The following is a 60,760-nucleotide window of genomic DNA, read 5'->3' as shown; positions in this document are numbered from 1 at the left end:
CTCCTGGGCATTGTTCTAACGGAGGGGCGCTCAAGAGCACTTAGTAGTTTGAGAAAGTTTTCGCGCTAAAAAGTCACAAAGGGAGGAGGTGTTAGAGCAGTTAGAGCCACACAACGCTGGGGAAGTGCACCCGCTGTCTCTGAGAGCAGCTCCACATCCAATCTCTGCAGATGGCTCCCAAGCGTTCATTCGATGGTGGAGAAGGAACGAACTCCCATACCCCACTTCTACAAAAAACGGGCGGCGTTTGGTGGGGCGTGGCAGGAATGTGGAATGAGGTGATTCCTTCACTGCTTTGTAATTCTAGCCACGTCGGTTCATCTCTCTGAGTCTCAGTTGTTTCTACTACAAAAGTTCTTAATAATATCCCTGGCTGGTGTGGCTCAGTGGGTTGAGTGCCAGACTGTGATCCCGAAGGTCACCGGTTCAATTCCCAGTCGGGGCACATGCCTGCGTTGTGGCCCGGATCCCGAGTTGGGAGGGGGGGGTGCATGAGAGACAGCCACACATTGATGTTTCTCTCCCTCTCTTTCTCCTTCTCTCTAAAAGTAAATAAAATCTTTTTAAAAATTCTTAGTAGTAGGTGTGGGGATTCAATGAAGTAACAGAGTGTACTTTTTTTTTTAATCCAGGTTGCTATATTAATCACATTGGCTGCCCTGGGAAAGCTCCCCTTTGATGTTAAAGCAGTTCCTGAAACTCAACACTCTAAAACTGGACCCTTTCCACCCCCACCCTCCCACCTGAATCAGCCTTCTAATTCTGTCTTCTTCCCAGATTCTATGCACAGGAGTAACAACTAGTCTGTCGCCTCTCGCAGTTGTTTCTTTCCTTCAGATGTTTGCCAGCGCTTCTGCTTTCTCTGGACCCTCACCACTTCCTACCTCAGCTAAGAGTTTCTTTCTTTCCCAGCAGGCTCTGGCAGCATCCCGGATCCCACCTTCCAGCCTAACATTTGCAACTTTGCCCTTGCTTGTGAGATTGTTTCTGATTTGTGGGACTACCAGTCTCAGGCCACAGACTTTCCTGTGCAAGAAATGTAACTTTCCCCCCTTATGACTGGTTAATTTCTTTTCAACTCTCTTTTCCACTGGAGTGGGAGAAACGATCTCAAACAGTTCAGGGTGTTTACCACCCTTGACTCATGATGAACACACTTTTTGGAAAATTAACATAGGGCCACAGCGGGGAGAGGGGAAGGCTTCATCTAATCCTCAGTGTCAGTTGTTTGAGCTGCATTATCCAACCTGATCCTCTGTCATGTGGAATGAACTCAAAGAGTCTGGAGGCTCTGCTAGAAATAAATGATGAAGATTAAAGGGTCTTAGAGTTTGCAAACTGGGAACATAGCTAAGCAAAACCCCCAGAAGTGTTCCAAAGAAGAAAGAATAGTTAAGAGTTCTTACAGTAAAAAGTACATTCTTGAGCGTTACCAGTCCTACATTCTTAGCGCTCTGATTGGTCCAGATGTCATGTAGTCTGGATGATGGATGCCAGGTGGTCCTGAAGATGGGTGCCAGGAGGTCTGGTTACATCAGTGGTCTGGATATGTGAGTCCTTCAAGGCCTACTCAGAGGATTATCTGGAGTTCTTGTCTATTTCCAGATGTGTATCCTAGTATTGACACAGGACTGCAAGGTTCAAAAAGGTTAAGTTCCCAGGCTAGTTAGAACAAGAATTGAGTCTATCCTCACGCCTCAACCTTCCTAATGTTAATGATTTTAGCAGTTAAAGTGAATCTATTTTATACAGTCCCTATCTTCATTCTTTCTGCAGTCACTTGTCCACACAGTTTGCCACTAAATCTATCCAGGAAATGGAGCTTCTTCTGTATTCCTGGCCAACGGAGTAGAGCAGAGCGTTCCTTGCTCAGGGACCCACCAACAGCACATATCCCCTTCCTACCGTGTCTTCCTTCCCAGCCTAGGTATTCTGTACCTCCTCTGTGGAGAAGGTGACATTGGGGGGAGTAGGGAGGACTCTGAGATCAAGTTCTTACCTGTAATATTTCCTGCAAAGTCAAATGCCCTGAATCCTTTCTGTGCCCACAGGGGCTGGCTTTTCAAGCTCAAAAGCCTTGAAAGGACTCCCCTTTTCCTCCATTCTTTTGTCATAGCCATAAACTCCTCAGCAGAGGGATACCTCTGGTTTCACTCACAGTGGTATCTCCACTGCTTGGTACAGTGCCTGACTGGCACACAGTGGGTCTTCAATAAAGATTTGTCCACTAAATGAGTTACTAGGTCTCTCTCCCATTACTCTGTCCCTCTCTGATCCACCCAGTATCTTCCAGAGGAATCTTCTGGAAGTGTGGTTATTACTCCCTAGCTCAACTGCCGTTCTGCTGCTGATCCCCCCAAAAGCCTAACCACCTCTGGTTCAAGGCCCAAACCAAATGGATCCATTTTAGTTTCTGCCACATTCAGGCACTTGAGATAGATACCTGGCCCATCAGGCAGCCTGTCATTCATCCAACAAGTTAGAAAGCTCCTGCTGTGTCAGGCACTGTGTCAGACTGAGAAACAACGGTGACCAGGAGTTCACATTGGGGGTTCTTGCCATTGCAGTTTACATTCTAGCAGAGAGCCCAGACATCAAACAGATACTTGTTAACACTTCAGTGGTCATAGTTACCCAGAGTGGCTCAGAGGAGAATTACAGGATGTGGTGGGGACTAAACTTCAGTTAGGGGTCAAGGAAAAGACCTCAGAAGAAGCACCATTTAAGGTGAGATTGAAGTTTGCTTTGGAAGGTATGAGGGGAGAAGGGAAGGAGGGCGTTGAGGAAAATGTTCCAGGCAAAAGTACTGGAACCAGCCAGAGTGGGCAGGTACATTTGAGAACTTGAAAGGCCAGTGTGGCTGGAGAGAGATGAGGTGACACTGGAGGTCAGCGTGGACTAAACGGTGCAGTACTTAGGGAAAGAGCTTCCACTACCAGAAACACCCTCATTCAGGTCTCAACAAAAAATGTCACCTCCTCAGAGATGCCCTCCCTGCTTAAAGTAGCCCATCCCTCTGATCCACAGCACCTCCCATCCCCTTTACTCTGATTTGTTTTATTCTTAGGGTTTACCGCCCTGGGATTTTCTCATGTGTTGATTGTCTAGGCATCTATGCGTTCCCCTGCCCCGCGACCCCGGAATGTAAGCTCCGACAAAGCAGAAACCTTGTATTTCTTGTTCACCATTTGTACCTCTAGTTATCACAAAGGAGGCGCCCAATCAATATTTGAATGAATGAAAAGCCTGGGGAGCAATGAAAATGATTTTTCATTGAAAGTAGATGATTGGCTGTTCGTTGGGAAGTGGACCCAATTAGGATGTAGGAGCAATTAGGATGCTATTTTGTTGGTGCAGGGGAGAGTTGATATTCGTCTGGACAGTCTTGCTTGGCTTTCAGGATAATGATGACAAATACGAATATTTACATTGTATTTAACTATGTGTCAAGTTTAGTTGCAAGCACTTTTTAAATATTAAGTCCTCACCTCAACCCTATGAGTTAGTTCAACCTTTATTATCACTGCCCTCTTTCACAGATGAGGGAATTGGGCAGAGGAGTTTCCACAGTTAACCAGCGGGGTGGAGCTGGGATTAGAGCGCACACAATCTGGCTTCCCAGTCCAGGCGCTGGCAACTCTGCGGTACCTGCAGAGTTACGCCAAGTCCCTAATCTGCTCTAGTGAGTATCGGCTGCGGCCGATTGCGGCTCGCAAGAGGCCGGAGAGCCGAGCGGAAGGATCTGCAACTTTTATTCTCCTCTCCAAGCCTTTGCTTGTGCTGCTCCTCCTCTTGGGATGCCCTCTGTTCTCTTCTATCTGCATTTGGCTCCATGTCAAAGTCAGAATCACAACTCTTCAGGGAAGAAGACTTCACTGAACACACCTGTCTGTCCTGTTGCTGGTCTGGATCCCTTACAGCCCACACCACGTGTTCGGTACAGGACTTCTGGGAGTATTTTATTTTATAGTTATCCACAAAGAATTCTACACGATCTGAGTTGGAAGGGACCGAAACGTCATGTAGGAAAGAGGCAGTTCAGAAGCTCAAGACTTGCCCAAGATTGCAGAGCAAACTGGTAGTAGAGGCAGGACCCGAACGGTTTCTTGGCCAGTGTTAGTCTCTCAATCCATCGGCGTCTGTGCTTTCTTCACCGGGTCACCTAGCAGTGTGTCTCAAAGGGTAGTCCGAGAAACACCTCGGAATCACGTGGGGCACGCACCGAAAATACAGGCTTGCTAAGGCTGACCTCAGGAATATGCATTTTAGCAAGTTCGTCAGGAAACTCTCGTGTACACCAGAGTTTGCAAGGACTATGGTCCCATGGTCCAGCGTACACACATCTCAAAAATGTTGCTGAAAGGCTTTAGTTTTCCATTCCCACTGCATCATGGGAAATGTAGTTCCGGATCAATTCTTCTCCGGCCGAGGGGAGCATTTTACGGAAGGAGCCGCGTTGGTCCGGAAATAGCCGAGGGTTCTCTGGCGGGCCCTTTCCTGCCCGGCTGCATTCTGGGAAAGGGCAGTTTCCGTTGGGTGCAGGAGTCTGAGGCGCGCGACCCGCCGCAGTCCCACGTGAAGGGCTACGCGATCTTCGCTCGGCGGGGCTTCTCCCCGCTCGCCGCGGAGCGTCCCGGAAGCAGCGGGGAACAAGAACTGGCCCGCGGCAGCTCCGAAGCTAATCCCGGAGCCCGGTGTGTGGCGCCTCGGAGCACAGCGACGGCGCCATGTCCCTAATCTGCTCTAGTGAGTATCGGCTGCGGCCGATCGCGGGTCGCAGGAGGCCGGAGAGCCGAGCGGGAGGATCTGCAGGCCGCTGCGGCGCCGGGGCAGGGCCGGAGGTGAAAACGGGGCTCTCGGGAAGCATGGCGGCGGCTTGTCAGGACGGGGGTCGTCCTCCTCAGCGAGGGATGCATTTGCGCAGCCCTTTAGAGTTTACGTAACGCTTCAAGTTTATTATCGTGACATCACAGGCCAGCCACCTCGTTTACGCAGTGGAAATTGAGGCCTGAGCAGAGGGAGCTGGTGCAGGGAAGCCAGCTCTGGTGTAGCAATCAGGATACCCAAGGCTGGTGCAGGATGCGCCTCCGATAGGCTTTGTGACCTGGTGCTCGGCTCTGGGCCTCAGTTTCCTCTGCAAAACGAGAGCATTGCGCTGGGTGTTGCTTGAGCTCCCGCTCGGCTAGCAGAGCTCCTGCAATTTGCGAAGTGAGTGAGTTAGAGTCAGCGGCGGGGCTGGAAGCCATGTCTCGATCTCCCAGACTCACCCTGTGCGACTAATGAAAACAGCGTGCATTTATAAAGCCTGCAGTAGTTTACAGTGCGGTTCCAAGGCTGTGGGCTCATTTTATCCTCACAAGAATTTTCCAAAGCTGAAGTAAAGGGCCGTTGTTTTTCAGATGAGGATGTAAGGTTTAGGGAGAGCGTGGTTTATCTGATGCTGCAGTTCCGTGGCCGAGCTGAGCGATGGAGCTATGTTCTCTGATCCTGAATCCATGCTTTTTTCAGGCTTGCGCCATCTTCCCTTTTGGTATTTTATTGTGGCCTGAAGATGATGTTTTCCATTCTCATTGTTTCATCAGGTTACTAGTTTCTCATCCCTTTCTCTGTTTGCTTCCTAACTCTCGAGCCCTTTACTCTTAGAATCTCTCCCTAAATGCAAAAACAGGGAGGGAGGGAGGGCTGTGATGGCTAGGAAAAGGAGCACTTCACGTTGAAGAAGTCACCGTTTGCAGAGTATTTTCACATTTATTGTTTCCCCTTGTTCGTGAGGAAGCTTCCCCCCACATCCCCAGCACCGTCCTCCCTCTCGTTCGCTCAGCTGAGAGTTGTTGCTCAGGTGCCTGCGGGGCATGGGCACCGTCCGAGGGCAGCCTCCACCTCTGTCCTCAGGAGGTGCGCAGGCTGCCGAGATGGTGTGCAAACGAGGACTCTGCTGCCAGTGGCTGTGAGGATGCGTGAATCTGTGGAAAGTGTGTACAGGTGTGCTTGCTGGGTGACTAGTAGACAACATGCACATGACTTGTGTTGCTATATCACTTACCGCATCGCTTTGTGATGTTTTTTGCCTGGTAGTCCGTGTAGGCTGTAGACCAGAGATTTTTCAGCTGGCATGCTGCAAGAATTTTGAAAACATGTGATACCTGACTTTTTCATCAGGGACACTGACCTCTTTGCCCTTAGATTGTCAAATAAAAATGTAACAAGAGCCAGCACAGCAGTAGCTGTCTGGTGTGAGTGAATCAAAATGATACCTATTTTTTTTTGTCAGATTGGCAAAAAATATAATACAGTTTTGGCTGTGCCAGAGAATTTTAGTAATTAGTTTAAGTGTGCCATGAGGTGAAAAAGGTTGAAAATTGCTGCTCTGGACTGAGATTGAGTGGCTTCATGTGTTGCTCCGTGTCCGGGAGTGTAATGGTGCCCGAGCATCTTTGTTCAAAAGTGAAGGGCAGGGATGATTGATTGACGGCTCTCTAGGTGCCTGGCTCACAGTAGCTGTGCAGTGATTGCTTTTGGCTGTCTGACTGTCGGAGACTGATGGGGAAACGAGTTGTGTAGCCGGAAAGCATTCTGGGGACAGTTCAAAACTGGCTTGGTGTCATGTCTTGATTCCTGTTCGCTGAGTGTGGGGACGCATGGTCTTGTTGAGGCCAGGAGCAGAGAAGGCATCCCCGCGGCCCAAGGCCCCTCTCACCACCCCACGCTCACTGGCCTGCCTGTCCTCCGCAGTCTCCAATGAAGTGCCGGAGCACCCGTGTGTGTCCCCTGTCTCCAATCATGTCTACGAGCGGCGGCTCATCGAGAAGTACATCGCAGAGAACGGCACAGACCCCATCAACAACCAGCCTCTGTCCGAGGAGCAGCTCATCGACATCAAAGGTGCCTAGAGGCTGGCCTCCGGCCGGGACCGTCCTAGCCCAGAGCTGGAGAGGGCGGGTGGTGGTGTCAGCGCTCGGGGGGAAGAGAGGATGGCCTGTTCATGAAAGCTACCGGGAGAAGAGTGGCAGAGGAGCCCGGGTTATGGTTCCTCACGCCTGCTTTCTCTCTCTCGGCAGTTGCTCACCCGATCCGGCCCAAGCCTCCCTCAGCCACCAGCATCCCCGCCATTCTGAAGGCCTTACAGGATGAGTGGGTGAGTGCCTGGGGAAGAGTTGATGTCTTCCTCACTCGAAGACATGGCTGGACTAGGACTTGGGGATGGGAATGGTGGAGCATTATTTTCTCTTTGGAGGGGTAGGATGCTCGTGGGGGAGGAGCTGGTTACTGCGGTCACACAGATCTGGGCTCTGCGCTTAGCTCCACCGCCATGTGATGTTAGGGAAGTCGCTTACATGCACGTTCTAGTTATCCGGACGGTACAGCATGGACTAGTGCCTCTCAGGGCTTGGGAAGAAGTAAAGTGTGAATTTCATGACATCAGGGGCTTGTTTCATCTGTGGGTGTGTCCTCAGCACCAAGAGCACTAAAACTTGAGTGAATGAGTGAGTGCCTCTTGAGGAACTGCCTGGCACGGTGCCTGACATAGCGAGGGCAGTCAGCAGACAGCGGCGGCACTGTTACTCCCTCTTGGTGAGGTGGTGGCGTGACACCTGAGATTTGCTGGTGAACTAGTGAAGGTGGGCGTGGGAAAGAGCTGGCTCCCACTCCTGTCTGTGTGCCCTTTGGGTCACAGAACTGGTCTAGGCTGCGGGATGGAGACAGTGTCCTCTGTGCCAGGGCTGAGTGCTGGGTGCTCCTGGCTCTTCCCACCCCCTCATAGCGGTGTGTCCTCCTCCCAGGACGCGGTCATGCTGCACAGCTTCACTCTGCGCCAGCAGCTGCAGACAACGCGTCAAGAGCTGTCCCATGCGCTCTACCAGCACGACGCCGCCTGCCGTGTCATTGCCCGTCTCACCAAGGAAGTCACCGCTGCCCGAGAAGGTGCTGCCTCTCCCCTCAGCTTCCCACTCTGGGCTGGTCCTGCTTCATCGTATCCCATAGCTAACACTGTCTTCTCTCTCAGCTCTGGCTACCCTGAAACCACAGGCTGGTCTCATTGTGCCCCAGGCTGTGCCGAGCTCACAGCCAAGTGTTGTGGTGAGTGTTGTCCCCTGCCCCCCCCCCCCCTTTTGCCAGCTGCCCTTTTGCGTGCAGTGGCTCGTGTGGCTCTGCTATAAGTGTCTTTGGCATTCCATGCCTCCCTCACCCTCACCTTCCCTCTATGCAGGGTGCAGGCGAGCCGATGGATCTGGGCGAGCTGGTGGGAATGACCCCCGAGATTATCCAGAAGGTAGGTCATGCTCTTACTTGATGGGAGTGCTGTGGGCCCTCGCTGTTCACCCCAAGTCCCGTATGAACAGAAACCCCATCCACGTGGGGAAAGGGGAAAGTCATGCAGAGCACAGACGCTGACCAGACTGTCCGGGTTGGTATTTTGATGTCACCGTTTATAGACCTTTTGACCTTGGACTGAGTTAGCCAACCCTTCTGTGTTCATTTCCCTTGCTTCTGAAGTGGGAATGGTAGTACCTACTGCGTAGACTTATGGGAATTTAACAGACTGATTGCTGATAAGTGCAGCTTGTAGCTCTTCTTGTTAATGAGGTTCTTTGCAGATACTAAAACACGAAAACATCTTTTCATGTTTTTTTCCCTGAGGGAGACAGGACAGGAGTTAGCACTTTTATATTACAGATGGACAATCTGAGACCCAGTGCAAAGGCGCAGCTCACAAGACGCAGAGCTGGCCTGACACCCGGCCCAGTGCTCTGTCACACGCGGAGCCCCCTTTGCAGGGCTTGGTAGTTTCTGTCTTTGCCAGCCAGTTCAGATTGTTGCCTTGCCTCTCAGCTCTCATCTTAGTGGCATAGACCTGGTCTGGGGGCTCTGCAGAACTGGCTCTCTCCTCACCTAGCCATTTGTCACCTCTGTGGCCTTGGGCAAGTGACTTCACTTCTCTGAGGCTCAGTTTTCTCCTTTGTGGAACAAGGCCATCAACACCCACCTCGTGAGCTTGGAGTGAGAGTAGAAAGAGGTGGTGCCTATAAGCCTGTAGCACAGACCTCAGCAGATAACGAGTTTTTGCCAGTGTTACCAGCGTCCAACATGCCGATGTCTTGGCAAAATAACTTGTCTCACATTAAGTGTATTCTCCTCTCTTCCCCAGCTCCAAGACAAGGCCACTGTGCTAACCACGGAGCGTAAGAAGGTGAGTGTTCTCCCACAGCCAGGAGAGAGAGTTGGCCAGGTGGGGGCAGCTGAGCCCTTTGGAAAGGCGGCTGGCCGAGCCCTGCACTCACCGCCACTTTCCTTGGGGGGGCTTTTGCTTTTCCTCAGAGAGGGAAGACTGTGCCTGAGGAGCTCGTGAAGCCAGAAGAGCTCAGCAAGTACCGGCAGGTGGCATCCCATGTGGTGAGTGGCCGGGTCCCCTTGACTCACACATTGGGCCCTCGGCGCCGTTTCTGGGTGGGCAGGCCAGCCCGGAGTGCACTGGGCAGAGAGCTGTCCAGGGCCTCTGACCTCATTTCTAGCTTTGGCTGCTGAGTTGTCAGGGCTCCTCTCCCTGCCCAGCTCTGGCTTTCCCGGTAGTGCAGTGAGGGAGGCACTACATCCGGGCAGAAGGCCAAGTGCCGTGGATAAGGAACACAAGTCACACTTGTTCCCTGGGCTCGGGCTGGCCGTGGGGGAGTTGTGTGGCTTTGTGGCCCGCCTTGACTCGGCCATGACTGGGTTTGGTGCGCACAGGGGTTGCACAGTGCCAGCATTCCCGGGATCCTCGCCCTGGACCTCTGCCCTTCCGACACCAACAAGATCCTCACTGGTGAGAGCGGGCCTGGCCCAGCAGGCTGCTATGGGGGCGGCAGGGGAGGTTCATGCTCCTGTCCTGTGCATGGGCCTGGGGACAAGAGTGCCTCCTTCAGTAGAGGGACCTGGAATGGCCTGACTCGTTTTTGGATCTCCTGTGCGTCCTTTCCAGGTGGGGCGGATAAAAATGTCGTTGTCTTCGACAAGAGTTCTGAGCAAATCTTGGCCACCCTCAAAGGCCATACCAAGAAAGTCACCAGTGTGGTGTTCCACCCTTCCCAGGTAAGGGGTTCTCCTGGCCACCCTGGGTCCCGAGTTCCCGAGCCCTGTTTCAGTGGTTTGGGGTCCCAGAACTCGCCCCTGCCCCCGCTCTCTCCTTGGTCAAGCGAAGTAGGCCTGAGAAAGAGCTCTGACTCTCTGGAATGGACATTTAGGGGCCTCTGTTTGGAGTCGTGGGGTTCCCCCTTACAGGACCCACTAAAACGGGTCTTCAGACCAGGCGGAGAGAGGAAATGTGTAGCTTCCAAAAGCATCTTTATTGAAATAGTTTGTGCCAGAAAAAGGACAAAACCCTGCTGTGTTTATAACACAAACCACGGAAAACAGAGCTCAACCAGATCTCGAGTCTGGGTTCGTGCTTCTCACAGTCAGCCTTTCCCGGTACCTTCAGGAAATTAGGAACGGAAGAGTAACGGGGAGTTTTTCATAAAAACAAGTTTATTCAGATGAAAGCACCCCTCTCTTAACTACTGGGTGTTGATATTTCTCTTACAATACCACATTGACAAAAGATGGCTGTTGGCTTTACCTTACAATTTTTAATGTCCTGACAAGTCATTAGTTGGTGACACTATGTAAGTTCTCTCCCTGTCACGAATTTTTCTAAGAATTCTTAAGTGTAGGAGACAGTGAACATGCTCTTGCAGCCCCCTGCAGACCCAGCACAGCTCAGACCTGCGCTGCTCGAGGCAGCGGGCATTGGCTGCATGTTCTTATTACGTAGAATAAGGAATTCTGTTCCCCAATGGGAGTAGCCCTGTTTCCCTGAAGGTGTAGGATATGGCACTCTGCTGCAGTTATGCTTTTTACCACTAGATGGCGAGGCTTCCTCTCTAAGACCCAATCCTGTTGGATTTACCATTTGAATGTCATTTACCAGTGTCCTGCCTGGCATCATCGGTGGGTGGTTCCAGGCAGGGCAGGGCAGAAAGGGGAAGCACTTGCTGGGGTTGTAGCTGTCTCCAGCCCCTTTCGTAAGAACGTTATGCTCTGTCTCTTCTCTCTCACAGTCAGCCTCTGCTTTCCTCTAGGAGCTGGTGTTTTCTGCCTCCCCGGATGCCACTATCAGGATCTGGTCGGTCCCGAATGCCTCTTGTGTCCAGGTTGTTCGGGCCCATGAGAGCGCGGTGACAGGCCTCAGCCTTCACGCCACTGGTGACTATCTCCTGAGCTCCTCTGACGACCAGGTGTGGTCCCAGCCAGGGTCCTGCAGGGGCCTTGGACTTGTGGGAGGAGGAAACAGCTCCGGAACCCCAGGGAGGATGTGGCCCCTGCCCAGAGGGGCCAGCCATCACAGGGTTTGCCGAGCCAGGCTCTCTGCTCCCCGAAGGGCCCCTCTTTCTCACTGCTTCGCTGTCTCGGTTTTTCTAGTACTGGGCCTTCTCTGACATCCAGACAGGGCGTGTGCTCACCAAAGTGACAGATGAGACCTCTGGCTGCTGTAAGCTGTCTCTCTTCCTTGGCTGTTGTTTACGTTTGTGTTGTGTCTGCTCCCTTGTTCTTGTGAAAGTACACGTAGCGCCAGTGCCTGCTGAGTGTCAGGCATGGCTCTGGGTACGCTGGGGGGTGGGGGGAGGAGGAGGCCGCCCTCTGCCGGGCCTCGTCTCCCCCGGTGGCCCTGACCGCAGGTCCCTCTGCCCTCGCCACAGCTCTCACCTGTGCGCAGTTCCATCCCGATGGGCTCATTTTTGGAACAGGGACCATGGACTCTCAGATCAAGATCTGGGACCTGAAGGTAGGATGTGGGGCCTCCCCCAGGCCCCAGGGTCAGAGCTCTGAGGGCTGCTCAGTGCAATCACATGCTTACGGCCTCTGGTCCGGGGGCTCTCCTGGGGTGGAGAGACGGTGGCTCTTTGTGTGTGACGTGGTCAGGGTAGCCTGGGGTCTTCGGGCTGGGCCCTCCACCCCTGGTATTCCTGCTGGCCGCCCTTCTCCTGGAGATGGGTGGGGCGACTTCTCAGAGGTGGGCGTCTGGTGAGCTCCGTTTCCTCCCTCTCACGGCCTGTGGGTGACATTCACTCGCCACCCTCCGTCTGTAGGAGCGCACCAACGTGGCCAACTTCCCCGGCCACTCGGGCCCCATCACCAGCATCGCCTTCTCCGAGAATGGCTACTACCTGGCCACCGCGGCCGACGACTCCTCCGTCAAGCTCTGGGATCTGCGGAAGCTTAAGAACTTTAAGACGTTGCAGCTGGATAACAACTTTGAGGTGTGTCCCCCTCCCCCACCTCTCTCGGTTTTGTCCTCGCTTGTCCATGATTCACTGAATTTGTCTTCACTCCCAATTGCCCCCCAGTTTCTATTCCCCTCGTGTGACTTCTGCTCTGGCTCTGGCAGGTGAAGTCACTGATCTTCGACCAGAGCGGCACCTACCTGGCCCTGGGGGGCACGGATGTCCAGATCTACATCTGCAAACAGTGGACAGAGATTCTTCACTTCACAGGTAGAGGCTCGCTCTGGGGTCCTGGGTGCTCTGGGTGCTCTGGGTGCTCTGGCCCAGAGGGAAGTGGGGCAGTCGTGCTGGGTGAGGAGTTTCTAGGGGCAGGCATTAACATGCCTCAGCAGCTTTTAGCCTCTCCCCGAGGCAGTAGGCTTCAGTGACTAAGAAGATGGACTCAAGAGTCGGGGAGCTTGGCTTTACTTGCTGGCTCTCTCTGCCTCTGCAGGCTGTGTGACATAGGGCAAGTTACTTAGTCTCTCTGGGGCGTGATAATGGTGTGTGCCCGTTAGGGTCCATGTGAGGTTTAGATGAGTGTATGTATGAGTGTGTTAGAACAGTGTCTGGCACACAAAAAGGATCTGCCGCCGTCACCATTCACTCTTGTGTCCTAGTCCTTTGTGGGATTAGAGCAGTGAGTACGAGAGGTCGGGTCTTCGCCCTGATGGAATTTCTAGTCAGGCTGGGAAGGCAGGTGTAAGTGACTTCACAAACAGTTACTTAATCGCGATGGTAAGTGCCAGAGAAGAAAGGCACAAAATGCCGAGACAGTGGGTAACGGGTTCTCCAGCCTCCTGACAGCCGTATGGCCCTGGGTGCGTGGCTTTCCCTTCAGTGTTGCAGCTTCTCCATCTTTCAAATGGGTGTGTAGGTACTGGTTTGCAGATCGTGCCAGCTGGTGGCTCGGGGTGGCGTGCATGGTGACAGGGTGCCTGCTGCACACTTGGCAGCTGAATGACTGGCAGCGGCTGCTGTCTTCGTTGCTAGGATTCTTGCCCCCTTTAGCAGGTTGTGGGCAGGTCACCAGGTACTTTCCCAGCTGCATGTGCCCCCGACCCTGCCCAGTGTGTGGTGTTTCAGAGGCATCCCGGCCTAACTATCTGGCCCGTGGGTGCGAGCGCTCCCTGGACCTGGTGTTGCAGTGTGGAGCCGAGTGAGGTGGAGTGGCAGGCTGGAAGCCAGGGGGTTGTAGTGGGGAGCTGGCTGGCTCCGGGGGTGACTCTAAACTTGCCTGGAAAGGTTGCACTGTTGTTCATGAACTCCCCAAGTGTGGTGGGGAGTGTTGCCCAGCCTCTTCTGCCCCCACCCCAGCCCTGCCCTGTGTTCGGGGCCCAGGTTCCCTGGAGCCGGAACCCCAGGAGCTAGAATAAGCTGATGGGCTGTTTCAGTTACATGCGAAGAGTTAGAACTAGATAGGTCCCAATAGGCTGATTACCGAGGTTTAAACTGAGCTGAAAACTCAGCTAAATTTTAAAAACAGCGAGTTGTGCAGTGGGGCGAACAGGACTCTGCATGCTTCGTGGGTCAGTGCTCCCTGAGCAGCTCACGGTCAGCTCCAGCGCTCAAGCAGAATCGCAGTCGCCTCCAGAGCTTAGGTGAGGGGAGTGGATAGTCCTCCATTCGAGTGAAATGCCCACCAGCCAAACTCCAGTGCCTGCCCTGTGCATATGCCAGGCACTGCGTGAGGCCCTGCAGGTGTGTTGTGCAGTAGGCTGGAGCCCTGCCTGCGGGAGTGTGCAGCGGGAGGGAAAAAGACGAGGAGCCAGGTGCACTGTGGTAATGAGCTCTGGGGGCGGGACTGGATGGGAAGGGGAGGAGCCTCTCACCGATGCCCCTTGTTTCTCTCTCCTCAGAGCACAGCGGCCTGACCACAGGGGTGGCCTTTGGGCACCACGCCAAGTTCATCGCTTCCACGGGCATGGACAGGAGCCTCAAGTTCTACAGCCTGTAGGCCCCGTCCCTTCCGACAGGAGCTGGGCCTCATCTCACTGGTGGGGTAGAGTTAGGGTTGGGGTGGGGGGAGGACAGGGAGAGACTACTGGGGGGGAGGGGTCCACGGGTGGGGCGTTCACATCATTTCACTCTGGTCTGGGTGGTGGCCCAAGAGCCATGGTGTCCTGGGCCGCCCTCCTCTGTGCAGCCCCCAGGCCTGACGAGGGCGGACACGGGAGGCAGCACTGCCCCCTCCCAAGGCTCAGGGCGGAACCCAGGCCTCTCCCCTCGTGTGGGTCACTGATGGTGGTGGCCGTTCCACACCCACCTGGTTTCGGTTCCTGGGAGACGGGGACCGGCCGAGCCAAGGGAACTGTGAAGGGATGGGCGCGAGGGCTCACGCAGGGTTTTGTAAGCAGTGATCTAGTTTCATTAAAAAAAGAAAACGATAAACGTATCCCCTCCCTGTGTGTGTCTGTAGCAGGAACGCCGGCGCAGGGCGGGTGGGAGGGAGGGGCGCTGCGGGGCGTGGGCTTCGAGAAGCCCAGCGGTCACTCTCACCCCCCCACCCCTTTTTTAAAATCGCACAACAGAAGTCAGAAAAAATGAAAACAAATCTGACAAGCCGTTTGCCAGAACGTGTCTTCGTGGCCCTTGACACGTCGCCCGTGCTGCCACTTGGCTGGCAGGGAGGGAGAGGCGCGGGCAAGGTGGCCTTTTCTTGCTGGTGCGGAGCTGTGGGCGTGTGAGTTGGGAGTGGTGGGAAGCCTGCCCCCGGCTGGCTGGAACCAGAACGGAGACTTTGTGGCCGGCATTTGGAAATCTGAAGGGGGCTGGCTCGAGGGGAGACGGCCTAAATCGTAAAACAAAATGCACCACGTAGGGAGGCCGGAGTGGTCCAGGTGTGTGGGGCGATAGGAAGGCGGCCAGCGTGGTCACCACCAGGTCGGCCAGGGAGGTCCGTGGCCCACACAAGCAGTCCCAGCTGGTGTTGGGTGGAACCCTGACGGGACGGGTTGTGAGAATGTGGGCGGAGGCGTGGGGGTCAGTGACTGCAGGTGAGGAAATGTGCCGGGAAGGGGGCAGAGGCCCAGGTGGTGCCTGGAAAGGGCTGTGGGTCGAAGCAGGGTCCATACTGATGCAACAGAAGACCCCCTGCCTGTGTGTTTGGGCTGGGTCTATGGTCAAGTCAGTTCGGGCATGCTGAGCAGCCAGTAAAACCTTTGAAAACTCCTGCAGGAAAGAAACCACTTCAGTATTTAACCCAGTTTTCGAATATTTGACCTGGGAAGCCTTTACATGTGTCTGCAACCCCTGTAAACTGTCCATTGAACTCGCCTTTTGGGACACAAGCCAGAGCTCCATCGCCTGTCCGTGAGCAGGCCCGTGGCGAGCCTGCCGGAGCACGCAGCCTCCTGCTCGCTCTGTCCGCCCGGCTGACTTTCCAGGAGCGGGCAGTGCGCGGTGTCGGGAACACCGGGTTCCCGACATTTGTCAGTCTACGTGGGTGTGAGTCCCATGTATTTCAGCCGCTTTGGGGTATTTATTTCTTAGGGTTCGGAAAGTACCATGATCCTCCGTAAAGAAAAGAGCTTCGTGCTGTTCTCCCAAGCTGGGGCAGACTTGAGGAGGAGGGAGGGAACTGAGTGAAGAAAGGAGGACTGGTGGGGCTGGGGCAGGGTGCACCCTGAGGCTGAGTGGGACCCCAGGGCTGGCATAGCCCTCGCCAACCTGACGGCTTCTGGCCAGGTCTTAGTATGTGCTCCAGGTCTTAGTACGTGCACCAGGTCTTAGTATGTGCTCGTAAGGTCTGACCTTCCAGGAAACTAAAGAGGTGAGGGCGGGTTCCTGGGGGACCCAGGAGTGGGTAGGGGCACATGGTGTGTCCACTCGTGTGTGTGTGTTTCTGTGGGGACGGGAAGGAAGTGGAATGCGTGTCAAGGGGACCAGAGCCCCGGCCCTAGAAGAACGGGTCTGGCCTGCGTCCTGGCCCCTGGGAGCCCAGTGGTTGGGTCACAAGGCTCTGAAGTGCTTCTGTGTATGTCCTGTCTCCTCTCATGTCAGCAGAGAGCCGTGTGGGAGACGCTGTGCGCACCGTCTCGATTCTTGAAACAGCCTTGCCGTCCAGCGGCTCTGGGCGGTTCCCCTGCCCCCCTGTGGGTCCTCATGCGGCCTCTTCTGCCGTCAGGGCGGAGGGTGGGAGCACGGACTCCAGACACGGGCTCCGGGCTTCGACCCTGGCTGTGGCGCTCGGTGTGGGGCCTTGGGCAGGTTGTGTAACTTCTCTCTCTCCCAGTTTCTTCGTGAGGCGGGGGCGGGCGGGGGATGCTGTATTTAGTGTGTTGTTTGAGGGGATTCGTGTATGAGAAGCGCTCTCCGTAGTGACTGCTCATGGTCAATGCCGCCTGTGTTTCCATTGCCACTGCCCTCTCTGTTCCTAACACTCCTGCTGCCACTAGTGCCACCGCCGCTTCTGTTCCTGCTGCATTTTACCACTGCCGACACTTCTGCCAACACCGCTTCTGCCGCTGCTGCTGCTCCGCTCTCCCTGGAGTCTCCTTCCCCAGACAGGCTGACCCTGGGAAGCCTCAGGCGCCTGTCTCTGCCCTGGCAGGCGAGTGACCTCGCTCAGCCCGTGGTTCACGGCTCTGGCGTAGCTGCCACGGCGTTGCCTTGGAGGTGCTTGCGCATTTGCTCCCAGCCAGACTTTTACCTCAAGGGTGGGGCTGTGTCCTCGTTGCTGTCCTGCCCCTTCAGAGACTCGGCCTTGGGGCTCTCTCCGTGTCTCTCCCTGGTACGTAAGAGGAGGGGATGATGATGGTTAGTCATTTCAACCAAAGTGGACTGTGGAGCTGCCACCCCCTGCCGGTCGCAGCTCCAGGTTTTGGCTCAGCTGCCTTGTGGGTGGACCTTTTGGAGGGTGGTCTCAGATTCTAAAGGGCTCACCTTTTCTGGATGCATATTGTCAGGCTCACGAGGTTTGTATTTAGGGTCTGGGCGCAGTCCGTGGTCCCGGGTGTCTGAAGGGCTGGAGATGAGACCAGTGTGTACTGCATCGCATATGAACGTGAGCCCTTGGAGGACCCACGCCCCAAGCCCCGTGTCCCTCCACTGTTGAAGGAGAGGGCTCGGCAGCGTTGTCAGTCTCAGTGCACTGTCCAAGGCAGCCACCTGGGGGCACTGCAGTCACACCAGCCTGTCCCAGAACCTTGGCCCCGGTGCTGAGCTTTCTGCGCTGTAGGACAACCCTGCCGCAAAGGCACTGTTTTTCTCCCCGTTCTGCAGCAAAGGCGCTGTTTCCCGCTCTGCGGAGGAAACCAGCTCAGGGTGCCTTGGCTTAAGGCCACCCAGCAAGTGCTGGACCTGAGATTTTAAGCCGTCTGGCCTCAGAGGCCAAGCTGACTACCCTGTGAGCAGCTAAGACAGGAGCGGACAGCTGGTGGCCCACTTGCATTTCCTAGGAGCGTAGAGTTGCACTTAGCCGTGGGCTCTGGGAGTCCGAAGCCCCGGCCTGAATCCCAGCCCTGCAGCGTTCCATGGCCGGTGTCTCTGTGCCGTGTCTGCCTCTACAGGCGCCCACGGAGCTGATCCGATCAGTGGGGCAGGGGCGAGGACGGCACACAGGGAGCACTCCGTGGCTGGGCACTGGCCTCTGCTTCTGCCAGCGCTAGCGTCCAGCGACACTGCCAGGGGCATGTGGCCCTTCACTCCCAACACCTGTGTCATTCAGGTTTGGTCAGCCTCCGCCTTCTTCGCTCATTAACGCTCTGATGATACCAAGTGGCTGGAGCCTGATCCAGCCAGGAGGTGAGGCTGTGCAGATGAGCACGCCGTGGAACTGGAGTTCTGATGGGGTGCCACCACGGGTTGGGGGTGCTGCCGTTTTGAAAGTCAGAAGCTGGGGGAGAGGTGACAGGCTCATTTTGAGGAAGTAAAAATTCCCTAGGTGGACACAGCAGAGGAACAGAGGAGGGGTGGCTGGTGTAAGGAGAGGCCTTGCTGAAGTAAGGAGGGTTGAGAGCACACTCAAGGCCAAAGCCGGGAGGGGAAAAGAGGCAGTGGGGCAGCTGGGGGCAAGAACGTTGGGGGAATGCCCAACAGGCTGTCTTAAGGTCACGAGGTCGCTGGCCTCAGCCGGCAGCGTGAAGTCTCAGATCCCACCTGAAGGCATTCAAAATGTGAAACAGGTCTTCAACATCTCAAGATTTTTTTTTTTTAATTGTGAAAGACTCATTTAAGAGTGTCTAGAATATTGCCTTTTCAGTTTAAAGAATAGCAAGCACCCTTGTATGCAGCACCCAGCTTAAGAAAGACAGTGTTGGGGGCCTCTGTGCTCCCAGGAAGAACCCCCTGCCCTGCAGAGGAAACCACTGTCTGGGAGTCGGGGTTGATAATTTTTTTTGCTTTATGATTTCACTGCTGTATTGCGGGGGGCGGTTGCTTATTTTTTGAGTTTGTGGAAATGAAACCATTAAACGTGCTCTCTGACTTTGCTCAACATCGTACCTGTATCGACACACACAACTGCGGTTCACTCATGACTGTGCTAATGAAAGCAAGCAGCCGAGCAGCTCCCCCCAGGCAGCGGGACCAGCACGCACTGGAGACAGCAGTCACCCGGAGGTGCGGTCCTGCTTGGCCTTTCTTTGGGGCAGTGCATGCTGGGAGAGGCCAGCTCAGGGTGCCTCGGCTGACTGGGCCGTGGTGCTCTCAAGCTGCATGGGTAGAAAGCACAGCACGTCCTCCGTTGTCATCGGGGAAGGGACACAGCAACATTACGATGTGGCAGCACCGTGGTCCCAGCCCCTGTCTGCCAGCACCGTGCTGTGTTTGGGGGTTTGCACCGGCCTTCCTCCAGCACGATCGAGGGTCTTGGGCCCAGACTGTGCGGTGGCAGCTGCTCATGTGACTGGCCAGCAGCAGGAGTCACCGCATTGCACCCGTGACTGGGGACACGCCAGCCCCAACTCAGACATCGTTAGGGGCTGAGGGTCCGAGCTCTGTAACTGCCCAGAGCCCTGGACACTCGGCAGTGGCTGGAGGCCATGGAGCCTTGAAAGAGGCCAACTCCTTTTCTGGGAGGCCAGCCTGCGAAGGGTGAACCTCGGACAGGTTAACCTCTCGTTAACCCTGTGGAATCCCGTCATGGGAACGTGCCACAATGCTTGTATTTGTATGTCCTATTGGTGATGGACCTGAAAGTTGTTCCTGGTTTTTTTTTCGTTTGCTATTATAGACAATGTTTCCATGAATGTGCTGGTGCAAGAGTCTTCCCTAGGATATTAACCTAGGAGAGGATTTGCTATGTAGGTAGTACAGGCAATGACACATATTTCCACATGGCCGTACCAGTTTACACTGACCGGCAGTGGTTGAGTGCCTCTGTCTTTATATCCTCGCCAGTCCTTAGTGTGTTACTTTCCACCAGTCCGGGGGGCGTGTAATAATGGTACCTTGAGGTTTGCTCTTCACGGCCATGACCACTGACGAGGTCGGGCATCTCCTCCACTCACAGGCCACGTGAGTTTATCTTTGACAACGTGTTTCCTTGTGTCCTTTGACTGTATCCCTGTTTTGATTGCATTGTTGTTTCTTATTGAATCTGTGGCAGGTTTTATATGTATATACTTTTTTTTTTTTTTTGGATAACGATCTTTGTCAAAGTGTTGCAAGTATCTTCCCAGTTTGTGCCTTGTCTTTTGACTATGGTGTCTCATGGTTCTGGTTTGGGAAGTGCTGGTATTATTTGTGATTTCCTGAGAATTTCCTTGAGACTTAGAAATCACATCCTTTCAGAAAGAAGTTGCCATGGCTTCTGTCTGAAGCCAAGGGATCACTTTAATTATCACCCTGGGATTACTTTAAATTAAAGTCAGCCTTTGAGTTTTTTCCAAACTGAACTTTTGAGAGTCCCCCCACCCCCATCCTCGCCCTATTCTAAGAATTTGGACTGCACTCCCCAGTGAAGAGGGACTTACACTTTTAATTCTTAGGAAAGTTTATCTTTTAATCTATCCAGCACCAAGATCGAGACAGGCCCCCTTGCCACCCCTCCTGTGCAGGGCGTGCATCTCCCCTCCAGTTCTGAACTGAGCCCCAAGCCCCCCGGAGCCCCAGCTTTGGGAGGCCCTGCGCCTAGACTCCCCACGGTCGGCCTTCGGCCGGCTCTGCACTCGACCTGTGGTCCCCTGTGCTCGTCGAAGCGGAACGTCAGGGTCCGCAGGGTTCCGTGGAAGGCCCGGAATAGAAAGGGAGTGTCCCTCGAGTTCCTGCTGTTACTTTATTTTTGTCCTGGGTGCACATCTTTTTTTTCTTTTCCATGGTAGCTCAGTGAAGATTTCAACATGTTTTTAAAACGTATCTGTGTAATCCGTCCTTGGATTCACACCAGAAGGTCGATCCAGGTCTCCCGCCTTCCTGCCGCGGGGACAGAAGTGGCGCCGTCACGGGAAACACACTCACCGACACGCCTGGGCATGGAGCCACAGCCGAAGGAGCTCGATGTCACTCACGCCGAAGTAGTCTCCCTGTTTGTGTAAGGCAAAGCACCGTGGCGTCGGTGTGGTCTCAGTCACAGTGTAAGTAGGAAGGAGCCCGGGGTTTGGTGGGGAGGTGGGGAGTCCCTTGGGTCCCACCTAGCTGTGGCCACTGCCCCTGCCCCCTCTCCGACAGGGCAGGAAGAGAAAGCCTGGCAGGCCCCTGAGCAGCCCTGCTTCCTGCCACAGGTCAGCGAACGTGGTTTGTTATCACCCCATCACGTCTGACTCACATGTTCTCGGGGCTCGCTCAGGTGCCTGTTTGTGTCAGCAGGTGGTTTTAGGGGAGGGAGGGAGTCTTAAGTTGGACAAAATTTGGGCGAGATCTTGATATTCAGCAAAGTCAGAGCTTATGCTGCTCCCTGGAGGGAAATGGCGGGGCAGCTGGTGCTGCACGTGCCTCACTGTTTCTGCACGCAGACGCTTTGACGTGGAAATGCCGAGAAAAAGTTACGTGCAGCTTGTCAGTTCCCGAAGTTACCTTTCAAAGCTCTTGTACCTGCGTAACCTTGACAGCAGGGAAACACGTGCACTGTCACGGGGGTGTCGTGACGAGAAGTAAATGGGTGCTTTAAAGATTATGGAGGGTGAGGGAAGGTCTTGGCCACATTCAAAGATAAAAATAATGAGGGAGAAATAAATACTCGCTGTTACGTAAGCCTCTCAAACAGCAGGATGGAAGAGCCCCACACAGAACGCCCAGTGGCCGACTCCGTGGGGAATGTGTAAGGTGAGGATGTTGACCCCTTCACTGGCGAAAGCTCTTTACAGACAAGGAAAGACACGACACGGAGAGGCAACTTACAAGACACAAGTGGCTGTAAAGATGCTTGGCTTCTAATCGAAGAGGCCTATTTTAGAGTTTATTTTTAGAGAGAGGGGAAGGAAAGTTGAAAGAGGAGGAGAGAAATAACCATCTATTGCCTCTCATATGCTCCCTGACCGGGACCCGAACCGACGACCTAGGTGTGTGCCCTGACTGGGAATCAAACCGGCGACTTTTCGCTTGGTGGATGATGTCCAACCAGCTGAGCCACACTGGGCAGGGCAAAGAGGTCCGTTTTAGATCAGCAATACTGTTTGCCTTACGATAGTCCGATAGGCAAAGATTCAGGATGATCCCGTCTGTGGTGGCCAGGCTGTGGGAGCACAGACCCGCCTTGTCCCAGAGCCGGATAACCAGGAAGGGGGACGTGGTTTTGGGCCCAGCGGTTCTCACAATTTACTCCAAGAAGATAGTATACAAAGAATTACGTGTTAACATAGTTGTGTTCGGTACTTGTTATTCTTAACAGACTTGGTTTCCATTAAATGTATAATTTAACCGCATTATGGAGGAAAATTCATTAAAAATAAGAAATGAATTTCTGGTCAGGATGGAGGCATAGGCAGACATGCTTTGCCTCCTCACGCAACCACAGAGAGAATTATGACTAGCTCTCAAAACAACAACTAGAGCTTTCAGAAAATCAAACTGCGTGGAAGAAGTCTGGTCCCTAAGGATTTAAAGGAGCCGCACTCATCCAGATGGGTAGGAGGGGTGAGTCGCAGAGATGAGCAGAGATTTGTGGTGACGTGGTGCGGTGCAGTGAGGCTGGGGCAGTGGGCGGGTCAGGTGGCCCCGCACTCACACAAGGTGGATGAAAACTGGGAGGGATACGGTCTGAGTGAGAGATCCCAGCCCCAGACCAGACCACCCAGCCCAGGGTTCCTGTACGGGGAAGATAGAGATCCCCATCACTTCTGGCTGTGGGTACACCAGTGGGGATTGGGGTAGTGGAAGAAACTGCCAGATTTTCAGGACAGTCCACTTAAAGGGCCCATGCAGACTTAGAACATGCACAAACACACCCACTCTGGGATTCACCACCAGGGCGACAGCTGGAGGGGCACCAGGCACGCACAGGAAGTGGGTGAAGCGACTGGAAATGGGGCCGGTGGCAGGCAAACCTCCAGAAGCCAGGCAGCAGCACTGCCCCCTCGCTGAGCCCTCCCCCACACAGAGCCACAGGGCCGTGAAGCAGGTCGCCCTGCCCTGGTGATTACCTAAGGCCGCCCCACACAACTTACAGGTGCCTTTTCTAAGATGGGGAGTCAAAGCAGCTCTGCCTCATACACAGAAACGAACAGGGAGGCTGTCGAATTGAGGAGACAAAGAAACATGGCCCAGATGAAAGAACAGAACGAAACCCTAGAAAAAGAACTAAACTGAATGGAGAAAACCCACCTATCAGATGCAGAGTTCAAAACACTGGTGATCAAGATTCTCAAAGAAATTGAATATGGCAAAAACATTAAGGGAAGAAATGAAGGCTACACTATGTTGAAATAAAAATCTACAGGGAACCAACAGTGGAGGGGCTGAAGCTGAGAATCAAATCAACAATTTGGAACACAAGGAAGGTAAAAGCAATCAGAACAGCATGGAAATAAAAGAATTAAAGAATGAGGAGAGGCTTAGGAATCTCTGGGACAACTTTAAATATTACCAACATTAGAATCATGGGGTGCCAGAAGGAGAAGAGGAAGAGCAAGAAATTGAAAACTTATTTGAAAATGTAATGAGAGAAAACTCCCCCCATTTGGCAATGGAAATAGACATACAAGTACAGGAAGCTCAGAGAATTCCAAAGAAACTGGACCCAAGGAGGAACACACCAAGATACATCATAATTGAAATGCCAAAGGTTAAAGATAAAGAGTCTTAAAAGCAGCAAGAGAAAAAGTTACCTACAAAGTGGTTCCCATAAGAGTAGCAGCTGATTTCTCAAAAGAAACTTTGCAGATAAGGGACTGGCAAAAAGTATTCAAAGTCATGAGAAGCAAGGACCTACAACCAAGATTACTCTATCCAGCAAAGCTGTCATTTAGAATGGAAGGGCTGAGAAAGTGCTTCCCAGACAAGGTAAAACTAAAGGAGTTCGTCGTCACTAAGCCATTATTACATGAAATGTTAAAGGGACTTATTTATGAAAAAAACCAGAACTATGAATATTAATAGGGCAACAAATTCACAACTATCAACGACTGAATCTAAAAAACAAACTAAGCTAACAACCAGAACAGAAACGGAATCATAGATATGAAGATCATTTGGAGGGTTATCAGCTGGGAAGGGAAAGAGAAAGAATGGGGGGAAAGGTACAGGGAATAAGGAGCATAAATGGTAGGTGCCAAATACACAGGGGGAGGTTAAGAATAGTATGGGAAATGGAGAAGCCAAAGAACTTACGTGCACAACCCATGGGCATGAACTAAGGGGGTGGATTGCTGGAAGGAAAGGGGGTACCCAGCAGAGGCAGGCAAAGGGCAAAAAATGGGACAACTGTAATAGCACAGTCAACAAAATATATCTTTAAAAAGAAAAAACAAGATGTCTGTCTCAAAAACAGAGAAGTCAGCTATGTGATTCTAACCGGTATTTATAGAACCGCTCTTTGTGTAAACACCGCACGGATGCCATTTATAGAAGCACCTGTGTTGCACATGGTGTGTGCTGCAAGGGTGTGGTAAGAAGGAAGCGCTGGAGCTGGCGGAACCAGAACCCTGACATCTAAGAGCAAGCCGGCCTGGCTCCCCCAACCCACGAGCAGGCCAAGAACTCTCACCGACTTCACGCTAATCCTGAAGAGTGGACTCTGTAGTCTCTGCCAGGCCAGCAAGTTGGACAGAGCTGTCACCCATCCCTAGCGGCAGATGGGGACAACAGTTCCAGATAAGGGTGTTACTCAACCGGCTTCCATAGCTGGGGCCCGGATATTCTGGCCCTGTTCTGCTGCCCCCAGCTAGAACAGCCTGAAGGCAGCGGTTTCCTGCAGCCCTTCCTCGTCTTGGGCTGTAAACTTGTCAAGAAAGAAGGAAGGAAAGAAAGAGAGGAGAAAGAAAGATGGGAAGCGTCAAGTTTGGGGTAGGAACAAGAGGACATTCTAGCAGTGAACAGTGGTCAGTAAATGTTGGCTAAGGGTTCTGTAGTGCCCCAGGGGTCCTTGCCTACTACTAACTCCTTCCCTCTAACACCCTTCTGGGGAGCGGTACCACTCCCACTTGCAGGTGAGGAAGCGGGCCCAGGAAGGTTCAGTAAGTCCATGTCACCCAGCTGCTAGGGGATAGAGCCAGAGCTGTTAACTGGAGCAGCCTGGCTCCGGAGTCCCTGCCTTTGATCAGTGCCTTGAAGACGGAAGAGAGGGAAGAGGCCAGAGCAGGGGAGCCCTGCACCGTGTCAAGGCCACTGGCCTGGCTTGAGCACTACAGGGTCCTTTGCCTGGGCTCTCTCAGCTCACGCCCCACCAAAGGCCCCGGAGGGTGTCTGACTTCCCCACCAGGTATTCTCTGCCCACCAGAGGCTGAGCCCTTCACCTTCCCCACCCCACCCTGCAGCCTAGGTCCCCACGTCAGTCTGGAGAGGCCTTGGCTGCCGAGTCAGAGAGGAAGGCCATGCCATACATGGGCAAGCAAAGGTCGGCACCCAGCCAGTGCAGCACTGACTGGTCGGGGGTCCGTGCTATCCACACTGTGCTGACCATGCCTGTGTGGCTAGTCCTGGGGGGCCGAGGGAGGGGGACGGAGGCTGGTGGTCAGAAACGTAGCCCCACATCCTTCAATGGGAGGCTGGGGGCTCCGAGCAGGACTCGGAGGGGCTTCTTCAAACCAGGTATGGTTCTTTTAGCCCCGGGAACCCTGGGTTTCCCTTGTCTGCAATGGCAGCCAAGCAGCATGCTTCGAGGGTTTCCAGCGAGGACTTCCGCGTGTCTATGTGGATGGGGCAGGTCCTCCCAGGCCACGAGCCCTGCCAGGTGCCTGATTCCCAGCTCTGTGACTTAGGACTCAGCCACGAGTTTACCTTCCTCCACCTTGATCTGTCTGTCCTGTGCTGACTGCCTGGAGTGCCACCTTTCCTCACTGACACGCGATGCCTTCCAGAGTCAGGCCCGGGAGACATGGGGCTCTCCCTGGTGGTGGTGACAGGGGCGCCTGGGAAAGGACAGAGCCGACCCCACGGAACACGGTCTACGACAAGAAGGATTTCTGCCCTAGTCTTTACAAAGAGCATTGCACACCGGATTTCAGTGGGCTGGAAACGATGGTTTATTGAGCCCGTTCGCCCTCTCTCATTCCCTGGAGCCTCCGGGCCTGGGCCTGACGCAGGCCCACGGAGACGCCGATCCCGAGGACCAGGGCAGCAGCTGCCAGCGGAAGGACCACCCAGAGGAGAGGCCTCGGGTCGGAGTTCCGGGTGGAGCCTGTGGGGAGGAGGGTTTGAAGGATGTCAGGGCTGGGTCTGTGTGACCTCAGGGTGGTGCTGACGCCGATGGCCCTGGCCTGTCTTCCTTGTTCCTGCTGAATGGAGTTACACCAGTTACACTGTCTCCTGCCCTTACTATTGCCTGAGCTCCGGTTTTGTCAACACACCCTGGGTGGCCCAGGCCAGCGAGGAGCCCACCCACAGGCCCTGGTACCTGAGGGCCCCAGTGTAGTTTCCTTCCTGTAAGAATCCACAAAGCCCACTGGTCCTGGAGAGCTCACGAGGTCCTGTGGTTCAGCCGTGTCGTCCCTGTGGGGGCTCGAGGACCGCCGCTGTCCTGCCCAGGGGAGGAGCCACGTCTTGGGATGGTGCCCAGGCCCCTGGTGGCCCAGAAGCCAGGACCAGATACATGCAAGAATGAAGAACACCTCCCCGCCCCCTCCCTCTCCAGACTCACTGGTGGTCCTAGAGCCACAGGTGGTGGAGCAGGTCTCCAGCCCCGTGGGGGAGCAGGCAGAGGCACTGCAGAAGAAGTAAACCTGGGGGAGAGGAAGGTGGGGACCTGGGGCTGGTGTGGCACCCGGGGAGGAAGCGCCGAGGCAGGGACAGAGGACCCAGGACCCAGGTGGGCGGGGGAGCATCTGGGCACGTGGACCCGGACTGAGAGGCAGCCCCTGCCCGGGAGCTGCAGGAGGCACAGGGCTGCTCCCCAGTTGGGAACACAAGCTGTTCTCCTTCCAGATGGCCCGGGTCCTCCTCCTGGGTGGGGACCGCTGCCCTCAGCTGTTGCACCAACACCGCCCCCCACTGCAGAGCCCTGCAGGACGGCCCTCTTGCTCCCTGTGCCAGTGACCGACAGAGGGGATTGAGAGAAGGTGGGGCTCGACCAGGTCCGGCCCCCAGTGACTCCTCACAGAGGGCAGAGGGACGGACAGGTTAGCCCTGCTTCCAGAAACACAAGGCCAAGGGCAGCTGTCAAAGGAGGAGAGGCAGGAGGACTCAACCCGAACAGCCCACGGGAGGCCCGGCCCATGGTGGGTGCCCCCTGGTCTAGCGGGTCAGGGCGCAGGCTCAGGGAGAGGCTCGCAGCTGAGATGCGGGTTAAACCGTCCTCAGGTGCCAACCCGTGAGGTCTGTCTACATTGTGACGTTGTGAGGGCGCCGCCGTTTAAAATGCAGAGATCTGTGTGCGTCAATGTGAAGGACATGCTGTTCAGCAGGATGAAAGTTACGACCGTGCGCATGCTCGGTGCAGAAAAACTAAACATGCCCGTTTATCCCCGTTACCGTCTGGAGAAGCTACCAGGGTATAGAAATTCAAAGCAGAGTTATGTCCAATACGTTGTTTCTAGAGTCCGAGTGAGGCCTCTCTCCACACTGGGACCAGCGCTCAGGGTTAGGGTCGATGGCCTTTTCCAGCCCCCCACTGGAGTTGCTTACTGGTCACCTCTGGGCTTCTCGGAGGCCAGGACCTGGGCTCACTGCCCTCCACCATGCTTACGGAAGCCACGCCCATCCGAAGCCTTTGTCTGCTTCAGCCTGCAGGGTGCTGGAGGGGCCTGGTGACTGCGGGCCAGAGGGACACGGGACAGAACACGGCACTTCTTACCGGTCCCCTGAGGGCCCTCTGGGAGCCAGAGTCCAGGAACACGAAGGTGGCCACGGTGAAGCGCTGGTAGTGAGTCGGGGAAGGCAGCCGGGCCCCATCATCCAAGGCTACCATTCGGGTCCTGTAGTTGTCACCTTCGAAAGGACACCTGGGAAGGAGAGAGGTCGGGGAAGTCGCCCACTGAGGGAGGGGAGGCAAGCAGAGGGAGCCCTGGGGCGGCTGGAGCACCTGCCGCCGCTCACCCGTCAGACAGGATGGGCCACTGGGGCTGCTCAAAGGGGTTGGCGCTGGGGGTGGCCCAGCACTGGTGCAGCACCAGCACCAGATGGGGGTCTGTCTCCTGCAGGAGCCGGACCTCCACGGCGACAGGCTCCAGGAGCGGCTTCACGATGGGGTAGTCCTTTTCCTCGTAGTAGGAGTGGAAATTCTCATCTGTGGGAAGAGGGGTCGTGAGCCTCGGGGCCGTGTGTCTGCCGCGTGGGGGCACAGAGTGGAAGCGCGGAGACGCGGTACCTTTGGCGATCCGAAGCTGGAGCAGCAGGGGGCCGCGCTGGGTCACAGAGGGTGGCGAAGGGAGTGGGAAGACAGATGCCTGGAGGGGCAGGAAGTCGCTAGCATTGAAGATACAGCGAACATGGATCCTGAAGTTCAAGTGTGAGAGAATGGGGGCGAGAAGACAGATTCAGCGCCTCCTGCTTGCGTAGCAGACCACGTACACTCACGATGTGGAAGCAACAAACAGGCCCTGGTCCAGCAGGGCGGATGGATATCCCCCAAGTGATCGCCAGGGTGATGTGCACCCCTGCCCCTCTCCTCTGCCTTCCTCAGCTGTCCAGTACACCACCGGCCTGCCACGCCAGGCCCTCCTCTGGGGCAGGGCACAGCGGGATGGAGGTGTGGGGGCGGGGCGTGGGGACGGGGCGTGGGGGCTGACAGACGCTCCCCTTGTTCGGACCTTTGAGGCTCCCTCGGAACCTGCCAGTCAAGCCTAACGGGCAGGCCTGGTTTCAAATCTTTTTCGTGTTCACGGGCTGTGGGACCACAAACAAATGGTTTAACCTAAGCCTCAGTTTCCTCCTTTGTAAAATGGCAGTAACCCCCTCTCCCTCTGAGGGCAGCAACAGGATCACTAGGGTCACAAGGTTGCACCCCAGTGTCATCGTTGTCCCTCTAGTTGTAGCTGGTCCCTCGCTGGGTCTGTGTCCCTCACTGGGTCTGAGTCCCTCGCCAGCCTAAGGTGCCCCTGCACAGTCTTGGCACAGACACCCTGAGGTGTCCACGAGAGTACTTGACCCCACCTGACCCCATCCACCTCACCCCAGGCTCCCGAGGGCTCTGCTCTCACCGCTACTTGAGACAGGGCCCCGGGGTCCAGCCTGGGCCGGGGCCCCTGGAGGAGACATCCTGCAGACGGAGACGGGACTGCAGCTGAGTGGCTGCATACAGGCACCAGGGACTGCTGCCCTGGGCCGCAGGCCTGTCCTCCCGGAGCCTCCCACCTGCTCCTGCTGGGCTGCAGCTGCTCCCCTTCCGGCTCCCTCCCTCTGGAAGGCCTGGCCCCCGGTTGAACACTGGCTAGCTTCCCGAGCTCTGAAACCCAGGAGTCTAACGCATGACAGCTTTGTCCCCTCTCTCCCAGCTGCCTTCTCCTGTAGGCACTTCTTGTTGTTTTTTAAAGCGAAGGCACTTGACCGCTGATGCTAGCCCCTCGCCCCAGCCCCCATGGCAGGCAGGGTGGGCATCCGCTCGAGGCCGGGCACAGAATGTCTCCAACCCATGGCTGATGTATGAACTCTAGCACGGGGGGCAGGGCGATGTTGGTGCCTGGCCCTGGGGTACAGAGGCAGGTATGACGAGCACAGACTCCCCGAGGGGCACCCCCATGGGCACCCGAGAGTCATGCCAGCTGAGTCTGCAGGCCCTGGCAGCCGCCGTCACTGAGGGGCCTTCCTCGGCTCCTCTCCCCACGGCACCCTCAGGCGGCCCCAGCCCCAGGCTCATCTGCCTCATCTGTGACTTTAGCTCCCAAGATCGGGAGGCAGCTGCGGCCGTGGGCCGCGGCCATAGCCTCACCTTCTCCCTGAGGCCCTGGGTGGGGAGCGGGGCAGCAGGGGTGGGGGACACTTGCAGCCTCATTGGTGGTTGCTTAGTTGCTGAGTGTGGTTCTCAGAGGGATGAAGCGGGGAGCTTTGGAGGACTCTGGCTCTCTCAGGCACTGCTGTGGCTTCTACCTGGTCAGGTGTGGGCCGACCCCACTTTACGTTCCCAGTCGAGGCTGGGACGAGGCCCCACAGCTGGCTAGTAGAGCCTGAACGTGAACCCCAGTGGCTCTGTAGCCTGTTCTAAGCCCACCCATCTCCCTTCACCCCCAGGCTCACGGCCCAGCCTTCCCGGGGCAAGCGCCCCCCTCACCGGAAGGTGCCGTCCCGTGTGATGGAACCCAGGGGTCCCCTTTGGACATCGATGACAGATGCCAGCTGGTTCTCATAGATGAGCTGATTGCCAACCACCTGTGGGAGGAGACAGCTGGGTGAGGCCCTCCCGGGGGCGGTAGCGCTGGGCACTGGCCCGTGGCCCCCGCGCCTACCTGGACTGTGGTGCCACAGCGGGTGAGAGGGAAGTGGAAGACCACGAAGGACTCGGTCTCCTGGGCCGGGGAGCAGCTGTCGGGGGCGTAGGCCAGGTAGACATTGGCCAGCGTGACCCTGTGGGCCAAGGCCATTTCTTGGGATACCACCAGGACCAAGTAGCCATTCCTGAGGCACTGGACAGTCGCTGGGAGAAAGCAGACCACAGAGGCTGATCAGAGCTTGGAGGTCAGTGTCCATCCAGCAGACACGGTGGCGGGGGGGGAGCTGGGGACAGCCAGCGTGGGGGTGTCAGCCCAGAAGCCAGGACGCCTGGGTCCTCTCCTACTCGCCGCTCGGGCTGTCGGCCTGAGCAAACCCTCCACAGACCCAGGTTTTCTCGTTCGTGGAACCAACCGTTGAACTACAGTCTAAAAGGGAGACCACCATCAGACCTGTCACCCCAGCTGGGATGCTCTAATCTGAAGGCAGGGGACACGTGGAACGGTGGACCTAGTGACGTCCCCTGGGACGCCCACCCAAAGCTGTTCTGCAGTCCACTCGGGGGTCAGGCTTTTCTAGGGAGAGGGCAGAGGGGGACGCCCTCCTGGCGCTGCTTGGGCATTCAGAAGGGGAGACCCTGCTCGGTGGCAGGGAAAGCGGTACCTGTGTTGCCATAGTAACAGGGAACATCTCTGGTGTTGTCATAGCAGCAGCCAGCCTGCCAACAGGCTTCCTTCGAACTTCTTTTCACGACGCAGGGGATGTGCCCGGTGCCCCCCTGACACTGCTCTGGGGTCAGGTTAGTCCCTAGGGTTGGTGACAGAGTGGGGAGGGCATGAGAAGCAGCCAGGACTTCCAGGGGAAATGGAGGGAGGTGGCGTCTTGAGCCAGTGAAGGGCTGTCAGGCCACGTGACCCTCCGGAAGGTCCAGGACACAGGGCGCATGCACACAGAGGGGTCCCACGCACCTATGTACTCTGGCTCGGCAACCTCCCACGGCTCCGAGAGGCCTCCACGCGGGCGAGCCCAGGTGGGGTGCGAGGGTTCGGGCCCCAGGGACGGGGAGGCGGCGGCAGAGGGCGGAGGCACAAAGCCCTGCTCTGTGGTGGGGCCGGTGGGGCCGAGGGAACCGGTGTGCAGGGTGGAAAGGGAAAGCGTGGTGGGTGGCGTCAGCCAGCCGTCCGGAGTCATCCAGGCGTGTTCAGGTTTGGGACAGACCAGGGTGACGCTTCCTGCTGTGTGGACACGACCGTCGGGCAGCACCACCTCCACGAGCACTCTCAGGTGGGAGCGCCCGTCCTGCCGGTGAGAGGGCCAACGGGAGAGCAGCTAGGTGAGGCCGCTCAGCATCCCGGCTGTGGAGGGCCCAGCCGGGTGTCAGGCAGGGGGGGCTGCAGTTGGGGGCGGGTACCCAGGACTCAGTCGCCAGCTCACGGAGTGATCTCGGATGCCAATGGGTCCCTGGCGCATGAGGGGCCCCCCAGCCCAACCCTGTGCTGTGTTAGGCCACCCCGGCCCCCAGCGGTAGGTAGGTCTCCTCTCCTCCAGAGCAGGGAGTGGTCCCCACCTTCTCCAGCACGTGGCAGCCTTTGTAATCAGCAGAGAAGACCGCAGGCCCCCGGGGCTTGGCCGTGACCCAGTGGTAGCAGAAGGAGCAGTTGTTCACCTCAAATTCGTTCCCAAATTCATCTGGGGTGGGGGAGGGAAGAGAGGGAAGGAGGGGAGGGGTCAGGGAGGCGGAAGCGAGAAGCCGGAGGCTGTTGGGTCTGCTGAGAAGACGCCCGACTCAGGGGGAGCAGGAGACCGAGGCTGCAGCCTTAGCTTTGCCCTGAGCTTGCTCTGTGGTCTCCGGCCAGCCCCTTCCCCTCTCTGGTCTCCGCTTCCACATCTGTGAGGGGTTGGGCGGCCCCAGCTGGCCTCAGGCTCTTTCCAGCTCGGCTTCTCTGTCGACAGCACTCAGCAGCAGGAGGAATGAAAATATGCTGGAGAAATAAACAGGCCTTGGGCACTGGGCTGAGTGTTTTATATCAGTTCTTTCAAACTTAGTCATCGCAGCCTGGGGATGAGGCAGCTGAGGACGGCGCCAGTGAGCTCTCCCAGGCGCACGCAATGAGCAGCAAAATGAGGGTTCGAACCTGGGAGTTTGTAGAAAGAGCTGAGAGTCTGTTTGCCAGGTTGACTGGCTGTTGCGGCCACTTCCCTTGGGGATACCTGCTCGGTGTTCACTCACCCGGTCGGCCCAGAACAGCCAGGGCACCCTCTGGGTGTGGTCACGTCCCCTGCACCCCTGTTCAGCCCACATGGCAAGTTTGGGGCCGTCTTTCCCACCTTATGAGCCTCAGAGAGGCCAGGTGGGCTGTTCAAGACCACACAGCTTAGAAGCTGCGGATGCAAATCCTGATTCGAAACTTTTCTCCCTTTTCCCCCGCGGCAGGCCACACCCTGCCACTGAGAGCGCTTTGTGGACCAGCAGCTGGGTGTGGTCACAAATGCAGAACCAGGGCCCGCAGCTCAGCACAATGGCCAGGTGATTCCCTGGGCACCCCGACCGACAAAGGAGAAGCTTCCCCCGGGGCACACCACAAAAATTGAGGCTGGAAACCAGCCTTCCTCCCGCCACCTCCCAGTGTGGTGGGGGTGGGGGTAGGGGTGGCCACCCTCCAGCTGCAGGGAGGTTCCTGCTCTTCCTGTTCCTGCCACAGGGGGAGGACCTGGCTCCCCACCGCAGTGCAGCCCACGTTGGCGGGGCCCGGGATGCAGCTGGCACTCACCCAGCACCTTGAAGCGAATGGTCTGGCCTTGCCTGGGGAACACCAGCAGCTGCATGCCCTTGAGTCCGCAGTCGTAGCTGTGCCGCAGGCCTGGGACGCCAGGCTCGGGGTGTGGCCGCTGACCCAGCCCCAGAGCGGCTAGCAGCAGCAGCAGCAGCAGCGGCGGTGGCAGAGGGGCCACGCAGTGACCCCAGGCCATGGCCAAGCCTCTTGCCATCAGGAACACCGTGGTCCCCCGATATCCCCTCCCAGTCATGCCCGGCGAGGGCCCAAGACTTATATAGGGAAGGTGGCAGGTGTGAACTTCTAAGGGCAAAGGGGGTCCACCTGGAGGGGCGCTTACCTGGTTATCAGGGGCTCTGGTGAAACTCCTGCCCCGAAGGTAGGGGAAGGTGCCCTCCCAGCCTGAGGCCTTGAGGGGTTGCTCCGAAAGCAGCCTCTCACCCTGGTTTTCCTCCCTGCCCCCCACAGCTGGGGCTGATGCTGGCTCAGCTGAGGGGGCCGGGGGCTGGGTCCACAGCCAGGTGGTGTCGCTGCAGGCCTCAGGCCCACTGCCCTCTCCTCCCCGTCCCTGCCCAGTGAGCAGCCTGCGGTGGGCAGCGGGCCAGGTCAGTTTGCACTTCATTCCTCAAGGCGGGCAGAACCGGCCCCCAGAGACAGGGCCCCGCCCTGAAAGCTTGCAGCTGGGGGGCAGTGTGAGTTTGGGGGGGAGGGCAAAGGGGTGACAGGTGAGTAAGTTGCACCTCATAGAGCTCTCCTGAGAGTTAGGGCAGCTCCTGTGACCAAGGTCATTACTAATAGAAACTAACAGGAAGGGACAACTAGGTGCAACCTGGCCTTCTGGATGGGCTCCTGGGACAGGAAAGGGGCATCAGGCAAAAGCTAAGGGCGTGGACTTTCGTTAATACCGACGTATCGACCTCACGTCAGGCAGTCATCACAGGGGACACTGCTTTGGGGTACGGTGGGGGGGCTTTCTGTGCTGCCCCCTTGGGTGTTCTGTGGACCTAGAACAGTTCTAGGGAACAAAGCCCACTCAGAACAACAAGGCGGCTGGCTGGCTTCCGCAGGCCCGGCACAGTCCTCGTGTCCTTATGGGCCGTCCTCCCAGGGCGTCTCCCTGCCGCGCCCCCCCACCCCTTCCCTGCTGGTTCCCTGGGCCCGGGGCCTGGCCGAGGAGTCCTGCGCAGCAAGTGCTAGCACCCATGCACCCAGGAGACTCTGAGGCGGCGGGAGTGTGCGGGGCTTGGACTGAGGGGTCCGCCCTGAGTCCCAGTCGCGTTCAAGCCGGGAGGAAGACCCTTCATTTCCCCGAGCCTTGGGACCCCTGTTTGCGCCCTGAAGCTGACAATGCCTTTACCCTGCAGCAACCTCCCTCGTCTCCGGGCACACACACACTAGCTACTGAAATTCTGCGGCACACCAAAAAAAACCAACAACAAAAAACCCCCAAAAAGCAAGCAAACAAACAAACAAAAAAGCCACCTTTTTCTTTGTGCCAATCTGACAAAAGCAAAAGGGTATACTTTTGATTTGTTCGCACCAGATGGCTACTGTTGTGTTGGCTGTTGTCACCGTTTCACCTTGATAGTCCAGGGGAAAGGAGGCCAGCGTCCCTGACTGAACAGTCGAGTGTTGCATGTGTAAAGGAGGTTCCTGCAGCACACCGGGGAGCCGCCTTGGCCACACGGGTTGAAAATCGCTGTGGTGATGATCTACCGCTCAGATGGGGAAGCTCGGTGGGTTGGCTGTGGGAGCAGGGCCAGCGGAGGCGGCAGGCGGCGGGGGTGGGAGCATTTCTGCACCACAGGGTGCTGAGCACAGTGGGAGGAGCCCGTGGGCGCAGGGCGTGGGGTGGGGGCAGTATTGTGTTGGGGCACGGGGAATGCGGGGACCCGAGGACACAGAGAGTCTGTAAACAGGGGGCTCCCGCAGGCTGGCGCTCCGGGAGGGGGAGGAGTGAGCCCAGGGCAGAGATGTGGGTGCAGGGGAGAGGGGCTGGTGCAGGGCATTCTTCCTGGGGGGCAGCAGAGGTTACAGATTCTGGTTTTGAAGTGACTTCAGGCTCACTGCCGAGAATTTCTGTGTGCCCTTTGTCCCGAGTCCTCCGACGGTATCTGATTGCTTCTCGTTACATCCGTGCTGGCTTTTCCTTTCTCTCTCTCTACACACACACACACACACACACACACGTGTGCGCACACACTCTTCCATACCATTGGAGAGCTAGTTGCAGGCACAATTAATTCCTCCTTTACCCTATAAGGCCTGTAGTGTATATTTCTTAAAAACAAGTAACCACAGTAAAAAGATCAAAATCAGGAAATCGGCATTGCTATAACGCGATTGTGTAATCTCCCAACCTTACTCACTCATCAATGGTCGCGGTGATGACTTTGATAGCCAAAGAGAAAGTGTTTTGTTTTCTGTTTTTCCTGCAGCAGGACCCAGTCCAAGGTCGGGATCATGTTTCTTTAGCCTCCTCCAACATGGGACAGTCCCTCTGTGACTCTTTGTCCTCCAGACCCTTGGCATTTTGGCGGCACGCAGGCCAGTTGCTTTGCAGAACGGCCATCCTTTGGGGTCATCGGCTGTTTCCGCCTGCTTAGATTCAGGCTGGGCATGTCGGGCAGTTTATTCATTTTCGTGGGTTGCCGCAACACATTCCCACAGACTGGGTGGCTTAGACAGACACATACTCTCTCATAGTTCTGGAAGTTGGAAGTCCAAGTCTCTTCGTGTTTCCAAACTTCCTCTTCTCATTAGGCCACCTGTCAGACTGAATGAGGTCCATCCTAAGGACCTCATTTTAATGAGATCACCTCATAAATGTCCTATCTCCAAAGAGAGTCGCATTCCAAAGTCCTAGGGGTTAGGGCTCCAACCTATGGGGAAGGGGAGGCGGGGAAGGGGGGCAGTGCAGTCAGGGCTGCCCCAGAAGGGTTGTGGTGGTCTGCTCCGTGCATTCCACCGGGAGGCTCATCGCACGGTTCGTCCTAGTACTGCTGACGTCATTTCAATCACGTGGGTAGGATAGGGTCTGCCGGGTTTCAGTGTTTCTCTTTGTAAATAGAAAGTATCTGCTGGAGAGATACTTTGAGGCTATGCAATTAGCCTGTTCCTCAGTGGCTGCATCAATCCTTCTGGATTTATTTGCTTCCTCCTCTAACCCAGGATTTTCCCTGGGGTGGGGAGGGGGAAGGGGAGGGGCGCAGCAGGTGGCAGGGAGAGCGGCAGCCAGAGGAGTTGGGAGGCCTGGGGTTCCACTCTGTGTTCACTGCCCGGGAGTGAAGGGTCAGGCGTGAGGGGACCTTCCCCCGCCTATAAAACAGGGATGGGAATGACCCTGCAGGCGGTGGGATTAGGTAATACACAGAAAGGTGTTCCTCACTGCTCATAAACCTTATCCAGGAGGGCCGTGTATCTTCTAAGGCCCTTGGACAGGCAGAGGAAGAGCAAAGGGGCTTTCTCGTGGCCAAGGGCAGAAGGACCTTTGAGAAAAGTCGAGCCGAGCTGTCCCGGAGAGAGGGAGCCCTGAGCCCTTGGCTATGACTCAGAGCTTGTTAACCCGGGAACGAACCCAGCTCCTCCACTCACCCACTGGAGGCCTCGGAAAAACCGCTCACCTAGCTGGCAACTCGATCTCCTCACCTGTGTCATGGGCTTAATAACAAAACCTGACCATTAGGGTTGTGGGAGGATTAACTAAAAGAAGCCACATAAAGCACTGAGAACAGTCGGCAGGTCGTAATCATTAGAACACGACAATGATCAACTTATTATTTATTTATTTATTTATTTATTTTTAAGATTTATTTATTATTTATTTTTTTTTTTAGGGAGGGAAGGGAGGGGGGTAGAGAGAGAGAGAGAAAGATCAATGTGTGGTTGCTGGGGGTTATGGCCTGCAACCCAGGAATGTACCCTGGCTGGGAATCGAACCTGGGACACTTTGGTTCCCAGCCCGCGCTCAATTCACTGAGCTACGCCAGCCAGGGCTAACTTATTATTTTTTAAAAAATTATTTGCCCTGGCTGGTGTGGCGCAGTGGATCGAGCACCAGCCTGCAAACCTCAAGGTCACCCATTTGATTCCTGGCCAGGGCACACGCCTGGGTTGCAGGCCAGGTCCCCGGCTGGGGGCGGGAGAGAGGCAGCCAATCGAAGTTTCTCTTGCACGTTGATATTTCTCTTCCTCTCTGTCTCCCTCCCTTCCCCTCTCTCCAAAAATAAATAAGTAAAATCTTTAAAAAGTTTATTTATTACTATTTTTTTGTTGTTAGATAAATGAACCCCTTATTATAGGCTAGCAATGCTTCAAATTGTGGAGCTTCTACTGGTCTCTCAATGCCTTCAGACTTCTGATGGCGGACTTGACTGTGACAGCGGAGGTGGCATTGCAGGTCCAGGCACCACCAGCGGCCGTCTTCATGCAGGAGCCCCAGTGCCAGATCCCCACCGCTCGCCTCTGCGTCTTGGTTTTGCCACGGAAGGAGCAAGTACACTCGGCGTGCTGGCTGGTCTCAATTTTCTCCACCATCTTCCTGAGGGGGGCGCCCTAACGGGTGCCGTATTTACGGACGATTCCGACTCTCTCGGTGCGTTGAGCCATTTTGCCACAAAGGAGGTCGGACCCCAAGAGCTATCACTAGTTTTTTAGAGGAACCGATCGATCATTGCCCCACTCGGTGTGTCTCAGTGGGTCAGGCTTCATTGCATGAACCAAAGTGGGTGGGGTGGCGGCCCCCCAAAAGCTATATCCACATCGTTCGTAACCCCTGGGAACAGTGAACGCTACCTGGCTTAGAAAAAGGGGCCTTTTGCAGATGTAATTAGAGGCCCCGCGAGGGATCACCCTGGGTGACCTGGTGGGCCCTGAGTCCACCAACAGATGACAAATGTCGTCAGGAGAGGCGCGGAGGGGGAGGAAGGCGGCCGGCCATGCGAGGGGAGGCCGAGGCGGAGGGATGCAGCACCCGGCACGGAAGGGGGGGACCCTGCCCTGGAGACCTCGGAGGGAGGCGGCGCTGCGGGGACCCGGATTCCAGACTCCCGCCTCCAGAACTGGGAGGGAATACATTTCTGACCCCGTAATCCTCAGAGAAGAAGCCCCTCTGTCCCGCTGAGGCATCCGGGCAGTGTGGGTGCCTGTTTGCCGGGGGGGGGGGGGGGGGGGGGGGGGGGCGGGGACCCCAGGAGCTCTGTGGCCAGGAAGGCAGGGTGGGGCAGCGGGAAGGGCAGCCCCCCCGCCCCCCCCACCAAGAGGCAAGCCACTCCCCCGGCCCGGCCCTGCTTCTCCATTTATGAATGGAGCAGCTGTGTTGGCCTCATGGGCTGTGCCAGGGGGTGCCCTTATTCACGAAGCACCCGGCACGCAGTAGGTGCTCATAAAAATCCGTTTTCCCTCTGGAGGTGCGATGGGCACAGGCGTAGGACAAGGGCAATAGAGCTTTTGTTTAAAGTGCGTTCCAAGCTCTGGGATAAGACGGCAATGACTGAACTGCGTAAGTTTGCACTTAACTGTTCCCTCAGCCTTTGCTCCCTTTCGCTGAGGAAGCGTCTGGGGGCCAAGGAGCATTCCCGCAATGTCCCGGCACCTTGGAGACACTCAGTCAGCCTGTTGGGAGCTCAGCAACCCCACGTTAGGGCCAAGGGGACGCCCCTGGGGTCACCAGGGGCACAGGTCCCTAAGGCATTTTCTGGAGAAAAAGGCAGTGAGATGTTTGTTCTCGTGGGGGAACCTCAGCTGCATTCCCACCCACCGTGGGAACCGGCAGGACAGGCCTCCTGCCCGGGTTCCAGGGGCCCAGGCCACACTGGAGACCCTGAGCAGCAGGGGCCCTGGGCGGGGCTTGCTGGTTGGAAGCAGAGGACCGGAGCCTCCAGCAACCGGGACACACAGCCTCAGGCTGAGTCCGAAGGAGCTCATCCGGGCGGAGCACCTCTGTGGAGGCCACTGCTGCAGGCGGGACGTGGAGACTGCCGGGTGGACCCTCGCAGAGCTCGGAGTCCAGGGGAAGGTCGCCTGGGGCCTTTGGCAAAGGCCTCCAATTCTCGACTTGAGTGTGCATCGTCGGAACCTTCTGGAGGGCTTGTTAAACCCAGACTGCCGGGCCCCGCCCCCAGGGTGTCTGAAGACCCAGGAGGTGCTGCCTGACCACTTGCGTTTGTATCGAGTTTGGGGGAGACGGTGGCGATGCTGCTGGATCCACTGGGGTGGAGGGCTCTGCGTCCGTCTGTCCGTGGGTCTGGGGTGCTCGGGTGGAGCCGGGAGCAGGGCCTGGTGGAGAGCAGGGGAGGCCGACAGGGCAGGGGCCTCCCCAGCCCTGGGGTGGGAGGATCGGGGGAGATGAGGGAGCGAAGGGCTCCGCTCAGAGGCGGCTGCAGTGCAGACACAGGAGCCAGCCGCCGCAGTTGTGATGTCATGCTGTTGTCTGCCATGACGTGGGGGCCTCCGTGGGCCTGGGGCAGGAAAGGGCAGGGACGGGTGCCTTGTGCTGGCTGCCAGGGCGGCCAGCGCCCACCTGGAGGGCTCACAGACTAACGGGAGGGGGGGCGGGCCCAGGGAAGCTGGTGTCCCCACCCGGCCTCTCTGAGCGCTGGGCTGAGTGGCTGGGAAGTGGGGGAGACAAGAGGCGGGCCTTTAGCACCAGCCCTACCCAGGCCTGTCCGGCGACCCCCAGGATCTAGAAGAAGACACAGCTACCCTCAGGGCACAGGCCCTTGTCCCTGAAGAACAGCCTTCTCCGGAGCTCGGGACTTGATGTCCACCAGAGAGACCCGAAGTCTGGCCCATCTCTGTGTCCGCCTTGCCTGCGGCAGCTGGGGAGACGAGTCTGAGCCCAACGGGCCTCCTTCGGGACCCGTCCAGACCCCCAGAGCCTCTCAGGTCCAGCACGCCACCCCCCCAGTCCCTGCATGCTTCCCACCGTCCCCAGCCGTTCCATCCACTCACCACCTCAGGGCCTTTGCACGTGCTGTGACTGCTGCCTGGGATGCATTTCTTCTCCCACCCGTGCCCCACCCCTGACCTGCAGGGCGCCTTCCTGAGACCAGCAGTACCTCTGGGCTCCCAAGACGATGCTCCTGGCATCACTTGTGTGTTTGACAGACAGTCAAGGGAATGGGCCAGTTCCAGGCTTCTCCCCAGCCGTCTCCCTCTGCCCCTGCCTTGGGACGTGGGCTTTCCCGTTCCTTTCTGGCCTCTCCAGAAGTTGGTTCTCTCCATGGAGCGCGCCCGCACCTTTCCCCACGGCCTGTGTCCCCAGGTCTCCCCCTCATCTGGGGTGCGCTGAACCTCTCCTCCCTCTGTAGCCTCCCAAGGTGTGCGCTCTCCCCTGGGTGCCAAGGGCCCTTCTTTCGCTGTGACTTGTTTCCTGAGCTCATTTCTTCTGTGGCTCGCTTCTTCTACCTCCATGACTTCCTAAATAAACTATCTCTCATTTAAAAGAAGAAGAAGAAGAAGTAGCAGAAGGAGCAGGAGGAAGAGGGGAGTCTACCACACAGGAAGTACCATGCAGGGCAGGAAGCAGGTGAGGCCTTCCCTGAAAACCCTCCTTTCCCAGGAGACCCCAGAGTCCCCAATATGCAGCAGAGGGGCAGCAAGACAGGACACAGTGGGAGGCCCAGGGGCCCCCTGCACGGCCAGAAAGCCCCTCAGGGACCCGGCCCTGCCCACGCCACCGTCTTCACGTCTGCTACCCCCGATCACACCCTATCCTCAGTCAGCGCTCATCACCACCTCCCCACAGCCTGTGCCTGCCGGCTGTTTCTGTGCCCGTGTTCGTGCAGCGTGCTCCCTCCTCTAGACGACCATTCTTCCCTTGGCCTCTCGGTGGACCCCTACCCACCCTCCAAAACCCTCGCCAGAGGTTGCCTCCTCTGGGAAGCCTTCCCTGATCCTCCTCATCAGAGTCTATCCACCCCCGAGTCCTCCCCCTCACTGCCTCCCTGGAGATCCTGCCGCCTTTGCCCTCCGTGGTAATTTCTCTACGCACGTGCACCCCACCTTCATGATGAGCAACTTGGGGACAGAGACTGTCCCTCTGCTTTGTCTCTTCGCCACCACACCACGCAGAGGGTCGGACGTGTGGGAGGGGTTCCAACGTACGTTTGCTGAACTGAATGAGTCTCCAGGGCTGGAGCCTCGACCCACAGAGGGGCCCCCGCCCCGCTGGGTCCATCGTTACCAATGGCCCGGTGCCATTCTCACTGCCTGTTTCCCTGTTTTGTTTTTTTTTTTTTAAGATTTTATTTATTTACTTTAGAGAGAGGAGAGGGAGGGGGAAAGAGAGGGAGAGGAACCTCAGTGTGTGAGAGAAATGTGATCATTTGCTTCTCACGTGCCCCCACTTGGGGACCTGGCCTGCAACCCAGGCAGGTGCAGAAGTGAACCTGACTGGGAATCGAACCGGTGACCTTTCAGTTCACAGACTAGAGCTCAATCCATGGAGCCACACCAGCCGGGGCAACTTTCTGTCATTATTAACTAATACACCAGTTAATCCTCACAAAAACATCGATAGCATATCAGCATCCTAGGGCTGCCACACCGGGTACTTTGCTCCTTCCTCCTGCCCTTCCCCTACCTGCCAGCCCCCCTGAAAAGCACGGCCCTCTGCACACTTGGGCTCACACTTCTGGGCACACAGCTTTCTCCCCACGTGCACTTGCATTGGCTGCTGTGAAGGGGGAGGGGTGAGCAGGGGCCGGCCAGCGGTCCCCATCAATGCAGATTAATGCTACTTGAATACCAGTGTGACAGCTCACTCTCCAGCTGTCCCCGCCTCCCCCCCACCCCACCCCTAAATACACATGCATACAAACACTCTGGGCCTGAGAGCTATTTCCTCCCGCAGCCTCCTCCTACCCAGCGATTCTTGTCTAGCTGCTACCAGAAGCTGACTGCCCCCCGGGCTGGAATCCTGTGCTCCCTCCCTCTGTGCCCAGGTAAGGAGGCAGTGGCCCGGGGACTGGGCAGCCCAGGTGCCCTCCCTGGACCCACGGGAGAAGGTACCATTTTACCAGAGAAGAGGGCTGTGATCAGCTAGGACGGCAGAGGGCTGGGTTTACCGAGGGCTGCCGGGGACCTGCTGCTCAGAGGGGGCTGCATTTCCTTCAGCGTTAACCAGGATGGCGCAAGAGTCTCGGGGTCACTGACCCAAGTTCACCCGGCCAGGCAGTCGAGGAGCCGGGATTCAGACCTAGGTCTCTGACTCCAAAAGCTTGCATTCTCTGCCCACAGCCCCCTCCCCAAACAGGACCCTTGCTGCCGGGCTCCCTCGGAATCCTGGCAGGCGCGGGCCAACTGTGTGTAGTAGCCAGAGAACTGATCAGGATGGGTCCCTAGGGTGCAGCAGGACTGTGCTCTCTGAGCACCCCCCTGGGACTTGGACAAGCAGCTGCTGGACATGCAGAGGGAGGGGATGGCACTGGTCTGTCTGCTGGCCGTGACCGCCCAGCTCCGCCACTGCCGCTAGGGACACGTCAGGCCAGTTGCTTCTCCAACACTCAGTTTCCTCTTCTGAAAAATGGGGTCTCATAGGGCCATCATCCATGCAATTGCTCCACAGACTCTAAAGCTTAAGGAATTATGAGCATTCTCAGGGAGCGATGGTCCAGCTGCTGCTCCCCACCCACCCGCCTGCAGACCCCCGGGTCCAAGGGGCTCATCCACCAGGAAGATTCCAGGTTGATACATATCCAGGGACCCCTCACTTTACAAAAGAACATGGTCCCTGGAGATTTTCTAGTCCCGGCCAAAAGTGTTTTGCCTGGAAAGAAAAATACCGAAGACCACCTTCCACCCCCTTTCCTTCCCATCTTCTTCCACCGTCTCTTACTTAGAGCAGAGGGAGAGGAAAGAAAATGGGCTAAGCGCTAGGCTGTTACTCATCTACGGGTCTGTATTGTTCGGGTGGCTTTGGGCAAGTTATTTAAACACTTGAGTCTCAGTTTTCTCATCTGCAACATGGGATGGAGAGGACTGGCGTCTTTCCTGTAGAGCCGTGAGCTAGAGAGAGCACCCATATAAGAACCCTACCACAGTCCTGGTGTGCTGGGAGGGGGCCTGGGACAATCTGGGTTCCCCGCCCCCCACCCCCTACCTGTCTCCTACCTCCTCAGCCCTCACTGATCTCAACCAGCTTCACATCAGATGGTCTCGTGCTTTTGATGAGGCCGTGGCCATGCCCGTCTGCCGGAGGCTGGCTTCTGCCACGGTTCCCTGAGTGGTTAGTTGCTCAGTGAATGTCTGCTGCACGGGTGCACGGGTGAATGAATACATGAATGAACAGGCTGGGTTTCCTGGGGCAGGCAGAGCCGCAGAAGCTTCCATCCAGGCAGGGGAGAGGTCTTTTACTGGGTCTCTAGAGACCCGGTCTGGTAGTTCCTCCTGCTCAGCTCTCCCAGCTCTTATCTTAGTTCCTCTTCGATTATCAGAGGAGGGGCCGGCTCCACTGTTTGCAGCCAACACACCCAATGAACTGCCACTGTTGGAGCCGAGGGCTCCAAGGAGAATCTGCAGAGAGACAAGGTCTGGGTGGGGGGTGGGGGGGCTGCTGTGGGTGGCGGAAGGGCAGCATCCATTAAAGGCACAGGCTCCTTCCGTCTGCCAGGCCAGCCAGACCCACCTGCCCTTGAGGTGAGGCCTCAGTCGTGCCTCATGGGACTCGGCAAAGGAGCCAGTCCTTCCTGGCCTGAGCCCGTTCCTATTTCTCCATGTGACCTGAGGCCACCTGCTTAACCGTAGCGGCACAGACGTTGATGTCGTGCCACTGTGTGCCAGGTTCTGTTCTAAATATTTACACACGGTCGTCCACTTAATTCTCCCAGCAGCCCTCTGAGGTAGGTCGTGTCATGACCGAGGTCCGTGGGCAGAGGGGGACGCTGACTCCGGAAAGCCCAATGGCTCGCTCAAGGGGGGCACGGCTAGCAGGCGGGGCGGCCCAGAGGCACTCTGCCCCCCCCCCGTTGCCTTTGCTCGCCCTCACCGGTCCCCGGGGGCCTCATCAACGACACCCGTGAGTCAGTCTCCCGTCTCCTGGCCGGGGTCCCTGCTGCCCTGCCCACCTCAGTGCCTCCTTCTTTCCGCGGCAGCGCCCGCCATGTCGGCCAACGCCACGAAGCTCCTCTGCCCGCTCCTCGAGGAGATGACGCGCCTCCAGAAGCACAGCAACTCCAGCATCCGCTACATCGACCACGTGTCGGTGGTGCTGCACGGGCTGGCCTCCCTGCTGGGCCTGGTGGAGAACGGACTCATCCTCTTCCTGGTGGGCTGCCGCCTGCGCCAGACCGTCATCACCACCTGGGTGCTGCACCTGGCGCTGTCCGACCTGCTGGCCACTGCCACGCTGCCCTTCTTCACCTACTTCCTGGCCGTGGGCCACTCGTGGGAGCTGGGCACCACCTTCTGCAAGATACATTCCTCCATCTTCTTCCTCAACATGTTCGCCAGCGGCTTCCTGCTCAGCGCCATCAGCCTGGACCGCTGCCTGCAGGTGGTGCGGCCCGTGTGGGCGCAGAACCACCGCACGGTGGCAGCGGCCCACAAGGTCTGCCTGGTGCTCTGGGCCCTGGCCGTGCTCAACACCGTGCCCTACTTCGTGTTCCGGGACACCATCCCGCGGATGGACGGGCGCATCATGTGCTACTACAACGTGCTGCTCCTCAACCCCGGGCCGGACCCCGACGCCACGTGCAACTCGCGCCAGTTGGCCCTGGCGGTCAGCAAGTTCTTGCTGGCTTTCTTGGTGCCGCTGGCCATCATCGCCTCGAGCCACGCAGCGGTGAGCATCCAGCTGCGCCAACGCGGTCGCCGGCGGTCGGGCCGCTTCGTGCGCCTGGTGGCGGCCGTGGTGGCGGCCTTCGCGCTCTGCTGGGGGCCCTACCACGTCTTCAGCCTGCTGGAGGCGCGCTCGCACAACAACAGGGCGCTGCGGCCGCTCGCCTGGCGCGGGCTGCCCTTCGTCACCAGCCTGGCCTTCATCAACAGTGTGATCAACCCGCTGCTCTACGTGTTCACCTGCCCCGACCTGCTGCGCAAGCTGCGGCGCTCGCTGCGCAGCGTGCTGGAGAGCGTGCTGGTGGACGACAGCGACCTCGTCACCGGCAGCAGCCGCCGGCGCCGCGCCTCCTCCACCACCGTGGTCCCCCGCCCACGCAGGTCCCAGCGCCTGCTGGACTGGCTGCGTGGTGGCCACGCTGCGCCGTCGGCGAAGGCCCGGGCCGGGTCCCAGGAGGAGAGGGGCCCCCTGAGCCGGGCACTGAGCACCACCTCTGATTAGAGGCACGGGGCCCGCCTTGCCATTCTCCCCGGAAGACGAAGACAAAGGCAAAGGCAGAGGCAAGGCAGCGATCCAGCGCCAAAGCATCCTGAAGCCACCACCTGTTGAAATGTAGATAGCCCAGTTCCAGCCTGAGAGCTTAGTCCGGAGGGCAGGCCCCGAGAATCTGCATTTTATAGTGCCCGGCGTGACTCAGTGAGGCCTTTCCACTGACGGAGTTAAAGAAGTCTTTGCAAACTTCACTGCGCACAGGCCGCCCCAGGACCAGTGGGTGGGGCCGAGAGGCTGTATTTCTAACAAGCTCCCAGGAGTAGATGTCGGTGCTGCTGGGCCACGGGCCGCACCTGGGGTAACACTGGGTTAAGACCACCTGAGACTTCTCCAACCAGGGTTGCAGGCTGCTTCCACACGCACACAGGATGTATCTCCCTGGAGCTCAGCTTCACCAGGTGACTGGGGGGAGGAGGGGACTTTTTATGACACCAGTGATGTCGTTTTGGAGTGGGAAAGAGGGAAAGGTTTGGGGAACACTGTTCCAGCCTGGCTTCTTCCCATTAGCTGTCTGTCTACCCAGCGTTTACTGGGCTGGGTGTTTCATTCCACGTTCTTGCGGGCTAGGTTCTATTCGCCCCAGTTCTCACAGACACATGCATCCAGGTGCAGGGAGGTTACATGCCCCGAGTACAGGCCTGCATGCTGACCGGGAAGCATCGCTTGCTCATTGACTGTTTAGTAAGTGACAAAACATCCTGACGCACCCCAGGGAGTAGGAAAGTAACTGTGTGGGAGCCTCCGTCCCAGTGTTCAGAAGCGTTTACAAGAAGGAAAAAGCAAAGGCGTGCCGTGGTCGAGGGCTTGGGGAACCAGGGCTAGCCGCGGGGCGGTGGGCATCTCGTGTCTTCTCAGTCTTGAGGATTTTAATGGGCACAGCAGCTGCCAAGATCACAGCCCGTGACACTCCCTGGCTAACGTGACACCCCTGGGCGCCCGTGTTCTGTGGCACGCTCTGTGGGCAACGTGGGCCACCCTGAGATCTTTGTAGCACCCACCTCCCGACCACACAGGGGCTGGGTGCCTGCCACTCGTGCTTGCAGCGGTGAGGGGCCACCGGCATGCCCGTCACAGCTCGCCGGAAGCACCATGCCCATCTCCTCTGCCTGCCGCGGACTCGAGGTCAGCCTGCTGTTCTCGGACCTGCATCCTGGCGCCTGGCACGGAGCTGGTGCCGGCAAGTGCTCGGTGGATGAGACACAAGTGGAAGAGCCAGGATGAGAGACTTTCTTGGGACCGTGGTCCAGTGCTCCTTGAGCCAGCCTCAGGCTGGGAGGGCCAGCTCAAGGTCCACTCCCAGTCCCAGACAGGGCCAGCCCACTGGACAGCAGCTGTCCGGCTGGCAGAACAAACATCCCATCACAGCACCCTGCCCCGGTTCCCTCCCACCCCTGCCCTGCTTTACTCATAGCATTTCGGCCGCCTGACATGCAATAAACCTTGCTCATTTATTATGTTTTCTCTGTAAGAGTGAGAGCTCAAGGGCAGGGACCCTGCATTCCCTGGAACCCAGGTCTGCGCCTGCACATGGCAGGGGTTCAGTCGGTACTTCTGTCGTAGACAATCACATCTCCGGGGCGCCCGCCGAGGCCGGTGCAGGCGAGGGGGCTGGAGAGGAATGCCGCTCCCTGCAACCTCGCACTGGCACCTTTCGGTGTTGCCCAGAGGGTGGCGCTGGACACAGTCGGGGGTCAGTGGGGTGCAGAGGGACCCAAAGCAGCCTTCGGGAAGGTACGGTGGGGCTGGATTCCCGACTGACGGCCTCCTGGCCTGGGGGGGGACCCAGGACCTCGACCCGGGACTTTCGCATCCAGGGGAGTCACGCTTCAGTCACTAGCTCCCTGAGGAACCAGAAGAACTTACTCTCCCCGGTTTGAAGGCACTTGGAGAAGGAGGGAAGCAGAGAGGAGGGCCCCGAACCTCTTCCCCCGCCCCAGCCCCTCCTCTCTGCCAGGTCCCAGGCCCTCTCTGGGCCTGTGTCTCACAGACACCTGCCTAAGCGCCCTCAAAGAATCCGAGCCCCCTCTGGAGTGGGGCCCCTGTGCAGGAGCCAGAGCTGGGGTGCCGGGTCCAGTGGAGGCGGGCGACCAGTGGCTTGAGAGGCGCCACGTCGGACACGGTGGGTGGTTGGCTGCAGGAGCCCTCTGGGCTGGCCTCAGCTCAGACCTTGGCCACGGGCCGCTGCGGCGGCTGCTTCTGCAGCAGGGCCAGAGTGTCCCGCTTCTCGACCGAGCGCAGCTGCTTCTTCTTCGCCCGCTTGAGCTTGGCGGGGTTTCGGATCTGCAGGCGTGTGAGGGGAGGGCATTAACGTGGCTGCCGTCTCCGCCCTGTTCACCAGGGGGAGGGAGGCCTGGGACCTGGGCGGGAGGTGGGGGGAGGAGGGGTGGATGGTAGGGGTGGACGAGAGGCAGGGGTGCGGGGCAGGAACGCAGCCCCCAAGCCCCGGGCAGGCCACACTCACCACTTGGACTATCTCTGCCTTGCGCTCGTTCTCCAGGCGGCGTCTCAGGTTCTCGGCCCGGCGCTGCTTCTTCTCCTGTAATGCACAGGGGAAGGGGGTCTGGGCCTGGGAGCCGGGGCGGCTCCGGTCTCTCAGGCGCCCGAGTGGAGAGAGCTGGCCAAGTTCCCGGGGAGGAGGGGAAGGGCCCTCCGCTCCCAGGACCTGGGGGTGTGTGGGTGGACGGGCGGGAAGGAACGGTCCCTGTCCCCTGGGACCAGAGCCCTCCGCGGTGGGAAGGTACTGGCCCCACCCGAGAAGGTGGGCGTCTGGACCGCAGCTGAGGACGTGGGTGGCTTGACACTTGGGAGCTCAGGCCCACGTAGCCAGTGGCCCCTGGAACCACTCCCTCCTCCACTGCTGGGGAGAAGGGGTGGGCTCTTCCCTCATTCCCACCTTCTCGGCCCCTGAGGTCCCTGTGCCCAGGTGGGGGGCTGGGAAGGTGGAGGCTGCAGAGCAGAGGCTCTGGTTCGAATCCTGACTGTTACTTCCTAAACAGGTGACCTTGGCCAAGTTGTTTAATCTCTCTGTGCTTCAACTGACCCCACCTACAAAGTGAGAGTGACCACATGAGCTTGTTTTGAGGAATGAACGGATGAACACACATAGTGAGTCTGGGATGTCACCTGGCCCGCTACGACCACAGAGAAGGGGAACCTAGAGGGAGACGGCCCTGGGAACGGGATGCCCCATGATTTGTTAGCTTTGCTGGCTGCTGTCCCCGGTGGGGCCAGGGTGGGATATGGGCGTCGAGGCCGCTGCACGAGCTGGGGCATCTCTTGGCTTTGATAACTTAGGGGAGCAGGGGGTGGCCTGGGCCCGTGGGGAGAACGAGAAGTAAGACTTGGGCCCGCAGTCAGGAGTGGCCGGGGCTGGGGGCTGGGCAGGCACCTCTCCGAAGCTGACGGTGAGAAAGGCCGCCTTGCCCAAGAGGGGGCCGGGGCCACACAGGAAGTAAGATAAGGCCTGAACACCAGGCAGCGGCCACACCTTCTAGAGGACCTCGGCCACAGGCTGAGGCAGGGCGGCTCAAAGCAGGGGACAGGTGACCCAGTGACCGGCCCACTTCCTCCCCTCAGTGGCCAGGCTGCGACCACAGGCTGCAGCAAGGTGTTTGCTTCCTCCTGTGCCTCTGGGATCCCCTGGGGAGCGATGTCCCGCTGAGAACCCTGGCACTGGGGGAGCAGGCACCAGCCAACGCCGGTGCCCCACTTTGTCTGCTGGGGCTTCCCGGAGACCGAAGAGGCTGGGCGCGAACCTCTCGTGGGGCGCTGGTGGCCCTGGGATGAGGATCAGGGAGGAAAGGAGGAAAGCGTGGGCGGCCACTTTGCTGACCTGTGGCAGCCACCTCTTGGAGAATGACGGTAACAATACGAGGGTGAAGCTTTCTGACCTGTAAGCATTGCCCACCTGAGCAGAGACCCCCGACTGCACCTCACTGAAAGTTCCTATCACCAGTGGGCCACTCGGGGGCTTCTTCCCGGGCCTCTTCCCATCCTTGAGCTGCATGCAGAGCCCCAGGCTTAACTGGACAGTCCACTAGCCTGTGGTCCCAGACTGTGCTTCTGCTTCCTGCCAGGCTCCCTGCCTCGCTGTGGCGCCCCCCCGGGCACCTGTGCGAGCTTTCCCCTCCTCCAGGCCTGTAACAGCAGAGCTCAGCCCTTCAGCTCCAGCCTCAGCCTGGCCGGCCCCTCACCTGCCGGCGCCTCTCCTTCTCCTCCTCCAGGTGCCGGGCAAAGTCCTTGGCCAGCTTCTTCTCTTGCCGTTCCTTCATCTTCCGTTGCCAGGATGTGCGCAGGGGCTTGTCCTGAACCATCTGGGAGAACCTGGATGGGGGAGAGAGGGCACTCCTGGAGCCCGTGGGAGGCACCTTCTCCCCTCACTTCCGGGCTCTTCCCCAGAACCCAGTCAGAATCACCTCCCGCCTGCCGTGTGCTGGGCAGGCGGCCCTCCAGGTCTCCCCAGACTCAGGGTAAGAAATGGCTCTGATCGTGCTGGCTGCCATTTCTTAAGCCCCAGTATGTGCCTCTGAGAAGGGGACTCTTGTTCTCTCCATTTTACAGAGGAGCAAACCAAGGCTCAGAGAGGTTAAATAACTGCCCAAGGTCACCCTGTTCCCGAATTCCTGTATGTGACCACAGCGTCCAGGCCACTCGGCCCCTGCCACTAAGCCCTGCTACTCTCCCCCAAGTGCACGAACGCCTCTGCAGACGGGACTCCCTGCCTGCTGGGGCGGCACGCACGGGTGCGGTTCAGCCTCTCTCCCGGGTCGGGGAAGGTGAAAATGGAGTGGGCACTGGAGGTTATCAGGGGAAGTTCTGATTTTCTGAAGTGTGCCGGTGACACAGTTGTAGGAGGAAGGAGATGCCCTCTGTGAGAAGGCGCACCGCAAGAAGTCCCGGGCTACCTCCTGGAGCGGGGGCTGCCCCCACCGTCTCTGGGCTCACTCACCACCCACCGAAGCTGCTTCCTCAAAGATCCTGAACTTCAATCCAATGATCTATCGGCACAAGGCCTGCCTCCGGCTTCTGAAGGCGTTTTAGTTCTTCTACAACAGCCTCCTTACCGGTTTCCCTGCTTTCGCCCCAAACCTCCTACGATCTGTTCACACCTGGTTTTCCGGCAGGGCCTCAGATGCCTCATATGTAACATGAAGATAATCCTCATATGTACTATGAGGACGAACCTGCTGCTTCACAGGGTCGATGTGCAGATTAAATGCCATGATGCATGCTGGTCCCTCTGTTTGAAAGGCCGGTCCCTGGCTAATGCTTCCTAAAGTGGTTAGCGCTGTCCCATATACCCAGTGTCTTGGCCCACTATTATCTGTTTAAGTTGTCAATCACAAAGGCAAATAATCTTAACAGGTAATAGTGGGCAAAGACAGGCCCACTATTTTATCAAATAATGGCTGGTTTACTTGCTTCTGCCTCCCTCAGGAGAGGGGGCGGACAAAGGGAAATGCCTGTTGAATGAAAACACAAACGAGGTGCCGAAGGAGAGTTCCAGAGGGACCCTGAGGAGGGAGGAAGCACAAAAATAACCACGCTGTCACCCTCCCTGGGGTGCCAGGGCATTTTACACATTCTGATGATAATGACCAGTTTGTGTGAGTTCTGGCCAACCCAGCGGCGGTCTCCAGGCTGCACCGAAGCCCCAATACCGCAGAGAACCCCACCCTGCCCAGCTGCACCACTCCCCCTCAATTTCACCTCTTCTTGGAGCGGTCCTTCCACACGCGCCCCGACTTGGGCTTTCCCTTCGGGATTACAGGAATCTCCACCTCTTCCTTCAATTTCTTGGGCGCTGGGGCCTGGGTTGAAGATCCTTTTCGCTTCTTTGGCCACTGACCGTCTCTCTCCGGCTTCCCAGCCGCGGCAGGAGGTGGCTGGCACTGACCCTTCGTGGGGTCAGCTGACTGAGGCGTCAGGTCCTGCAGCGGCGGCGAGGGCTCGGGACCCGGCGCTTGTTGACCGGGGTTAGGCTCTGGCGATCCTGGGCCTGGCTGCAGCTGACGTCGGAGGGACCCCCCGGCCAGCTCTTCCCTACTGTGGGCCAATTCCGCGTCCGGTTCTTCTTGGCTCTGGAAGAACTTCTTTGGTGACTCCCCACCTGGCTTTGGCTGACGTCGGGGGGATTCAAGACTCGACTGTGGTTGTCTTCGGGGAGACTCCAGGCCTGCCTCTCGCTGACCCTGGGGAGACCTTGGGCCCGAATCCCTTCGGGGAGACCCCAGGCCTACCCCTGGCCGTAGACTGGGTGATCCTGAGCACGTCTCCGGCTGACTTTCGGGGGACTCCAGGCCGGGTTGCGTCGCACGCGGAGGAGACGCGGGCTCCCTGGTTTCTTCTGGATTCGACTCGAATTCCACAAGGGCCGGTCTCGCCTGCAAAACCGAGGTGGGGCTCTCGGGAGACTCACGCTTTAGGTCTCCCAGCCGCCGGCTGCGCCTCACCGGCGTATCCATGGCCCAGCCGGAAAATATCCCAAATCCGAGCCCACGTGCAGTCTCCGGGACTACCGGCGCCGTCCTATGACGTCAGCGGACGCCACGTTTGTGCGGGGCAGGAGAGTCTGTTGCTAGGACGGCCATGTTAGTTTCAGGCGGAGAGGCGGGGTTGATCGGCTGAGAGGCTTCACTAGGCGCATGCGCAAAGCCTGCCAGCGCATTTACTTGTGATAGAGTTGTAGCTTGAGGTCTGCTTTTGCCTTTCCTGCAAACACGGTCTGGGGTGGGGGGCGGAGAGTGTGCAGATTGGGAAGGGACGAGAGACCCGTTTCCTGGAGAGGAGAGAATTGTAAAAAAGATCTAGGAATCCCGTAGGCAAGGCTGGATGAAAGCTTTGCGCTAACTCACTCCTGTGCAATTGGGTAGGGGTGTCATCCCCTGCAGGCCTGTTTTTTCATGTGTAATGTTGGTGAGTTTGCACTCGTCATTTAGTATCTAAGTGACCCTCACTCCTGACTGCCAGAGCCACCGTTACCTGGCAGGTCCCGGGGGTGGGACATCTCTTGTCTTGAGTTATATGTTAAATGTACGCATCCTTGCCTTCTCTTACCCCACCCTGTGCTTAAGTATCAAATTTGTGGCTCCCTCTTTTCAACATTCTCAACATTTATGCGTGAAGCCGAGATACTGGTAAGATGCACCATCTTTGTCCTGGTATACACAGGTCCTCAGCCATCCTGCATACCCTCTCAGCCGCCCCTTTTGCCCTGTTCTAGCAACAGGTTGGGTGGTCTGCGAGATTCCTTTTAGCGGGAACAGCGATCTTTGCCCCAGCGTGTGAACCTGCCTCCTCCCGTCTTTTTCGTGAGACCCAGGAAGGGGTTTGAGTCATTCACAGTGTGAGTCTTAGGAAGAACATCTTGGAAGTTGCCCAACTGTATCCAGCTCTTTTCCAGGGTTATTCTTGGAATGGCTCAGGAATGGACTTCTGGGGTCCCAGGACTCCTGACCTGCTGTCCCAGTGGCTTCTTTTAGAAACCATTGCTTCTCCAGTGGAGGGGTTGTGAGAGGGCCTGGGAAGTCATCCAAGGATGCTCAGGGGCCAGAGGAGGAAGGTCAGGGCAGACACCCAGGGCCTCAGCACTGAGCACAGTGTCCACCTGCCGAGTCACTACTCTGCAGTGTCAGATGGAGCCCAGCCTGCCTTGACCGCTGATCAAGGAGGAGGTGAGGAGGTTTCAGACAAAGGTTCCTGGAGGACAAAAAAAGTGGATGGAGAACCTGTTAACACCTCTTACTCCTTGGCTGGTGTTGCACGGCACGCACAGTGCATCTTGATGAGTCCAGCCTGCTGAAATGCCTCCCTGAGGGCAGGGGGACAGCCGGGCTTCTCCAACATCCCTCCATGTGCCCTTGCACTGTTATCGTGTGTTAGCCCCTGGCTCAGCCTCCTCATGCTCCTGGGCCGAGGGAGGCCCTGCGGGGAGGCTTTGCCTCTGGGCCCTGCCCAGCGGTGCAGTTCCCTGCTGCAGAAAAACCTCAGCCCGTTCTCGCCCAGCTCTTCCAGCCCCTGGTTCTCGGTTCCTTAAATTCCTGCGCTTGCTTGGAGACCCGAAAGGCCAGCTGCTGAGAACCACACCCAGCGTGTGCTCTGCAGGGTACCGCACTGCCCCTGCCCAGCATTGGGTCCCCTCAGCTCCCTGCTTCCTGAGCTCCTGTCCTCAGCCGGAGGGGTGGCTCTCACATGCCCTTGGGATCATATCCCAGCCCTGCTTAAAGTACTTAGGAGGGTCATCTCAGGTCCCCACCAGGGGGGTGTGAGAGGAGATGATTTACAGACAGGGGCCCTTTGGGTGTTCCCCGAATCATGTGGGGACACGTTGTCGACCTAGGCATCAAGTGAACTCTGGCCCAGAGCCCTCCACTCCCACCTGAGCTGATTGTCATTGTCGGTGTGCAGGGTCCCATGGAGACCCCTGAAATTTTCAGGAAAGCCCGGTGTGGCAGTTGGTGTTGGGACTCTGTTCTTTTATGCTTCTTTGCTTTCTACTGCAAACACCCCAGCCCCGTTGCCTTCTGGTGGAAGGATACTGAGGGGGCTCTCTGCGGTCCCCCGCAGGACCCAGCAAGACTAGCCCCACATGTCTGCTAAGGTAACCTGGTCATTCACACACCCTCTTCTGGCTTCTTTCCTGCCCCTGCCTCAGTTTCTCACTTGTAGGTGCTCACTGGGGTCATCTTGTGAACAGACTATTTGCACTTAAGTCCTTGTCTCAGAGTCAGCCCCGGAGGAATCCACCTGAAACACGGGGGTGAGCAATTACTGACTGGGCCAGGCATTCTTTCAAACGCTCCAGGTATACGAACCCGTGTAATCCTCACAACGATCCGGTGATGCAGGTGCTGTTGTTATTACTCCCATTTCGCACATCAAGACACTGAGGCACAGAGGGGCCTTGTAAAGGTCACACAGTAAATAGGTGGTAGAGGTGGGACCCATACCCAGGCTCCTGACTGCAGAGCCACAATCCTTTTATGAGGAAGTATCCCGGTGAGGAAACTGAGGCACAGACAGGCTAAGGCGCTTGCCCAGAGTCGCACATCTACACACCAAAGAGCCAGGGCCGCACGCAGTTCCAGAGCCGGCACGCTTAGCCGCCTGGTGCCCCACACGTGGGCCCCGCTCGTCCCTTGGTCACACTGACCCGGGTCTGTGCAGTGACAGGTGCTGGGCGGCCCATCGCCCCTGGGCAGCTGTGGCTCTGCGTGTGTGCACACACCGGGAAGAGTGCTGAATCGGCAGCACGGGCTTATTTCTGTAACGTGTGATCTGCTGACTGAAGGAAACCGTGTTACCAAAGATAGGGATCAGGTGTTCTTTGAGCCATTACCACTCCACCCAGCCGAGGGTGCTGCTATTGAGAGGGAGTGACAGCCCCCGTGGCCCTCTGCCCGGGACCAGCATCGGAGACCAGCAGAGCAAGGGTGGCGGGAGTCACCCGCTCACTAACTGAGCACTTACTAAGTGCCGGGCCTCTCCTCAGCGGCCGGTTGGTTGGTTGTTTATTTGTTGTTTTTATTCAACATGGATTTCTTTTAAAAAAGAGGAGCAATTATTTCAGCAAAAATTTTATGGGGAGAGCATGCTAGTGGGGTTTGGGGTGGCAAAAGAATGTATATTTTTCTTTTCCATTGTGAGGAAGTTATTTATATGCCCTAGAAACCAAAAATCAGGAAATAGCTTATGCAAACATTTTTTGAGATAGAGGTAGACAGCAAATGAATGTGTTGAAAACATAGTTAGAGCCCTGGCTGGCGTAGCTCGGTGGATTGAGCGTGGGCTGCAAACCAAGTGTCGCAGGTTTGATTCCCAGTCAGGGCACATGCCTGGGTTGCAGGCCATGGCCCCCAGCAACTGCACATTGATGTTTCTCTCTCTCTCTCTTTTCCCCTCCCTTCCCTCTCTAAAAATAAATTAATAAAATCTTTAAAAAAAAAAAAGAAAACATAGTTAGAGGGGCTTCAAATATCCTGCACTGCCTGGCCCTGCTTTATAACTCTCTGACCTCATTTTCTTTCAATCCCCTCCACTCAGTGAACCCACTCGAACAAGATGGACTCTTACTAGTGCAGGCACTCTTTGAGGCCTTTTCACTTGCATCTCTCCTCCCTGGAATGTTTTCCCCCGGATTATTGCTGGGTGCTCATGTAATTCCCTGGAGCAGCGCTGGAGGGCAATGGTCTGCATTAGGACAGTGCTCCGTGCTCGGTGCTCCACAAACTGAGCGTTTGCTAAATGTGTGAGTGCATGCTCCTTACAGCCCCTTCCCCTCTCTCCCGACAGGGAGAAACATCCAGGGTTTACCCACCAGGAAACCCGAGGCTGGGAGAGACTGGGGTCTGGTGTCAGGTGACTCCAGGAGAGGGTGCCCGGTGCAAGGACAGGGCTGAAACTCAGGGCTTCCTGACTGCACAGCGGGGCCCTTACTCCCACATTCACCGGGCCCAGGACTGGGCTTGGGCTTGGCCGTGTAAGGACTTGGCAGCCGCCACGTTGCTGAGCGTGGCTGGAGCGAGGGCAGGACCCCAGCGAGGCGGAGGCATCCCTGGGCTGAGTGTGGCCGCCCGGGTCCAGGCTGCCCTCTCTTCCACTCAGAGTTCTCTTCAGTATTTGCAGCCGGTTTTTCTGTTGCTTCCCCAAAATTGTGGGTTTTTTTCCAGACCCACGATCTGGTCCTCCAGCTGTCCGTTTCACTACAACGTGGTAACTTTTGGGGAAAGACCCCAGCTGTCTACAACCCATCCAAATGCGGCGCCCAGGCTCTGGCAGGCACACAGGGCGACCGACCGCCCCACTGGGGACCCAGTGGGTTTGTCACTTCCCTCCTTCACCTCTCCTATCGGGTTGGCCAGGTCCCCGTCCCTCTCCCAGCCGTGAGCCCATGGAATCCCTCAGTCTGGTTCCAGCCCACGTTCCCTGGATCCCGGTCCAGAGCTTCTGGCTTATGTGGACAAGGGCAGGCTTTGTCACTCGGCCGGCAGTGCTGCATCTCTGTTTTGACCACTTTGGAGCCCCCCCACACCCACAGCTCTCTCTTTCAATAGGTGCAGCACCGCCTACCCCCCAGCCTTTGCGTGCATGAACAGCTGCTTCTAGGTACCTTGAATCAGGCCCCGCTGAGAAGGTGCAGCGGGACGTGACTTATCGTGTCAGTTCTTATCACAAGCACTTTATCTCCAAGGTTCATCTTTTGTGTTCCAGCCACTTAGGAGGAGTCTCGGCTTCTCCAGGGGAGGGCCCGAGATCTCAGGGATCCTGAGGGAAGGGATGGGATGGAAGCTGGGACCCCTGCTGGGAAGCCTCCCCACTGTCCCCATGGGGCACTGCAGGGCACAGAGAAGCTGCCCAGCTTGGGAGGAGACCTCTTTGCCCAGCTCTCGTGCACCCTCGAAGCTTATCTCCGGATCCCCTCGTGGCATCTGAAGGCTTTGCAGACACAGGAAGGGGGCAGACCTGCTACCCCCTCCCTGCTCCCCGTGACAGACCTCGGCCCCCTTCTGGGGCCTTCCCCGTCTCCACAGCGTGTTCCCCAGCCCCAGGCAGGCCAGGGATGGGGGCGGGGTGTGCTGGGGGATGAACACCTGGGTCAGGTGGGCTGAGAAGGGGGACAGGGCAGCACACACCCTCTCTCACCTTCAACCTAGTAACGACGTTTCTCAAGCTTTGGCAAGCATGGGAATCTTACCCTGGGCCTATTCAGACACAGAGTCCTGGGTCCCGACCCCAGAAATTATGACTCAGTAGGCGTGACGTGGGGCCGAGATGCTGCAGTTCCAACGAGCTCTTGGGCGATGCCGCAGCTGGTCTGGGGGCCGCCCTTGCAGACACGGTGTCCTGTGGCCCAGACCGAGTGGGGCACGCAGAGGTTCCCTGCCTCGTCTGCCCGCGCAAGGTGAGGCGGGGACCCTCTGTCTTTCATTCACCCACCAGAGACTATTTATTCTCTGAGAGGCCCTGAGGGCACAGCAGGGACCGGGCCACCGGGGCCCCTGCCTGGATGTCGTCTTGTGAGGCTCACATCTCAGAGCTGCCCTTTGAGGGAAGCTGAGCTGAGCAGGAACGGTTTCCCTGGTCTCACGGGCGAGGAAACTGTGGAGCGGTTACATGACTCGCTGAAAGTCACGCACATGTAAGCCGGCAGAACTTGAACGCAGGACTTCCCGGCTGGAAATCTGGCCACTGTGCTCTGACTGTGAGACGTCTGGGAACCTCTCACATGGGGCTGGTTTGGGTGTCGATGCTGCAGAGCCTGGACACCTGTCGGTGGTGGCAGCGGGCGTGGGGGTGGGGGCTTCACCCGTAGGCCTGGAAGGAGAACATGACAGGGTACCACCCTGCACACTCCCTACCCCCAGCCCCCACCCCCAGCTCTCAGTTCCTGACAAATCCGAGTTTCGAGTTTTGAGTTTCGCAGTGAGTCACACCCTCTCCCTTCCTCTCCGTGCACATATTCCTGCCCCATCATTTCCTCTCACATCTGGTTTCTCTCCAGCTCTGGCCCTTCCAGGGAGAGGGCTGTCTTCCCCAACGGGCAGGGCAGCCTCCTGTCCATGGCAACCAAGGGACAAACTCTGAGGACCCTTTTCTGAAGCAGGGACCAGCTAGGTCCCTAGTGTGAGGGCAGGATCTGTCGGCCCCCACGTCAGGGCACCTCCGTTCTCTCCGCCTCTGTGCATGCCAGCCGTGGACCGGCCTCAGGTCTGACCGAGCTGCCCAGGTGCGTTTTCCTCCACTCAACACATTGGCTTCTCCATCCTTCCCGTGCAGCCTCGGGAACCTCAGGCTCCCCCGGTGCAGGACGGACCAGCCGTCCCCAGAGCCCACAGGGTCAGCCAGCCAGGCCCCTGCTTATGGCCTCACGCCCCCAGGCTCGCTCTAGAAGGACAGCTGTGAGAACAAACAGGTCATTTCCCCCACAGGACCCTTCATAGGCCTAGGAATCCAAAAGCACATCATTCCTGGTACAATTTAAGGGCATACACATTATAGCAGTGTTCGTGAGAAGACATTTTATTTATTGCAGTGGCTTAAAGAAGCAGAAAAACACCCTCGTTTTTCTGGAAGTTTGGATGCTAGAGCTTCTGCCCAGCGTGGAGGGCGTGTGCGGGTACGGTCTCATCCGATTCTCGTGGCAGCCCTGCCCTGGGAGGACGTTGATCCTGTCCCCTGTGCTTTACAGGCACAGAAGTTTGTCAGGGCCGAGAGGGAGTGTGAATCCAGGGCTCTGCCTCCAAAGAGGGGGCGCCTTCACCCACCCCTCCCCGCCTCTGCATTCTAGGAATTCATAACCTAAATCAGGGGTAAGGCCCGGGCCCGATTTTCCATTCTTTAAAAATAAGGCGCAGGGGGGACGTTTCCAGTCAGTAAGGGTGACTTCCACACAGAGCAGGGGCTGATCGATCAAAGTGCGATGCTGCTTTTATTTTTCTGTTCACACTAACACATTACACAACACTCAGATGTTATCACTCTGCCTGGGTGGTGTGGGCCCTGCCTGGGAGGTGACTCAGGGTAGATGTAGAGATCCCCCTGTTCAGAAGCTACGTGCAGAGCGTGGAGAAGATGGCACTTTCTAAACTTGGCTGCGATGCTATCTCCTGCCCATGTGCCCTTTCTCCCATGTGACCTTGACACCATTTCCCCGGAGTTCTGGGGCCTAGGTGCCCCCACCCCCGGAACCTGGGTGGCCCTTGGGGACTGCCTTGGCTGAAACAGTATGGCAGCCCTGTCTCTCTGTGACTTCTGAAGCTACGTCGTGAGAACGCCACATGCTCCCGCCTGGCTTTCCCCGGGGGACGCTCACTCTGGGAACTCGGCTGCCCGCCATGCTGGGAGGAAGCCGGGCCCATCCGATGCGGAGAGACCACACAGAGGCCAGGGAGGGTGTCCCGGGGGACAGCCGGGTAGGAGTGAAGATGCTGCCAGATGAGTCTAGCCCCTGCCTGCCAGGTCCCACCCAACTTCGAGTCTGCCTCGCAGAGGTCCCTGAAGTCCGGGCGCGGGCACGGCCTCTCCCTGCCACGCCCTGCAGGGGTTCTGCGCCTCACCCTCTGTGAGCACGGTAAAACGGCTGTTTTACACCCCTACGGTCGGGCTTGTTCCACGGCAGGGGTGGCTGGAACAGAGTCTTTTGCTCACACTCAGGAGTCTGTCTCCAGGGACGAAGTCTCGGGGCCTTTTTCGCACCCTCTCCTGGGGCAGAGGGGACGGGCAGGGGTGATGCTCCACCATCGCTGCATCGGAGGCAGACTGCAGGGGCAAGCGCTCCCTTGTGCTTGAAGTCATCGTCCGTTAACATGGTGGCAAGTGCTGGCTTACTTGCTTACTGTTTGTCTCCCGTCAACCGGAATGTCAGGTTCCTGCCAACAGAATTATTTTTTCTGTTTTGTTTGTTACTGTGTTCCTGGAGTCCAAACTAGTACATGGTACTTAGTAGCTGCTCAGTAAAACATTGTTGCATGAACGAGTGCATGAGGATGAAAAACCCAGCGGGTAAAGCCATTGATAATACTCTCTGGAGACACTTTTGCTGACATTGCTCTGTCCTAGGTGTTGGGACAAAGTACAATTAGACCCTGGACAGCGGTAAGCCCACACCGCGGTGGGGAGTGTTGAGAACCGTAGGAAAGAGTAGGATAGAGAAGAGAGCACCAGAGAATATGTTAAAGAGTTAGGAGTTAACAGTTAAGAAATGTTAAGAGTCCCAACCTTTTCTTGAAATAAAGAAAAAAAATTATGCAATGTATGATGAGTGGTAAGCGGATTTCAGGTCTGTATCAAGGAGTTTGCTCAAGGAATTTGTTCCTGGACACCATGGAAAAGGACTCAGGATCTGCCAACAATAAGACTCGGTTCAAGCAAGCTTTCCTGGTTGCCTGGTGTGTACTGGGTGTCATGAGGTCCACAGAAGTGTCAGATGGGGACACTGTCCTCAAGCTGTGTTGAGTCCAGCTGGAGAGATAAGGCTGGGGTCTGTGAGCCAGCCAGCCCGCTAAGGCAAGCTAGGCCCAGTGGTACAGCTGAGATGGTTTCACCAGCTGAGGTTCCTGAGGGTGAGGGAATATCAAGGAGGACTTCCTGGAGGAGGCAGGCCCAGGGGATTGAGAGACCGGCCAGGTGAGCAGCCTCTGCAGGCACTGACCCAGAAGCACCCTGAAACCTCACAGGGATTCAGCTGAAATCTGCTGCTCGTTTCTCACACAGCTGGTGGGAAGGAAATCTGTGGCTCTTTTGCCAAAATACTCTTAAGTAGATAAGTAAATACCGAAGCAGGTTATACCCTTAAGTAGAGAGAAAACGTTCATGGGCTATTTTTGTGATGCACACTGCAAGTTGCTGCAGCCATTGGCCAGGGGCCCTGAGACCGGCCAGCTGGCAGCCCGAAGAGTGGGCACTGCCTGGCAGCCCAGATCCTGAAAACAAATAATCCCCAGCAAGGGCTGTTTACCAAGAACATGTCTGAAAGCCTTTAGAAT

General features: G+C 57.2%; 4 protein-coding genes and 1 pseudogene across 4 annotated transcripts; 2 read left to right on the top strand and 3 right to left on the bottom strand.

Moving 5' to 3' along the window:
- Positions 1–4,507: 4,507 nt before the first annotated feature.
- PRPF19 (pre-mRNA processing factor 19) lies at positions 4,508–14,670 on the top strand. Its single transcript, XM_028516518.2, has 16 exons — positions 4,508–4,746; positions 6,733–6,882; positions 7,059–7,135; positions 7,782–7,923; positions 8,006–8,079; positions 8,210–8,272; positions 9,149–9,190; positions 9,319–9,393; positions 9,727–9,802; positions 9,959–10,068; positions 11,097–11,252; positions 11,437–11,506; positions 11,715–11,800; positions 12,105–12,275; positions 12,404–12,509; positions 14,138–14,670. The coding sequence occupies exons 1-16, from the start codon at positions 4,728–4,730 to the stop codon at positions 14,233–14,235; spliced, it is 1,515 nt and encodes a 504-aa protein (XP_028372319.1). The 5' UTR covers positions 4,508–4,727; the 3' UTR covers positions 14,236–14,670.
- Positions 14,671–25,837: 11,167 nt separating this feature from the next.
- ZP1 (zona pellucida glycoprotein 1) lies at positions 25,838–33,143 on the bottom strand. Its single transcript, XM_028515070.1, has 12 exons — positions 32,945–33,143; positions 31,741–31,862; positions 31,142–31,472; positions 30,837–30,980; positions 30,191–30,378; positions 30,016–30,113; positions 28,117–28,244; positions 27,846–28,035; positions 27,604–27,751; positions 26,452–26,533; positions 26,209–26,331; positions 25,838–25,992 (listed from the first exon to the last, which is right to left on the bottom strand). Exons 1-12 carry the CDS (start codon positions 33,141–33,143, stop codon positions 25,838–25,840), a joined length of 1,908 nt encoding a protein of 635 aa, XP_028370871.1.
- A 4,076-nt stretch (positions 33,144–37,219) lies between these two features.
- On the bottom strand, positions 37,220–37,576 carry LOC114500650 (annotated as a pseudogene).
- A 4,198-nt stretch (positions 37,577–41,774) lies between these two features.
- On the top strand, positions 41,775–46,020 carry PTGDR2 (prostaglandin D2 receptor 2). The gene is made up of 2 exons (XM_028517196.2): positions 41,775–41,892; positions 44,041–46,020. Exon 2 carries the CDS (start codon positions 44,049–44,051, stop codon positions 45,225–45,227), a length of 1,179 nt encoding a protein of 392 aa, XP_028372997.1. The 5' UTR covers positions 41,775–41,892; positions 44,041–44,048; the 3' UTR covers positions 45,228–46,020.
- Positions 46,021–46,712: 692 nt separating this feature from the next.
- On the bottom strand, positions 46,713–51,811 carry CCDC86 (coiled-coil domain containing 86). Its single transcript, XM_028516455.2, has 4 exons — positions 50,988–51,811; positions 49,472–49,601; positions 47,740–47,814; positions 46,713–47,558 (listed from the first exon to the last, which is right to left on the bottom strand). The coding sequence occupies exons 1-4, from the start codon at positions 51,740–51,742 to the stop codon at positions 47,439–47,441; spliced, it is 1,080 nt and encodes a 359-aa protein (XP_028372256.1). The 5' UTR covers positions 51,743–51,811; the 3' UTR covers positions 46,713–47,438.
- Between the last annotated feature and the right edge of the window lie 8,949 nt (positions 51,812–60,760).

This window comes from Phyllostomus discolor, chromosome 6, assembly GCF_004126475.2.
Source record: "Phyllostomus discolor isolate MPI-MPIP mPhyDis1 chromosome 6, mPhyDis1.pri.v3, whole genome shotgun sequence".
Lineage (NCBI taxonomy): Eukaryota > Metazoa > Chordata > Mammalia > Chiroptera > Phyllostomidae > Phyllostomus > Phyllostomus discolor.
The sequence above is the reverse complement of the archived record's forward strand: the minus strand, read 5'-3'. Positions and strand labels throughout refer to the sequence as shown.

Bases quoted from the DNA above. Each gene is read 5' to 3' on its own strand.
- PRPF19 (XM_028516518.2), top strand. The intron at 10,069-11,096 runs GTAAGGGGTTCT...GCTTTCCTCTAG, and splicing joins TGGTGTTCCACCCTTCCCAG to GAGCTGGTGTTTTCTGCCTC. The intron at 11,507-11,714 runs GTAAGCTGTCTC...CCCTCGCCACAG, and splicing joins AGATGAGACCTCTGGCTGCT to CTCTCACCTGTGCGCAGTTC.
- ZP1 (XM_028515070.1), bottom strand. From the start codon at position 33,143: ATGGCCTGGGGTCACTGCGTGGCCCCTCTGCCACCGCCGCTGCTGCTG. The intron at 30,981-31,141 runs GTGCGTGGGACC...CACCAACCCTAG, and splicing joins TGCCGAGCCAGAGTACATAG to GGACTAACCTGACCCCAGAG. The intron at 28,036-28,116 runs GTACCGCGTCTC...CTCTTCCCACAG, and splicing joins CCAGCTTCGGATCGCCAAAG to ATGAGAATTTCCACTCCTAC.
- PTGDR2 (XM_028517196.2), top strand. From the start codon at position 44,049: ATGTCGGCCAACGCCACGAAGCTCCTCTGCCCGCTCCTCGAGGAGATG.
- CCDC86 (XM_028516455.2), bottom strand. From the start codon at position 51,742: ATGGATACGCCGGTGAGGCGCAGCCGGCGGCTGGGAGACCTAAAGCGT. The intron at 47,815-49,471 runs GTGAGGGGCCGG...TGTGCATTACAG, and splicing joins AGAAGGAGAGGCGCCGGCAG to GAGAAGAAGCAGCGCCGGGC. The intron at 47,559-47,739 runs GTGAGTGTGGCC...ACACGCCTGCAG, and splicing joins AGGCAGAGATAGTCCAAGTG to ATCCGAAACCCCGCCAAGCT.